Source organism: Oncorhynchus mykiss, chromosome 7 (assembly GCF_057628025.1).
Source record: "Oncorhynchus mykiss isolate SJ-2025 chromosome 7, ASM5762802v1, whole genome shotgun sequence".
Taxonomy (NCBI): Eukaryota; Metazoa; Chordata; class Actinopteri; order Salmoniformes; family Salmonidae; genus Oncorhynchus; species Oncorhynchus mykiss.
This window is the reverse complement of record NC_143028.1, coordinates 13,999,914-14,072,002: the sequence shown is the minus strand read 5'-3', so window position 1 is coordinate 14,072,002 and position 72,089 is coordinate 13,999,914. Positions and strand designations below refer to the sequence as shown.

Sequence of the window (72,089 nt, the reverse complement as noted above, 5' to 3'; positions counted from 1 at the left end):
ACTGAGGCTTGTTTAATTAAAAATAAACACCTCTTTATGGTCCAAGGTCGCCAATACAATTGGTGTTCTATTGTAAGTGAATGAAAGCCCTTTGTGTGTACTTTACGTTGTTTACTGACTTTTGTGTCCCCCATCACCCTCTTCCTATTTCTAGACCGGAAGTGGCCTATTGTGGACAGAAGCAGATCAGTGAGAGTGGACAGCTTGTATTGGTCGTGTAGAAGGACTGGACAGCCTCAGGGTAAGGCCTCACACCACATGCTGCTCGATCTCAGTTGGTCCTGGCCTGTCCTCCCTTCTCGTAATAGACTCCTCTCCAGTCCCATTTAGGTCATTGTGTAATGGGTGGGGCGGCGCGGTCCATCGGTCCCGCAAGTAGACAGGTTGTGTGTTAATTAAAGGGGCTTGGGTTGCAACTGAATCACCATAGTCTTGAGAGCCTGCCGTGGTTGACCACATCAGACAAACCTTGCTTATCTAAAGGTACATCTACTGTAGGTTCAGTACATTATGGACAAACATTTATTTTTCAACATTTTTGTCAGCTTGCACAATAGGCACATGTCTCCAATAGTATGGTAGTTGCTTTCTCAACGACACAGATGATTTGATTAATGCTCCCTTCTATAAAGCTTGACATTTCTAAATCAAATTCACAGGAAGCATGGTATTTCCATTGGTTTGCATTGCCCCCTTCTGGTGATTTGCCGTACAAATTCAAACAGAGAGCAGTTTTGGGGGTGAGGGATCCAAAACTACATTGGCTGCTTGCACCTACTGATTGAACCATATCTACTCAAACAGTGTATAAAACAAAGCATAGCAGAGAACTGTTTATTTGGGATAGCATTTGAGCTTTTACAACTTTGTGTCTGAACTACATATGCACTTATTAATATATTCCAATAATTCAAGCCTGCCATTTAATTCTGTCTGTCTGTCTGTCTGTCTGTCTGTCTGTCTGTCTGTCTGTCTGTCTGATTCAAGAGCTTTACCAAACAGAAGCAGCCCCCTACTGTGTACATATACTGTATGTATTTTAGATGAGGGCAAATACATCCAGAAATGGTTCTGCACACAATCACCATGCCTGAGAACATGCAGTATTTCCAGCACTCGTCCACAGTGTGCACTGTGCAGTGTATACACAGGTAATTGCTGTGATTAAGCTGTGCAGTTGACAGAGCTGTCAAAAGTGTGTATTTCCTCTCACTACGGGTCCCCTACACACATATAATGTATTTGAATGTAAATAGTATGGATTTGAAGGCTCTACTGACTTTTAATTTTAAGATTAGCAAATTGTCACATGATATACGGTATTGTGTTATATCAAATGTATTTCTTCACATCCAACCCTTGTTTTTGTTTGACTAGCAACAACAAAATCAAATAGCGGACGGACGTCCGTCCGCTATTTGATTTTGATGTTGCTAGATTTTCTCTTTCTCTCGCTCTCTCAATCTCTCTGTCAGTGTGTGCGTGTGTACCTTGTCTCAGATTCTTGTGCTGCAAAACCTGCCCAATGAGTCCCAGCTCCTGTAGCCCTTCTTTACCCCTCCATCCACACACACAGGGCCTCTGCTGCAGGTACACCTCCACCTCCTATTACCAATGACCTTCATCTGCCGACTGTGACCAGGAAGTCATCCCCAGGGACCCTGACTGGCACACTGTTGAATGCTAATATCCGGCTCAGGCTGTTCTGGCTTTAGAGGTCGTCTACCATAGCTTCCCATCACTTCCTCTGAGCCCCCATCAAATGTTAAATCCTCCTAAATGCACCTCAGCGGCTTTGGTACCTAGCGTTCCCTGCACGACTGCGCGGGTCACTCCAGCTGAGGCCTTGCTCTTTAGAGCCAGCCAGTGAATGAGAACACAGGGAGAAAAGATCAGTCCAAAAGATAAGACCTGGCGTCGGCTGTGAGTTGTTTGTGATGCTAATGGAGAGCGTTTTGAGCACAATTAGCGACAGACGAGGCAAACAAAGAGAAAAGGTCGTCGGGGAGAGGAGATTAAGCCAAAGATTTGGTTTGGAGGCATGTGTGGTGGGGTTTGAAAATTGTTCAATGTTAAGCAGTTTGATCTGCCATTAAAGGTCATAAAACAGATGGACTACTTATCAGAGAGACTCAGAGAGCTCAACGGGGCCCAATGTAGTAGGACTATTCCTGCTGAAAGCAGTACAGTCGTCACTAGAGTCCAACAGGAGGGGATTATAGTTAGTTATTTGCAGTCAGAAACTCCTCACAACACCTGTCATCACCACGACCCGAACCCCCTTGTGAGTCAACTCAAGTAGGTCCCCTGGAGAGCTGAACAACAAGCCTCGTTTGGTGGCAGAGATAAAAAAAAAAGTCCCCCAAACGATAATGAAATCGGCTCATTACGATAATGAGCAGCATTGGTAATGAAGGTGATTTGCCCAGCCTCTTCAAATGCCCGATATCTGTCACCTAATTACAGGCGAACACCAGGAAAACATTATGTAAAACGTGGCGTTTGGGGCCTGGAGCAGATCAGGCTGACAACAGCGGAATCTGTTTGTCTACAACACTACAGTTCATGTCTTGTTTTTTCACACTGTATTCAAATTGGATACATGCTGGTTTAGGGATTGTCAATTACCTCATCTAATATTCTGTAGTTTGAGACACTGCCCACTGTGCAAAAACTGGTTGAATCAATGTTGTTTCCAAGTCATTTCAAACCCCAAAATCTATGTGATGATGTTGTATCAACGTGGAAAACTGATTGGATTTGCAAAAAGTCATCAAAGTAAGGGCATTTCGTATTTTTTTTTCTCTATTTTTTTTTCTCTAACTCTAATGACATGGTGACATTTGTTGTTGATTTCCCATTGAATTCACGGTTAGTTGACAACTCAACCAAATGTTAATCAAAACTAGATGTTGAACTGACGTCTGTGTCCAGTGGGTGTGATCTGTTTTGTCTTGAACGTGGGACAGAGTAGATTGTGGATGAACTTTTTCAGGACAAATCGAGTGATTGTTGTTGTCTTTTTTTGGTTTGTCTGCATAGATGTATCCATATTTTATGGTACACTGTCTTACCAGTATGTATTTAAATTGTATAGTCGACAAGGACATGTACTTGAGTGTATCCATTTGTCAACAGAGCACACTCTGCCTTTGTGCGGCTTTGAATCCTTTCAATCTTCTACATTTGCATTGTCGGATAATAGGTGGCTCAATAGAACAATGTCAACGGGGGAACTTGGAAGTGTTCTCAGCTACATCTGGTGGAAATGGAGCTTTAAAGATCGACTCGTTCAGGTCAACCAGTAACACAAGACCCACTTGTTTAGTCCTCAATGTTCTTTCCTAAGACTAGAAGATTTACAGGGCTACATTCATGTGATTTGTTTGTATTCTTCTCACTTGAGCAAAACCCTAAGCGAATATGTGTTGGGTGATTTTACTGTCCTGGAAAAGGTCATTTTGGAGAGGATACCATCAGTGTACAGGAGAGGGCACTGTTGAATTTCCCAAAATATTTGAAATAATTAAGTCATAGAGGATTAAATCCCTCCCCTACACATGTTATGTACACACATATGAGCACACACACACACAACCCCCCCTGTCATCTTCCTTTCTCAACTAAACAAAATTAGAATTTGTTTTTAATTCCCCCAATTTTACTGACGGCGTTTTAAATCGAACACATCCAACAATTGAGTTTCACATCACTGGTGACATTGAGGAGCATCTATAGGACAGTTACCATCCTCCCCTTGAGGCATAAGCCTTGTCAGGCCAGAGCCAGTTTGATTTCATCACTTTGATTAAGTGCTGAGAGCTGACACACTCCTGGTTGATGACGGACAGCTATTAGGCTCTCCAGGGTGTTTGGAGACTTAAGATGCCCATAGCTGTTTGCTGACACACGGCAGTTGAAAAGGAACCCTGTATGTCATGCTGTGGGGACCATGGAGTGAGAAATAATAAAATATAGTAGCCTACCGCATTGTCAGATTGGATGTTTGCATTTGTTTTCCCTCTAGATGACAAAGGACCTGCACAATGATTAGTTAGTTGATAACACAACACAATATACAAGTCTATTCCACACTGTAACCTGTAAAGCCACATTCACGTAGTAAGCAGGATATCCTTCAACGACAAACAACATCAACAGAAACAAATACAGCCATCCTTATCGTGGGTACTGTAGCTGTCGGATGAAGGCACTGCTCAAAACGGATGTTATAGAAGTCGTTGGTGGCTCATGGTGACTGGCCTGAGTACAGCTGTAAGTAGAGTGCCCAGATGAGTGAACACATAGCGATGAGAGAGGCAGCAGAGTGAATGATGGGAGGAAGTGGGACGTACATTGGAGCCTGGGCTCCCCTGGATAGCGGCTCATCTCCTGTCTTTGCACCCTGGTCAGGGAATGCATAAATACATCAGTCACTGTAGTGGCTGTGCTCAAAGCACTTACCATGTGGCTGTGGAGAATATAAATACTCTAAGTACATGCATTTAGAGGATGTACATGTTTGTGTGTGTGTGTGTGTGTGTGCGTGTGTGTGGGGTGGAGGGTGCTTGTGTGCGTGTGTGTGTGTGTGTGGGGTGAAGTGTGTTTTTGTGTGTGTGGGTGGGTGGGTGGGGTGGAGGGTGTTTGTGTGTGAGTGGGTGGGGTGGAGGGTGTTCGTGTTTGTGTGTGTGTGGGGTGGAGGGTGTTTGTGTGTGTGTGGTGGAGGATGTTTGTGTGTGTGTGGGGTGGACAGTGTTTGTGTGTGTGGGGTGGAGGCTTTTTGTGAGTGTGTGTGGGGTGGAGTGTGTTTGTGCGGGGTGTTTGTGCGTGTGTGTGCGCATTCGTAAATCTGTATGTTGTAGCTTCTTCGTTCAGCCATTTCCTAGTTGCTAAAATTAGAATAGTTTGCCTAATTTGGTCAGGTCTTCCATAAAGGTCCATATTGCAGCTTTAACCCAACTCCTAGCGCCCTATTGAAGAGGTTTTGACCTCTTGGCGTAATGGTTAAGGTGATGACTTGACGGTCGCTGGACCCAGTTTTGAGTCCCTGTCAGGGCTACCGCCGAAATTTGTTACATTGTTGTCAAAAGTGGGAAGGCTCCCATGAGGTCATCGGAGAGGCGTGTACACGAGAGGGACTTGGTACAGAGAGGTATGGGGACACGCTCTCTTGAAGGAAGGACATTATCTCCTTCCTTCAATAGAGCGTGTCCCTGTGCTTCTCAACACCAAGTCCCTCCCTTGTGTACACCTCTACGATGGCATCATGGGAGCCTTCCCACTTCTGACACCAATGTAGAAACCTTAACCCAACACCTAGTGACCTGGTTCAGACATTGTGGCATAATGGTTAAGGTGTTGGCTTGACAGTTGCTAGATCCGGGTTGGAGTCCCAGTTGGGGCAACCCCCCCCCCCCCCCCCCACCCCCCCCCCAACCCAAAATGTACTACAATATCATCATTATTTTTCCATCTTTCGAGTGCTCCCAGGATCGTCATAGCACATAATGCAGCAAGACACTCACTCCTCCCCACACCCAGACACAGCGATACCCCCCTCCGTCCCTCTCAATTAGCCGCACTTAGTTGGCAACACCACTGTGACGGAACAGACTGCATCTCCCAGGTCACCGCGGGGTGGATCCCTTCCCATTATTAATGGCTAAGCTGTGGGGGCAAACAGAGGCTTAGCGCCACAGCAATCATTTGAGGGCGATGCAGGGGCTGGGACTATTGAAGGGGATTGGCTAGCACACCCACCATTACCCAATTGTGTGGAGGGGGGCTGAGGCAAGGGAAGGGTGAAGGTTGACTGACAGATTATTCCTGTTGTTAATTGTTTTAGTGATGGAAGGCACATTTATGTAACAGACAGTGCATGACCTCGAGGCATTATTGATTATCTCCCCGGGTGTGATATGGTAATGCTTAGTGTTTAGAAGTGCGTGGTCTATGTCCAGCTTAACTGCTGAGATGACAATGAAAAGCCCAAGAGGTTTTGTGTTTTGACCCCAGATAAATAGAGAAGGTTTATATGTTAAGTGTCACCTTCACCTCTGTAAGGGGTCTACTTATAAAACATACAAAACTCTCCATCAATTTAGGATGTGATTGGTTACATTAACCATCAATTGTTAGAATTTAGCGATGTTAGACTGCTGTTAAAATGTCAATGACATCACAGTCTGTAGAGGTATGACTGACTATACATATACGTCATTGCAGTCATTGCATATAACATACGATTTGGTAATGCCTTGATATGCATCACGTTTCGTGGATCAAAATTCCATCAGCAGTATTGGCTAAATGTGGGACCTCTTTGGGCAAGGTTCATTTTGGCAGATTGCCAGTGGCTCGGGTCGTATATCCCAACGACCACCTGCATTGACTCTCTCAGATCCCTTCCTCCATTCATGGGGCATAAACATGCCGTTCACATGTCCAGGAAACACTGAGTGCATTGTGTCCCCTGGATGAGATGTCCCTGCAGAGGCACATGCATTTTAATCATACCCCACAGTCCTAAATAGCACTTGCAATACGGAAGCAGCGTCAGAGGCTCAGACAAGGTAGAAAAACAAATATTTTTGGGAGGATGAAACGCTGATCCAAGCGGCATGCTAGCTGGCAGTAGCACCTCTACTTTACTTAACTACCGTCATAAAATTAACAGCCGCAATAAAACACATACTGGGAAAGTATGTTTCTAATGACCCCTGCGGGCCCTTAGGTCAATTACGTCGGAAATTATACAGTAAAATATTATGGAAGTCATGCTATAGTCCCAATGCTCCACACTGGGATTTTGAGGTGTGCAATTGGATAGCAGTTATCCTCTATAAGAATGATGAAACACTCATTTAGAAAGAGTTATGGAGCAAATCCTGCATACAAATTCCTTTCATTAGTTAGTTCATCTTCTTAGAGCAAATAACAACATTTTCTGTAGCAATGTTGCACAGGGTTATTTATCTCTATGGAATTCTACGGTGTTATCTAGAGGGGACATCATTGTGCACATCTTAACCACCTATTTTTCTAGGGATTACGAGTGTTTACAGGAGTTTTGTACTGTTTCAAGGACAACATGTGAGCCCTAGCGATAACGCCACAGGTTATGTTGATGCTGAACCCATACTAATATTCTCTGGGCTACCGCAGATTAAGTTTATCTGCTTTAAAAATGCATGAACTTGCTATAGCTTGTAAAAAATGTTGTAAAAATGTGTAAACACAATCTTGTTATGGCTGTATGTAGCTGTTCCCAGTGTCGTTTCCATAAAGCAGTAGACATTTTAGTGTATTCCATGGCGCCCCCTTCAGGCGACAGGGGCAATAAATCGTATTTAAATCTACAATAGCTCCCAGCCTTTACAACAACAAGCAAAAGCATGACTCAAGTCCTAAACATGCCAAGTTGTTACAGAACCAGAAGAGGAGCATGGGAGTTGATGGTACACCTGCTGTGCTACAGAACCATGAGTTACTGTGTGGCTTTTGGAGAACATGCTAGCTCCAGACACCCATGCATTTTGTCCTGCCTTCCTCTGCCCCTAGCCTAAGGCCCAATTCAATTTTAATTATTTGCATACCACTTTTTTTTAAATGAATCAATACATTGCTATGCACAATCTGGAAAACAGCAAATGTTTTTTGCTAAATGTCATTGTACAAAAAAAGATTCTATGGTTTTCAAATTGTCATCAATCAGTAAAAAAGACATAGCTTGACAGAAATCTCTGCAAGTAGTCCCCACTTCCTTTCAGACTTCCCCCAGTAATATGCAGAGCACTCTAATCATGGCAGTTACTTAACTCTGAAGTCTCTATCATTCATCCTCTCCCATTCAGTGACTCCCTACAACCCTGGACAGAGTAATCGACTTCTGACGTCAGTTATCCACCATTATCAGACAGCCTTCCTCCCTCCTCTTCAAGGACTGTATGGTAGAATTATATCCTATTTGCCTTTCTATGGGCTTTTGTTGACATCCGTGTTGTGTTTGATCTCTCCAAATTAGCATGGTCATTTTTTTGTCTGGTCTAGCATTGACCATAGCAGTTGTTTACCACAACCACACAGTTTTACCCTACTTGAACTGGAAACAGGCATACGCAAAAGTATAACTGCATTAAAAGTTTCTAAAAGAAAAGTGGGAAAAAGTAAGGACAAAGAAAGACAGGAAATAAATAATAAAAATCACTCCCTGCATTAAGTGGACTGTTTATTCCCCCCTTAGCACAACACAAGGACACACGGCTGTTTACAAAGGAAGAAGACCAGAGGAGACTGATATCCAAAGACCTATTATGCAGACAAATAATCCTTGAATATCCTAGCGTATTAAAAATGGAAAACACAAATGGAAAATCCATTATTACCCAAAGTACGTAGTGCTCCACTTGATGTCTAATGCCAAAGTCGAGTATGCATTGACCTCTCATTTACCTTGAGTCAATCTGAACTCAACATACAGCTATAGTATGTGGACACCACTTCAAATTAGTGGATTCTGCTATTTCAGCCACACCCGTTGCTGACAGGTGTATAAAATAAAGCACACAGACATGCAATCTCAGTGACTTTCAATGTGGCACTGTCATAGGATGCCACCTTTCCAACAAGTCAGTTCGTCAAATATCTGCCCTGCCAGAGCTGCCCAGGTCAACTGAAAGTGTTGTTATTGTGAAGTGGAAACGTCTAGGAGCAACAACGGCTCAGCCGCAAAGTGGTAGGCCACACAAGCTCAGAGAACGGGACTGCCGAGTGCTGATGCTCGTAGCGTGTAAAAATAGTCTGTCCTCGGTTGCAACACTTACTACCGAGCCCCAAACTGCCTCTGGAAGCATTGTCAGCACACAAACTGTTGGTCCGGAGCTTCATGAAATGGGTTTCCATGATTGAGCAGCCACACACAAACCTAAGATCATCATGTGTAATGCCAAGTGTTGGCTGGAGTGGTGTAAAGCTCACCGCCGTTGGACTCTAGAGCAGTAGAAACGTATTCTCTGGAGTGATGAATCACGTTTCACCATTTGGCAGTCCGACGGACGAATCTGGGTTTGGCGGCTGCCAGGAGAACGCTACCTGCCCAAATGCATAGTGCCAACTGTAAAGTTTGGTGAAGGAGGAATAGTGGTCTGAGGCTAGTTTTTATGGTTCAGGCTAGGCCACTTAGTTCTAGTGAAGGGAAATCTAAACGCAGCAGCATACAACGACATTCTAGATGATTCTATCCAACTTTGTGGCAACAGTTTGAGGAAGGCCCTTTCCTGTTTCAGCATGACAATGACCCTGTGCACAAAGTGAAGTCCATACATAAATGATTTGTCGAGATCGGTGTGGAAGAACTTGACTGGCCTGCACAGAGCCCTGATCTTAACCCCATCTAACACCTTTGGGATGAATTGGAACGCCGACTGCGAGCCAGGCCTATCGCTCAGCATCAGTGCCCGACCTCACTAATGCTCTAGTGGCTGAATGGAAGCATGTCCCTGCAGCAATGTTCCAACATATAGCGGAAAGACTTCCCAGAAGAGTGGAGGCTGTTATAGCAGCAAAGGGGGGGAGCAACTCCATATTAATGCTGATTTTGGAATGAGATGTTCGATGAGCAGGTGTCCACAGGTGTCCACACATATAGTGTATTATGATCAAAGAGGAATGAATATCACCAGCAACACAATCAAAGGTATATACTCATATCACAATCACATAAGCCTTAAAGGACCAGAATGTTCTAGATCATTCTAACCAATCCATCCAATGATGGAAATTATCTCACAATGAACTGTGCTTGAATACAAAGTATAGGGTGAGGCTGTAGTATCACAAGTAACAGCATGGGGGCATTGAAAGATTGAGACAACAGAGAAGTAACCAAATGAGATGGTTATGTCATTCCTTGCATGCAGCAGCAGAGGCAGAATTAGATTAAAACAAAGCTCTGCCATGTTACGTTGTTGTTTTGTCTTTAGTTTTTCTGTTGATTTGTCCTATTTTAGCTCCTGCCCACACACTGTATCAAGACATGGACTATTATGCAATGTCATTGAGGGGAGCATGTAACATTGGATTGATGTAGCATCCACCAGCAATGTGTGTGTGTGTATGTCTGTCTGTCTGTCTGTGTGTGTCTGTGTCTGTGTGTGTGTCTGTGTGTGTGTGTGTATATATAGTCCCCTATTGAGCATATCACAGTGATTATCAGCTGTGCCTCGCTGAGGGGGAACTTAATGTTCTCATTTGCCAGTATTATATATCATGAACAGTGTCATCCCAGGGCTCCTCTGTAAGGCATGCTGTGGGATGAGGACAGGAGTTAGCCTTGGCCATGGTGGGTGGATCTCTCTCCCTCTCTCTCTCTCTCTCTCTCTCTCTCTCTCTCTCTCTCTTCAGCCTGTGGATGGTGCCCAGAGGGCTCGGAATGATTCACAGGCAGGGAGCTGTCATAGAGGGACATGCAGCCATGCACATCCACCCCAACAGCACACACACACTGTAAAGCCGTGCCCTTATGCCTGTTTTTCCTGCCACAGCTTCTCCCCCGCCTGCATGTCTATTCACTGTCCAGATGGGAGTCCTGCTACTGTACAGTTTGAATACTTATGCACGGTGGTATCCAAGGGTCACATGGTGAAGTCTAATGTAAAGTCCTCCTCAGTTAAACTTCTCTTTTCAGAGACACATACAGTATTTGATGTTGTCATGAAGGAGCATACCTCAATGGGTGAAAACAGTAGTGTTTGGTTATACTTCTTGTATGCTTTCTTCAGCTTCTTAGACCCATCATTTTTCATTAGCAGGTGTGTATTGGTGGGACTGGGTGACTATAGGATGCACAATGGAAACACAGGAAACACTATTGTTTGTATGTTATTTTCCAATGCATACTGTACCAGTCAAAAGTTTTGGACAAACCTACTCATTCCAGGGTTTTTCTTTATTTTTTACTATTTTCTACATTATAGAATAGTAGTGAAGACATCAACAAGATGAAATAACACATATGGAATCATGTAGTAACCAAAAAGTGTTAAACACATCAAAATATATTTCATATTTGAGATTCTTAGAAGTAGCCACCCTTTGCATTGATGCCAGCTTTGTACACACTTGGTATACTCTCAACCAGCTTGATAAGGAATGCATTTCAATTAACAGGTGTACCTTATTAAAAGTTATGTTGTGGAATTTATTTTCTTCTTAATGCGTTTCAGCCAATCAGTTGTGTTGTGACAAGGTAGGGTTGGTATACAGAATATAGCCTATTTGGTAAAAGACCTAGTCTATATTATGGCAATAACAGCTCAAATAAGCAAAGTGAAATGACAGTCCAGCATTACTTTAAGACATGAAGGTCAGTCAATATGGAACATTTTAAGAACTTTGAAAGTTTCTTCAAGTGCAGTCTCAAAAATCAGGCCTTCATGGTCGAACTGCTGCAAAGAAACCACTACTAAAGGACACCAATAAGAAGAATAGACTTGCTTGGGCCAAGAAACACGAGCAATGGACATTAGACTGGTGGAAATCTGTCCTTTAGTCTGATGAGTCCAAATCTGCGATTTTTGCTTCAAACCGCCATGTCTTTGTGAGACGCAGAGTAGGTGAACGGATGATGTCCGCATGTGTGGTTCCCACTATGAAGCATGGAGGAGGAGGTGTGATGGTGTGGGGGTGCTTTGCTGATGACACTGTCAGTGATTTATTTAGAATTCAAGACACACTTAACCAGCATGGCTACCACAGAATTCTGCAGCGATATGTCATCCCATCTGTTTTGTGCTGGACTATCATTTATTTTTCAACAGGACATTGACCCAACACACCTCCAGGTTGTGTAAGGGCTATTTGACCAAGAAGGAGAGTGATGGAGTGCTGCATCAGATGACCTGGCCTCCACAATCACCCGACCTCAACCCAATTGAGATGGTTTGGGATAAGTTGGATCACAGTGTGAAGGAAAAGCAGCCAACAACTGCTCAGCATACAGTGCCTTGCGAAAGTATTCGGCCCCCTTGAACTTTGCGACCTTTTGCCACATTTCAGGCTTCAAACATAAAGATATAAAACTGTATTTTTTTGTGAAGAATCAACAACAAGTGGGACACAATCATGAAGTGGAACGACATTTATTGGATATTTCAAACTTTTTTAACAAATCAAAAACTGAAAAATTGGGCGTGCACAATTATTCAGCCCCCTTAAGTTAATACTTTGTAGCGCCACCTTTTGCTGCGATTACAGCTGTAAGTCGCTTGGGGTATGTCTCTATCAGTTTTGCACATCGAGAGACTGAATTTTTTTCCCATTCCTCCTTGCAAAACAGCTCGAGCTCAGTGAGGTTGGATGGAGAGCATTTGTGAACAGCAGTTTTCAGTTCTTTCCACAGATTCTCGATTGGATTCAGGTCTGGACTTTGACTTGGCCATTCTAACACCTGGATATGTTTATTTTTTGAACCATTCCATTGTAGATTTTGCTTTATGTTTTGGATCATTGTCTTGTTGGAAGACAAATCTCCGTCCCAGTCTCAGGTCTTTTGCAGACTCCATCAGGTTTTCTTCCAGAATAGTCCTGTATTTGGCTCCATCCATCTTCCCATCAATTTTAACCATCTTCCCTGTCCCTGCTGAAGAAAAGCAGGCCCAAACCATGATGCTGCCACCACCATGTTTGACAGTGGGGATGGTGTGTTCATCTGTGATGCTTTTACGCCAAACATAACGTTTTGCATTGTTGCCAAAAAGTTCAATTTTGGTTTCATCTGACCAGAGCACCTTCTTCCACATGTTTGGTGTGTCTCCCAGGTGGCTTGTGGCAAACTTTAAACGACACTTTTTATGGATATCTTTAAGAAATGGCTTTCTTCTTGCCACTCTTCCATAAAGGCCAGATTTGTGCAATATACGACTGATTGTTGTCCTATGGACAGAGTCTCCCACCTCAGCTGTAGATCTCTGCAGTTCATCCAGAGTGATCATGGGCCTCTTGGCCTCATCTCTGATCAGTCTTCTCATTGTATGAGCTGAAAGTTTAGAGGGACGGCCAGGTCTTGGTAGATTTGCAGTGGTCTGATACTCCTTCCATTTCAATATTGTCGCTTGCACAGTGCTCCTTGGGATGTTTAAAGCTTGGGAAATATTTTTGTATCCAAATCCGGCTTTAAACTTCTTCACAACAACATCTCGGACCTGCCTGGTGTGTTCCTTGTTCTTCATGATGCTCTGTGCACTTTTAACGGACCTCTGAGACTATCACAGTGCAGGTGCATTGATACGGAGACTTGATTAAACACAGGTGGATTGTATTTATCATCATTAGTCATTTAGGTCAACATTGGATCATTCAGAGATCCTCACTGAACTTCTGGAGAGAGTTTGCTGCACTGAAAGTAAAGGGGCTGAATAATTTTGCACGCCCAATTTTTCAGTTTTTGATTTGTTAAAAAAGTTTGAAATATCCAATAAATGTCGTTCCACTTCATGATTGTGTCCCACTTGTTGTTGATTCTTCACAAAAAAATACAGTTTTATATCTTTATGTTTGAAGCCTGAAATGTGGCAAAAGGTCGCAAAGTTCAAGGGGGCCGAATAATTTCGCAAGGCACTGTATGTGGGAACTCCTTCAAGACTGTTGGAAAAGCATTCCAGGTGACGCTGGTTGAGAGAATGGCAATAGTTATCGATGCTGTCATCAAGGCAAAGGGTGGCTACTTAGAATAATCTAAAATATTAAATGTATTCTAATTTGTTTAACACTTTTTTGGTTACATGATTCCATATGTGTTACTTCCTTGTTTTGATGTCTTCACTATCATTCTACGATGTAGTAAAAATGTGTCACGGATCCCTCCGGAACTGTCATTAGGTGCACCTTTCCCCTTTTTCCACTGATTAGTACTTGTATAAGTGTGCCCTTTGGTTTCCATTGGGCTGTCGATTATTGTTACTATGTCCGTTGGTGCGTGTGAGTACCTGTACTGTGTGTTTTGGGCTTTCGTGCCCTTGTGGATTGCGCAGATGATTACAGGTCTTGTCCCATGTGTTAATCATTGTGCACGTGTGTTATTTATTCAAGGTACTCCTCCCTCTTTTGTTTGGGTTTCGACTCTGTGTATTTGTCACGTGTTTGTTTGGTCTTCGTCCCCGGGCCTTTACAGGGCAGGCCGTCATTTGGGATTAATAAAAAAAACTGTTACGCATTCCTGCGTCTGTCTCCTGAATCATTTATGCCAGCGTGACAGAATAATGGACCATTGAGGGAGACAGCGGGAATGGACCGTCCGACGACGCTGCGATTGGTCCTTCCTGTGCTTCCACAACTTCGGCAGCTGCAACTGGGTCGTCCGACATTACCACAACTGGTCCGCCCAACTCCACTGATACTGGTCCGTCTGACCACGCCGAAACGTCGGCAGTGGCAACTGGCCCGTCCAACACAACACAACTTCGGCAGCAGCATCGGGTCCTGATCGATCTCCACTGCATTCCTGTGATCGTCCTCGAGATCGGTGTCGTTGCACGTCGGGGGGGGGTGTACTGTCACGGATCCCTCTGGAACTTTCATTGCGCACACCTGGTCCCAATTCCCAATGATTGTATTTGTATATATGTGCCCTTTGTTCACCATAGTGCTGTCGATTTATTGTTAATATGTCCATTGGTTCGTGTGAATACCTGTGCTGTGTGTTTTGGGCTTTCGTGCCCTTGTGGATTGCGCAGATGATTATGGGTCTCGTCCCGTGTGTTATTCATTCTGCGTGTGTGTTATTTATTTGAGGTACTCTTCGCTCTTTTGCTTGGGTTTCAACTCTGTTTTTGTTACGTGTTTGTTTGGTCTTTGTCCCTGTGCCTTTACACGGCACGCTGTACTTTGGGCTTAATAAAAAAACTATTACGCATTCCTGCGCCTGTCTCCCAAATCCATTCATACCAATGTGACAAAATGAGTAGGTGTGTCCAAACTTTTCACTGGTACAGTATACGCTTTCCTCAACTTAGCACCCATTCTTTTGCATTATCAGTTGTGTATCGGTATGTCGGGGTGACTAGCAGATACACAGCTTTTAATTAAGGGTCTTTAGTATATTGTGTCAGATACATTAAATACATGTCTCTTTGCTTAATTCACGCTGGGGATAATGGCCCCATGGTGTGAGGATAAATCTCACCTTTTAGAAGATTACGTTTAGATGGGGACCAACAGAAATAATGGCTAAAGTAAGAAGATTAATGAGGAAAATAAAGCAGTCATGCACCACTGAAATATGTCATAGTAAAACCAATAATTTCCCTGCTGCTACAGTACTTCTGGGTGACTTTTTGTGTGTGCTCACCCAGCATACAAAGTGAATGTCTACTGCCATGTACAGTTGGGCAAAAAAGTATTTAGTCAGCCACCAATTGTGCAAGTTCTCCCACTTAAAAAGATGAGAGAGGCCTGTAATTTTCATCATAGGTACACTTCAACTATGACAGACAAAATGAGAATTTTTTTTCCAGAAAATCACATTTGTAGGATTTTTAATAATTTTATTTGCAAATGATGGTGGAAAATAAGTATTTGGTCACCTACGAACAAGCAAGATTTCTGGCTCTCACAGACCTGTAACTTCTTCTTTAAGAGGCTCCTCTGTCCTCCACTCGTTACCTGTATTAATGGCATCTGTTTGAACTTGTTATCAGTGTAAAAGACACCTGTCCACAACCTCAAACAGTCACACTCCAAACTCCACTATGGCCAAGACCAAAGAGCTGCCAAAGGACACCAGAAACAAAATTGTAGACCTGCACCAGGCTGGGAAGACTGAATCTGCAATATGTAAGCAGCTTGGTTTGAAGAAATCAACTGTGGGAGCAATTATTAGGAAATGGAAGACATACAAGACCACTGATAATCTCCCTCGAGCTGGGGCTCCACGCAAGATCTCACCCCGTTGGGTCAAAATGATCACAAGAACGGTGAGCAAAAATCCCAGAACCACACAGGGGGACCTAGTGAATGACCTGCAGAGAGCTGGGACCAAAGTAACAAAGCCTACCATCAGTGACACACTACGCCGCCAGGGACTCAAATCCTGCAGTGCCAGACGTGTCCCCCTGCTTAAGCCAGTACATGTCCAGGCCCGTCTGAGGTTTGCTAGAGAGCATTTGGATGATCCAGAAGAAGATTGGGAGAATGTCATATGGTCAGATGAAACCAAAATAGAACTTTTTGGTAAAAACTCAACTCGTCGTGTTTGGAGTACAAAGAATGCTGAGTTTCATCCAAAGAACACCATACCTACTGTGAAGCATGGGGGTGGAAACATCAGGCTTTGGGGCTGTTTTTCTGCAAAGGGACCAGGACGACTGATCCGTGTAATGGAAAGAATGAATGGGGCCATGTATCGTGAGATTTTGAGTGAAAACCTTCCATCAGCAAGGGCATTGAAGATGAAACGTGGCTGGTTCTTTCAGCATGACAATGATCCCAAACACACCGCCCGGGCAACGAAGGAGTGGCTTCGTAAGAAGCATTTCAAGGTCCTGGAGTGGCCTAGCCAGTCACCAGATCTCAACCCCATAGAAAATCTTTGGAGGGAGTTGAAAGTCCGTGTTGCCCAGCAACAGCCCCAAAACATCACTGCTCTAGAGGAGTTCTGCATGGAGGAATGGACCAAAATACCAGCAACAGTGTGTGAAAACCTTGTGAAGACTTACAGAAAACGTTTGACCTCTGTCATTGCCAACAAAGGGTATATAACAAAGTATTGAGATAAACTTTTGTTGTTGACCAAATACTTATTTACCACCATAATTTGCAAATACATTCATTAAAAATCCTACAATGTGATTTTCTGGATTTTCTTCTACGCATTTTGTCTGTCATAGTTGAAGTGTACCTATGATGAAAATTACAGGCCTCTCTCATCTTTTTAAGTGGGAGAACTTGCACAATTGGTGGCTGACTAAATAATTTTTTGCCCCACTGTATAAGCACCAATATTTCGCACGTAAAATAAATTGTGATTATGCAAAATCATGGTTGTTATCCCAATTACTAAAGCATCGTTATTACCAGTACTGTCTTGGTTTTGGTTTCTTTCCAACTTTGAAACTGATAGTGAGAGACTATGTTGGGAAGGTCATTGTTGACTTCTCATATTAGGAAAAAAACAAACAGCTTGTAAATGTTAACAAGGACAGTGTACATCTCTGAAAATCCTGTCATATGTCCAACCGGCCTGGCCAACATCTATCTGCCTTGGACACGTCTCCGAGTCCTTGTGGCAAGCTTATTTTTAGCCAGGCAACATGTGTTTTTTTTAGCAAGTATTGAAGGGGGCAGGTATACAGAGACTCTGGTCAAACATGGTAGCATTATGTTCCCATTTCTCTCCCTCTGACCCATTTCTTTGTCTCTCTGGTGTGCTAGATACAGACTCAGTGCATGTACCTGAGCTGATCTCTCACTGTTCTTCTGAAACCATGCAGGGCTTAATTTGCCACAAGAGCTAGAACAGTAGAATGGCTAATTAAAATCCACTGCAACACTTCGGTCTCGATTGCAAGCCCCAGGACCATGTGTTTAGGAATTTATCACCCATACTGAATGTTAATAGCATAGCATGAACCCGAACATCCGTTGCCTCTCTCCCCAATTGGATCTCAAATCACTGCGTGCACTGAGCCAATCAAACCTTTGTGTGTTCAACAACTTATTTTCTGGTTTGGTGAAAATTTGTTGTCGGCCAATGAAATTCTGTACCATAACAACCTGCACGCTTCTGAACTGTGTCCCTTTCAAAGAAGACATTGAGGTTGATATGAAGTCCAAGATTGATGTTCCTCCCAATTTTATAAGCAGCATTTTCTTGCTATTTAATAAGCTTGTAATTCAAGCACAGGAAAGAGGTCATGGCAGCTAGTCATGTGCCTCTGTGTAATAGAATATATGCCATTAGCAGACCCTTTTCCCCCTAAAGAAATAAATCAACACATTACAGTAGGTATAGATTATAGTTGCTTCATAGTTCGACATGGCTTGTTGATTTCATGTTCATGTTGAACTCTTTGTCACTCCCGCCCATTAGGAAGACACAGTTATTATCCCCATCCCTCCCGTTTAGTACACTGGAACCTTGCGCATGCTGAGTGAAATTGCATATGGATTGGATGACAACAGACGGTGTGTGTATGCGTGCGTGTGCATGTTTACTTTTTATTTGCATACGTGGCAGCTAAAAGCTGAATTGTGTATACAAGTACAAGCAAACAAACAACAACAAATGGATACATTGTTGAGAGCAATGGTACTGGAACAGATGATGGATGATAGAGTTGAAGCAGATGTGATGGCATTTGGAGCGGAGGAAGCATTGATTGATGGATGACTGGAGAAGGGAGCCGGTCAGAGTAGAAAGACAGTCAGATCTGGAGCCTGAGCACCGCATCTAGCTGTCCGCTCACGTCCTCTGTGCTCCAGGATGTAGATGTTCAGTTAGCTAGCTGGCTAGCCACTCCTCTCTCCACTAACACCATGTAGCACCCACTTGGGTGATGCTAAACTATGCTGCCACAATGGCGCTGGAAGCTCACCACACAATATTAACAGTCAGAGTAGTAGTTTATCCACTAGACCGAGCCATCTCTGCATGCAGTCTTATCACTTTTTCTGCTTCTCTCTCCAAGCCAGTTGCATTCTAATTCACTTGAATCCAAACAGTCCCCAAGCTAGCTAGCCATTAACGGTCAAAATGTGTCTTAAACTCATTCAAATCAAATCAAATTGTATTAGTCACATGTGCTGAATACAACAGGTGCAGACCTTACAGTGAAATGCTTACTTACGAGCCCCTAACCAACAATGCAGTTAAAATAAATACAGATAAGAATATGAGATAAAAGTAACACGTAATAAAAGAGCAGCAGTAAAATAGCAATAGTTAGACTATATACAGGGGGATACCGATAAAGAGTCAATGTGCGGGGGCACCGGTTATTTGAGGTAGTATGTACATGTAGGTAGAGTTATTAAAGTCACTATGCATAGATGACAACAGAGAGTAGCAGTGGTGTAAAGAGCGAGTGGGGGGGACACTGCAAATAGTCTGGGTAGCCATTTGACTAGATGTTCAGGAGTCTTATGGCTTGGGCGTAGAAGCTGTGTAGAAGCCTCTTGGACCTAGACTTGGCGCTCAGGTACTGCTTGCCGTGCTGTAGCAGAGAGAACAGTCTATGACTAGGGTGGCTGGAGTCCTTGACAATTTTTAGGTCTTTCCTCTGACACCGCCTGGTTCATAGGTCCTGGATGGCAGAAAGCTTGGCCCCAGTGATGTACTCCAACCGCAAGGCAGTGATGTACTGCCTTGCAGTCGGATGGCCGAGCAGTTGCCATACCAGGCAGTGATGCAATCTGTCAGGATGCTCTTGATGGTGCAGCTGTAGAATCTTTTTATGATCTGAGGACCCATGCCAAATCTTTTCAGTCTCCTGAGGGGGAATATGTTTTTGTGCCCTCTTCACAACTGTCTTGGTGTGCTTGGACCACGTTAGTTTGTTGGTGATGTGGACACCCAGGAACTTGAATCTCTCAACCTGCTCCACTGCAGCCCTGTGGCCCCCATGAGAATGGGGGTGTGTTCGGTCCTCTTTTTCCTGTAGTCCACAATCATCTCATTTGTCTTGATCACATTGAGGGAGATGTTGTTGTCCTGGCACCACATGGCCAGGTTACTGATCTCCTCCCTATAGGCTGTCTCGTCGTTGTCGGTGGTCAGGCCACTGTTGTGTCACCGGCAAATTTCATGATGGTGTTGGAGTCGTGCCTGGCCGTGCAGTCATGAGTGAACAGGGAGCACAGAAGAGGACTGCGCACACACCCCTGAGGGGCCTCTGTGTTGAGGATCAGTGTGGCGGATGTGTTGTTACCACCTGGGGGTGGACCGTAAAGAAGTCCAGGATCCAGTTGCAGAGGGAGGTGTTTAGTCCCAGGGACCTTAGCTTAGTGATGAGCTTTGAGGGCACTATGGTGTTGATGAATAGCATTCTCACATAGGTGTTATTTTTTTCCAGGTGGGAAAGGGCAGTGTGGAGTGCAATGGAGATTGCATCATCTGTGGATCTTTTGGGGCGGTATGCAAATTGGAATGAGTCTAGGGTTTCTGTGATGATGGTGTTGATGTGAGCCATGACCAATGTTGCGGGTTGGTAGTCATTTAGGCAGGTTACCTTAGTGTTCTTGGGCACAGGGACTATGGTGGTCAGCTTAAAACATTTTGGCATTACCAAATCGGACAGGGAGAGGTTGAAAATGTCAGTGAAGACACTTGCCAGTTGGTCAGCGCATGCTTGCAGTACATGTCCTGGTTATCCGTCTGACCCTGCATCCTTGTGAATGTTGACCTGCTTAAAAGTCTTACATCAGCTGCGGAGAGCGTGATCACACAGTCTTCCGAAACAGCTGGTGCTCTCATGCATGTTTCAGTTTTATTTGTCTCGAAGCGAGCGTAGAAGTAATTTAGATAATCTGCTAGGCTCGTGTCTCTGGGCAGCTCTCGGCTATGCTTCCCTTTGTAGTCTGTAATGGTTTGCAAGCCCAGCCATCTGATGAACGTCAGATCCGGTGTGGTACAATTCGATCTTAGTCCTGTATTGAAGCTTTGCCTGTTTGGTGGTTCGTCAGAGGGCATAGCGGGATTTCTTATGAGCTTCCGGGTTAGAGTCCCACTCCTTGAAAGCGGCAGCTCTAGCCTTTAGCTCAGTGCGGATGCTGCCTGTAATCTATGGCTTCTGGTTGGGGTATGTACATACAGTCACTGTGTGGACGACGTCATCAATTAACTTATTGATGAAGCCAATGACTGATGTATTGTACTCCTCAATGCCAATGGAGGAATCCCGAAACATATTCCAATCTGTGCTAGCAAAACAGTCCTGTAGCTTAGCATCTGCTTTCTCTGACCACTTTTTTATTGATCTAGTCACTGGTGCTTCCTGCTTTAATTTTAGTTTGTAAGCAGGAATCAGGAGAATATAATTATGGTCAGATTTGCCAAATGGAGGGTGAGGGAGAGCTTTGTATGTGTCTCTGTGTGTGGAGTATAGGTGGTCCAGAGTTATTTTCCCTCTGGGTGCACATTTAACATGCTGATAGAACTTTGGTAAAACAGATTTAAGTTTCCCTGCATTAAAGCGTTTTCTTGTTTGCTTATGGCGGAATACAGCTCATTCAATGCTGTCTTAGTGCCAGCCTCTGACAGAGGTGGTATGTAAACAGCTACAAAGAATACAGATGAAAACTCTCGGTAGGTAGTGTGGTCTACAACTTATCATGCGATATTCTACCTCAGTTGAGCAATAGCTCGAGACTTCCTTAGATATCATGCACCAGCTGTTGTTTACAAATATTCATAGACTACTGCCCCTTGTCTTACCAGGCGCCGCTGTTCTATCCTGCTGGTACATCGTATAACCAGCCAACTGTATGTTGATGTTGTCGTCATTCAGCCATGACTCCGTAAAGCATAAGATGTTACAGTTATTAATGTCCCGTTTGTAGTTTAATCTTCCGCGAAACTCGTCGATTTTATTGTCCAAAGATTGCACGTTTGCTAGCAGAATGGAGGGAAGTGGGGGTTTATTCAATCACCTAAGAAATTCACAGAAGGCAGCCTGACCTTCGCCCTCTCTTTCACCGCCTCCTCTTCATGCAGATCACGGGGTTCGGGGCCTGTTCCCGAGGAAGCAGTGTATTCTTCGTGTCGTGAAAGGAAAAGGAGGATTCTGCTAGTCCGTGGTGAGTAATCATAGTCCTGATGTCTATACGTTTTTTTCGTCATAAGAGACAGTAGTGGCAACATTATGTACAAAATAAGTTAAAATTAATTCCAAAAACAACGCAAATAAACAAACAAAAAAACACAATCGGCTGGTGGCACGTAAAATACCTACCGTCCTCTCCGGAGCCAATTTTCAATTTTCAAGATGACCAATTAATTACTACTTATACAAAAGCAATCCAAAAAAAAAGCTGATTGAAAAATGTATGAATAAATGTAAAAATAAAAATGTCTGGTTCATATACAGTCAATTAACTAATCAGACCAGACCCAGCTGCTAATGCATTGGTGCCTTAAGGTAGAGCCATGCAGGTCGGAACTGACCAATTTTTCCAATAGTAATCGGCCTGAGTGGGTCATCTTCATTTATCCACCATCTTTGGTGACGCCAGGGCACCCGCCAAAAAAAGTGTGTGTGTGCACATGCCTGTGTGTGAGAGAGAAAGCTCCTGTTATATCACGCTTATACATTGTGACATTTGCTTATAAATGAAATTGTGATGCATTTACAGTATGTATCATTTTTACAGTTAGTTTTCTTTCTGAGAGAATGTAAGGTCAACTAGACATTGAGGTCTAGTCTGTATATAGTGGGCCAAGTCACTCTTTATCAGCTTGACTTCTTAACTAATACAATTCCTAATTAAACAGATGAGCATGATGCAGGGTACTGTATACAGGTCAATACACACTTTTCGAAGAAAACAAATGAACTCAATCTGTGAGAGACAATGTGGAATATGGACACAATTCGACTTCAAATGTATAAAAATGACCAACAATGTATTTTTGGGGAAGTGGACTTTTCCTTTAACTCTATACTAATTACTAAATTGTGTTGTAGCTGTGTTTTCTTATAAATCAACATGTTCACTTTATGTCAATGTAAGATTGACAAGATGCAAAGAAAGTGGCAAAGACAACGGCCTAATGGCTACCTATTCATTGGGGGTTCAATGTCCACCACAGTCCGTTATACCCTCACATGGCTCATTCCGATTGGAACCTTCCATTTGTCATTTGCCTAATATAGACATTCTATATTCTATATACCCAGACCCAGTGGGACGGACATAATTGAATGGCTTTGTCAAAGACTCTTTTTCCTAAAAACCTCATAGGGATTTGCTGCTGTTAATTATCTCCCATTGGTATATGGCCTAGTTTTATAATTACTGGTCCTTCCAAATATATTACCATGTTAGACTTCCCTATGGATTGTTATTAATGTTGAATATGATATATATATATATATATATATATATATATATATATATATAGGTGTATTTTTATGATCCATAACTATATAAATAATGCATATTGAATTTTGAGAGAACTCTTTATTTAAAGCTCTTTATTTAAAGTTGTCAATGGCTAGCTAACTGTAGCCTAGATGCAGTGCTATTATGAATTGGCCAGCTAAGAGAGCTGTTATGGTTTCAATTACCAAGCACTTTTCTAAAACTAGGGGTGTAATTCAAAGGATATCATTAACTGGAGGTCGAAGGGTCAGATAGTTCAAATTAACCAAGGTTCAAAAATAAGGGCTAGGGTTCTAATCTCAAAGCCATGTATCTTTGTATGGTCCCCAAAGTACTTCAAGTAGTCTTTCAGTGGTTGGATCATATTATATTCCCAACCCTCGGTCCCCTCCGCCCCTCCCCCTGGTGTAGATTTAAATTTAGCCCTAAGCAATGATCCAGGGTCAGTTCTGCTTTTTAACCTCTATTAGTGAAGGTTAGGGTTATGTTAAAGACAGCTGATTTTAGATCAGCGCACAATGCCTAGAGCTTTTAGCAATGTCAGGGTTATAGGATATGTATTTTTTAATTGTTGCAGGTTCTTCCATTCCACATCATGACAGTACTAAGTTGCATCATGAAATATCCAACATAAAAAAAGCTAAAGGCCAAATCGATGTCTTAATGCACATAAACAATGCGCTATTCATCCACTCTTGTGAAAAATTCACCTTTGCTTTAATCTTGAGGTATATCTCAGTAGGCCTATATGTTGCCTAGGGCTGTCATCTTATATTCCATTAACTTAATTTGCCACTAAAGTATCTTTCACATTATCCCATTTCAAAGCTGTTCTACGTTTTCATTGCACGGTACAAATATTCAAATGATTTATGTATGGATGTGCTTTACCAATTTCAATGAAAAAGACATTGTCAGACTAAATTAGCACAAGGTAAATTGAAAGTGGTGGACCTTTTTACCTTTTAAACTCATATTGAAGTCGATGCACATCGTGAGACTTTTTAGATACATTTCTTCTAAATGATTCTTTATCAAAAAAAGGTTTTAACATCAAGCTAAAATAAATATTTTTAATTCCACGAATGGTGCTTTCAGTTAGTGATCCCACACCATTTTACTTTAAAATAGTAAAAAATAAATATATAAAATGTGGCGACAATTTAGCAACAAAGGATTCTAAAGAATTAGCCCACACAGTTGTAATGCACTTGAGTCACCTTTTAGTACTTAAATAATTATCTCCCCATTTGCGTGTGACTTTTGTGTGTGCAGAGTTCCAGTTCGGTTTTCTGTGAGCAAAATAGAGGCTCTTGATTCTCTGCAGACTTTCTGTTTTAGTGTCCATATTTATAAACAAGACTAAGGGCTCTATTCAATCAGATCTGCTTTAGCCGATATCAACATAGTGGTTGTTTTGACTGTGTTGTAGGTGGAACTTTGTTAGAGCTGTCAAATCCACAATTGGCTCCCAACATTATATCTTCAGCGGACATTGCCATTGGCTGCATGGAGTCGCAATAACAGAAAACCCATGCAGCCGTGTTTACAAGTTTGAACACTGGAATGTGAGATGTAATCCTAACCTCCGTTAGGATGATAGAAACCCTCATTATTTTGTTTAATGATTTGCCAATTTGAGCGTCATTATTTCTGAACTTCAAACACGAGTGTGGCGGGTGTGGCTTTGTTACAATGACAAGAGCAGCTGTTTGCCGATTTAACAGCTCCAATGCAGTTCCACCCTCCAAACCATCCGCTATGCAGGTGGATGCTATTGCCGGTTAACGCTTGTTCTGATTGAAAGTACGCCTTAGAGCCAAGTTCATTTGTGATTTGACTCACTCACTTCATAGAAAGTGTACAAGATGCACTAAACAAAACTAGTAAAGGATTAATTGTTATTACGTTTACATTAACATATTCTAGGAAGTGTGTGAGTCAAACCACACATTACTCTGTAACCTCTATCAGGCTGGCTGATTACTCATACCCAAATAATGTACTATACTTGTATTTGTGGCCAAAGCATAAATGAAAGAAAAAAAAACACGTAGAAAACCACCAAACTTGTATCTCAAACAGACCATTTAAAAAATGCTTGCTATTTTGTCATAGAGGATGATGATAGGTTTTGGTCAAGACATCTCATTGGGTCATTGGCTGAGATGGCCAATCAGCTGTTTACTCTTCATTAATATTTTTACTGAGCCATATACACCCACACCATTCTGTTGTTGGGGTATGCCCACACTATTCAAACACAGTAAAGTTGCTTTTTAACATTGTTAATCAAATAAAAAAATGGAAGAAGTGTATGTAATTCATTATAGATCACATTTCATAGAAATCTGGAAACACTGGACAGCTACTTTAAACTATGTTGGCCCTGACTAGCTCACGTTGAACCCCAATTTCATTCTCCAGTCAGCTTGTTATCCATCCATGGGAGGTACAGCTGATGACCAGGGCATATAATATACACAATGATGGTGTGGCACTACAGTTCCCTTGATTCCACGCATGGAACTCTTCCTGCATTTGCATGGGTATTGTAGTCCATCAGCTGGTTGCCACTCATCTGGATTCTTGTCACTTCTCATTTGGGGTAGAAGCCAGGCTGATCATTAGTCAACCATGAGTGCCTCCCTGCCAGCATGCTGTCTCTAGCTGCTCCATGGTATCAGCAATTATTCACAAAGCCCCACTTTGGCTAACACCTCCCTTCAGAGTCTGCCTTTGTTTAAAAGCCATTGTGATGCTTCAACAACAGACACAGGAGATTCAGTTCAGCCAGACAGGAACCAAGAGAAAGCAGGCTGTAGTAGTGTAGTATGTTTCATGCATCTGCTGTGTGTGACATGACATATGATGTACGATTTCTATTTTCGCCAGAGGGGTCACATCCTAGCTAATATCAGTGGGTGGAGATAAACCCTCAAAGGGAATCGAGAGCAACCTAACTATCATCCATCTTGAGGGAGGGGCATGGTAATAAGTGTATATTCACTATGGCTCAGTGTTTGTAACGTCCTCCCCTCCGCCTAGGGATCGGGGATCATTGTTCTTCGGCTTCACCATTTTGTTAATGTAACCACGCCGTCTTGCCTGCCTCTCTAGTGTATGACTCAGGGCGAAACAAGGCTTTTACTGTTTGCAGCTCATTCATTCTTCGTAGGCTCGCTAGTTAATTAAAATGCTGAATGGCACACTTTAGGTAGAAAACACAAAATTCTGTTGTTTGACCTTTTTGTTTTTCCATTATGTGCCGAGGTAGAAATGACGTGTAGATGAATGGATAATGTATTATCATGGCTGACAGGCCTCTTTGGAGAAATGAATGATGGGAGAACAGGGAACAGAGTTTTGGTTAGAGTTTACCTCATCACAAATCCTTTTTGTGCAAAGCTAGGTTCCTCTCGATGCATATGTGTGGCTAATGACAGGATGTGGCTGTGTTTTAATACATTTGTTTTCTTGCATTCTGCATTGATGATTACATTGTAGACCAAACAATGGATGATTAACTATAATTAGACGTAATTGGCACTTCTAACAGAAACCTTCAACTCAGTCAGTGCCTTCAACTCAGAGAACACTTCCAACCTCAATCATTAGAGTTTGATCATGTTGCTTGTTATGCAGCAGTGGCAGACATTGGGATAGAGGCCAGGAAATAACTCTCTGGCTGTGCCTTAGTGTCTGTCTGTCCATCTTGTTTTAGTCTGGTCTGTATTGTCTTGTTGATCCGTCCGTATCTCACTTTGTTACTTTGGTACACGTACACATCAACACAATATACGCAATTTTCTCCCATTTCACCAGTTAGCAGACCTCTAGAAGCACCTAATGAACACTGTATGAGTCACCTCAGACTTTATAGATGCGTGATGAGTCCTTTCCAGGTACTGTAGACTCCATACTGTTAGAGCCCTAGGCACATACTAATGAACAGCCAATAACACTCCAGTATGCATGTGCATATCAATCTCCAACTAGGCAGTTCTGGCTGTACTCACTCTCTTTACCCAACATCAACCTTCCCTGTTCGCTCCTTTTCCCATTTGGTTCAATATCTTTTCATTATATGCAGAATTTTCATATGAAAGACAATTACATCAAGGAACATAGAGACGAGGCTGTTGTGCTAATTCAAATTGTATTTGTCACATGCGCCGAATGCAACGGGTGTTGGTTTTACCGTGACATTTTTGCTTCCGTGCCCTTCCCAATGATGCAGAGTTATAAGATAATATAAGAAGAATAGTAACACACAAGTATTAAAGTACACAAGAATGGAGCTGTATACATGAGTATCAGTAACAGATCCATGTGGAGCTAGATACATGACTATCAGTAACAGATCAATGTGGAGCTAGATACATGACTATCAGTAACATATCAATGTGGAGCTAGATACACGAGTATCAGTAACAGATCAATGTGGAGCTAGATACATGACTATCAGTAACATATCAATGTGGAGCTAGATACACGAGTATCAGTAACAGATCAATGTGGAGCTAGATACATGAGGATCAGTAACAGATCAATATGGAGCTATATACACGAGTATCAGTAACAGATCAATGTGGAGCTAGATACATGAGTATCAGTAACAGATCAATGTGGAGCTAGATACATGAGTATCAGTAACAGATCAATGTGGAGCTAGATACATGATTATCAGTAACATATCAATGTGGAGCTATATACATGAGTATCAGTAACATATCAATGTGGAGCTATATACAGGAGTACCAGCAGCAGATCAATGTTGAGCTATATACAGGAGTACCAGTAGCAGATCAGTTTGCAGGGGTACGAGGTAGAAATGTAAAGTGAATAGGCATCAGGATAGATAATAATATGAGTAAAATACATCTTCTGCACATCTATCACCCCAGTGTTTAATTGCTAAATTGCAATTATTTCGCCACTATGGCCTATTTATTGCCTTACCTCCCTAATCTTATTGATATTTGCACACACTGTATATAGACTTTTCTATTGTGTTATTGACTGTACGTTTGTTTATCCCATGTGTAACTCTGTGTTGTTTGTGTCGCACTGCTTTGCTTTATCTTGGCCAAATCGCAGTTGTAAATGAGAACTTGTTCTCAACTGGCCTACCTGGTTAAATAAAGGTGAAAAAATGAAATAAAAGAACAGAGTAGCAGCAGCATATGCTGAGCGTAAAATGGTATGTGTGTGAATGTGTTTTTTGTGTTGTGTGAGTGTGTAGATACTGTAGTGTGTATACATGTATATAGTCTTGTGAGTGTGCATAGAGTCAGTGCAACATAGGGTCCGTGCTGATAGTCCGGGTAACCATTTAATGAACTATTTATGGCTATTTAAATCTATTGATTTGGGGGTGGAAGCTGTCTCGGAGCCTGATGGTCTGAGAGACAATGCTCCTGTACCGTTTGTCAGGCGGTAAGAGAGTGAACAGTCTATGACTTGGATGGCTGGAGTCTTTGGCAATTTTACGGGCCTTCCTCTGACCCCGCCTGGTATAGAGGTCCTGGATGACAGGGAGCTCGGCCCCAGTGATGTACTGGGCTGTTCGCACCAGCCTCTGTAGTGGTTTGCGGTCGAGGGTGGTGCATTTGCCATACCAAGCGGTGATGCAGCCAGTCAAGATGCTCTCAAAGGTGCAGCTGTAGAACATTTTGAGGATCCTAAGGCCCAAATCCTTTCAGCCTCCTGTTAATTCCTTAGTGATGTGGACACCAAGGAACTTGACCCGCTCCACTACAGCCCCGTTGATGTGGACGTGGGCATGCTGTCCCCTCTTTCTCCTATTGTCCACGATCAGCTCCTTGGTCATACTGACGTTGAGGGAAAGGTTGTTGTCCTGGCACCACACTGCTAAGTCTCTGACCTCCTCCCTGTAGGCTGTCTCATCGCCGTTGATGATCAGGCCTACCACCGTTGTGTCGTCAGCAAATGACGGTGCATTAGTGCATGGTATGAAAAAGGCCCCCTTTGCAAAACACAGATCATCGAGGCCAGACCTGTGCTACACGTCAATGAGTAAGCCCGTAGTGTGTGAATTTCTGCCTAATTGTGCCACTCATTAAGGTAGAGCTGGGAGTATTTGACATTTGGTCAATAACTGCTGTCATGATTAGGCTAAATGGGGAGAAATACAGTATTCTCGGGATATAAAGCCTGTCCATTTCTTGACACTCATACAATAGAGTGATTATTTCAAACCTTTCAAGAATAAATACAAGCAAGGTTAACCTTTCTGTTTCATTCATTTGATTGCGAAGATTGCCTTAGTGTATTATGCATACTATGGTTATAATCTTTGGATAGTCTCATGCAGTGTGTCAGTGAAAGCATATTGGAATTTTGAAGACATAGTGAGTCTCTTTCTTTAAAAGAAAAACCTGAAATGTATGAAGGCACAAAATAAGGACACATCAAAGTTATTAACTTAGTTGTCATGATAAACACGTATGACTGGCATGCTATAAATTGCATTTGGACAGATTGACGATTCCATGGAACATTCATTAAGCTAAGTAATCAAAACTTTTGAAACTCATATCCCTGGTAAGTTTGCTATACATGAATGGTATTTACATTATGCAGTTTGCTGTGTTCTAATCAGTTATCATTGCTCAAACCTTCCAACCTCAGAGCAGAAATGCTTTAACTTTCAAACTAAGATGGACACTATGATGACATAACGCCTCAGAATACTAAACAACCATTTATAATGGATGGATAGCTGCACAAAAAATAGCCATGTACCTTCATTTTCATCTGTCAAACATAGTTACATTATACACGGCACTATCTTTAATTATGTCAGTTCCCACAAACAGATAATTGCATTTATCTGTTTGCACAGTTCTCTGTGCAAAATTGTGTTGCGTGAGTTGTTGACAATAATTGATTTTTCTTTTTTTCTTCAGATACACACACCAGTCTTTGCTATCTCGGGGAACCAAAAGTCCCTACTAAAGATGGTTAGTGCCCTATACAACACACATGGTATGCTGTCAGGGTTCACATGGACAGTGTGTTCCAGGACATAGTTTCGATTTGTATATTTGTGAGATCCAGGCACCAACCAAAGACCCTAATTGGCACCACTTGCTTGTCCTTGTCCAGGTCAGCATTACCTCTGTCCGATGCTTCCAGTTTCCTGGTAATGGAGGAGCCCACTGATACCACCTTCTGGACCAGTCCTCATATCCATCTCATTATTGCCCTGGAACCAGCTACATCAATGGTCCCGCCAGTATGCTATGGCAGCTGTGCTGTACTTTTCACAGATGTGCCAACATGTGGTGCAGAACAAGCATTCTAAATAACCAATGCACAAGGTAGAGGAACAAAAACGCTGGGTCTGTTCCCTTTGATGGTCTTTGTTATAGATAACAACAAACTTTTACAGGCTTGCCTTGCAGGGGAATTTATTGGACATCAACAAAGGGATTCAACTGAAACGCCATTACGTGTCAGACAGGTGTTGCTGCGTCTGCAATATCAATCATTGTCTGTAGTGTGCTGCCGTGTTAAACATCACTAAAGGTTCTGTCTGGAGAACAAAGTTGTGCCTTGTAAGTCTTTCCTTGAAAAGTCTGTACATTCTGAGTAGACTAGTAAATAATTGATTTGTAATCTTGTTCCAACCTGTCTATTCCATGTCAGCCTGTCTTAGGATCTGTTAAAATGTAGTTGAATTTGGTTGGTTAGTGTCAAATTCAGCCTATTAAGTACAACTTGTCTGAGGTATTCTGAGAAATGGGACAACCTTTGACCTAGGTAATGTTTTATGGTATTTGATCCTTGTGTAATTTTGTAATCTCATTCAGTCTCCCGGAAACGTTGGATGCATTGAAATCATCTGCACAGCCAATGTGTTATACCTTTCGAGATGCCAGTGGATTAATACAATGATATAAATGATGACACTTTTCCACACTTGATCTAAAGCTCAGCACATTCATGCTTAATGTTACAGCTAGATCAAAGTTAACAGAGGCATTTTCCTCTTGTTCTGAAAGCCCACTTGCAACTGCTGAGTGTGTAACTTCTCTCTGGCCACAACTTTTTGGCAGTCTCATATTGAAGGAAGCGCTATGTTGTTGACCGATTGCCATGGAGCCGGTGAGTCTTTACTTCGCTTGTACACTGTCTTCAATCACATACTGGACACTGGCTTATCAGTCCATGCTATGCTTATCTGTATTTCCTTTAACGAACAAGTCAAGTCATGGAATGGGTGTGGATATGAACTTTACTCACTTTTGTGGACAAACTTTGCTAGCATTTTTCTATAAGAATTTTGGGAAAATGGATGTCCAGGACTAAATTGATTCAGAGTAGAGAGGGCGGTATCTGCTGTTGCTATCCATACGATATGAAATAGATACGGTATTAACTGCGTTATGGCTTTAACCTATACCCACATGATAAATACATCCAGTCAACCATGCCAACGGTCACCCAAGCGGGGGAAGGAACTGTAATGAGATCTTTCAAATAAAATGTAAGGTAGAAAGATCTGGCACAAAGCACTGACCCTCCCACTCCTCCCAGTCTCAGATATGTCTCCTCTCACCTATTGGCCTATATTTCCTAACCACTTTCCCATGTGGGCCAATCAGCCACTTTCACTCCTGTGACCTTAAGAGTAAACATGAGCCAAAAAGCAAACAGTAGGATGTTAGTTCAACCAGAGGTTAGCACCAATGGCTGTAAGGTCTATTTATGTTGTACCAAACACTAAATAACAGATCCTTCACCTTGCCCCTGCATTCAATATGAACCACTGCAGTTGTTTAGGAATGCAGGCATTGATTGCCCTTACTGTTTCAGACTCGCTCCTCCTTCATGCTCAACTAACATTCAAATGTCTCACACTTTACAGTAGTGAATACTGTATTAGTGCTGGTTGGTTTGAACTGCCAACAGACTTTATGACAGGTGATCTGTCATTCTTAACGCAGTGCAGATGAAGTTTGGTCTAGATGTCTCAATTTGAACTTTAACACAATGGACTCTACGAATTGCTATTGCAAGGTGTGCAGTCGTGTTATCTTTATACATTGATTGTTGACAAGTTTTATGATATTTATTGGAAACTGAATGTTTTATTGGAATGGCTTCACAAAAATATCTTCTCTCTAAAACAGGAATTTATGTGGCAGCCAGATGAACAGACCCCAAGGCAAAGTCAACCTTGAAGACAGGTACCAAAGCACTTATCAGACTGTCGGCTCACGTGACAAAATACAGACAGAGAAAGGCAAATCACAAAGTTGCCACAACGTCTAGATCCCTGCACAAAAGATAAGGCTGTCACCATGGAGATCAGTGAGGTCAGTTTAATTTGTGAGCCCCTCTCAACCACCTACACACTCAATTCTAGGCTACAGTGATGGATAATTCACCTTTTCTGTGGGTATACAGTCTGCCTCCGATGGAGGCTGCTGAGGGGAGGACAGCTCATAATAATGGCTGGAATGCAGTATTATGGCTGAAACGGAGTGAAAGGAATGCTATCAAACACATGAAAACAAAAACAAAAAAGGTGCTTGATACCATTCCATTGTCTCCATTCCGGCCATTCATTTGAGTCGTCCTCCCCTCAGCAGCCTCCACTGCTGCAAACATATCCACAAGTGTTTGATATTTTCCCAGACATTCATGTCCACCTTGGAGCATCACCATATCTGAAACACACACACACACACACACACACACACACACACACACACACACACAGATTTGTACTCTCATAGTACCCATGTCAGAATCTCTTGGGGTATGTGTGCAATAGTGGCTTCTTTCTGGGCTTCTCCCCAGATCAGCAGGCCTCCCATTAGACTGAGACTGACTGAAGGAGACAAGGCGGTGAGTGTGCGCTGGTGCATCTAAGGCCCGTGAGGCAGCCCCTTCCACACACAGTGTGACTCATGTGATCCAAGGCTTTGACTAAAAGAATAAGGAGGACTCCTTTAGGGGGCTTGCTGCCTTCACTAGTTGCTTCCTTGTTGTTGTTTTCCCCCCCGGGAGGCATATGGTTTCATGTCGCTTTGTTTTTATGTAGGACAGGGAGCGTTTGTTGATGTTGGAGTTTGGGGAAAGAGTGCTAACTCACTCGCTAAGATGTTGTTCCATTTGGGGAAATATGGTGGAGATTCGAGCCGTGACATTCTGAGAACTATTTCGGTGACAACAAGCGACTAAACAGATGATATTCCCGTTTCATTTACTACACACCGGTGATCCTTACAGTATACATAAGTTGTATACATTAGTTGAAGGTGTTTATTTTTCTAGCTTAGATTTAATCTGTCATGGTCTTGTTTCTGTAGAGTTTATTCTGGATTTTACTTTTATTATAGTAAAATCATGTAGACATTTGGAAATTACATTCACTATTGCCCATGCTTCAGCTAACTATCTCTCTCTCTTACAATAACTTGAATCCCCATTCTCCAACAGTATAGTACATCTGTTTTGAAAGTTATCCTCCGATTGTTGCAAAGTGATTAATATCAATGGCTTAAATGTGGAGAGCTCTTCTCATGATTACTAAGCACTTTCCTTCTCTGGATCACTGGACATGGTCAGTGAATAGATATTTAAACTACTTAGAGTATTAGCTACAGTTACAATTGTCAGGAAAGCGGATTAGAATTTACTGTGAAGATTAAAAGCTCGAGTAACCCTTGGTTCTGTTAGCCCCACAACAAAAGCTATCGCCACCTCATGCAAATTTAACGTGTCCCTGCAAGATACCTGGGGAGTCCAACAGCTTGAGTATACTGTGTTCTGGGTATAAAGATGATCCCAACATCAACCAGTTAACCAGATTTCAAATGGTCCAATAATTTTGAGTGACCTCTTTTATCGAAAACACATCTGTAAAAAGTCATTATCCTCTTAATTCATATAATCGAACGCACTGGCAATGAGGGTACAATTCTGTGTGCAGCTGAAGTATTGAAATCACTATTTTTCTGTTCTGCATAATGTTTCCATTAATCTTCTTGAGGACCTTTTTTATGTTATTATATGGCAGGATGCCAGTTCAACACTGCGGTTCCTCAGAGGTTGACTCACATTGCCAGGTGTCGTCTGGCAGAGATGGAAGTCAGATATACTGTGGATTATTTTCAAATAAATTGATGTGAGAATTGTTTATTAATCCTTAAGAGTATTTGTATGCATTTGTATTTATTAGAGATCCCCATTAGCTGTTGCCAAGGCAGTAGCTATTCTTCCTGGGTTCCAAACACATTAAGGCACTTACATTACATATAAAACAAAAGATAAAACAGTACACCATATAACATTATTACACCACTACATATCTACAGTACAACATGTATAATACCACCATTCAAAAATATTACAATGTACGTGTGTGTAGAGTGAGTGTTCAAGCGCCTGTGTGCGTATGCGTGTGTCTGTACCTTTGTGTGTGTCTCTTCACAGTCCCCACTGTTACACAATGCATATTTTTCCATGTTTTTTAATCTGATCATACTGTTTGCATCAGTTACCTGATGTGGAATAGAGTTCCATGTAGTCGTGGCTCTATGTAGTACTGTGCGCCTCCAATGGTCTGTTCTGGACTTGGGGACTGTGAAGAAGACCCCTGTTGGCATGTCTTGTAGGGTATGCATGGGAACTGTGTGCTTGTAGTTTAAACAGACAGTACACACAACCTGTCAACACTTCTTACAAAAACAAGTGATGAAGTCAGTATCTCTTCCACTTTGAGCCATGAGAAATTGACATGCATATCATTAATGTTAGCTCCCTGTGTACTTTTAAGGACCAGACGTGCTGCCCTCTTCTGAGCCAATTGTAATTTTCCTAAGTCCTTCTTTGTGGCATCTGACCACAGGACTGAACAGTAGTCCAGCTATGACAAAACTATGGCCTGTAGAACCTGCCTTGTTGATAGTGTTGTTAAGAAGGCAGAACAGTGCTTTATTATGGACGGACTTCTCCTCATCTTAGCTTCTGTTGTATCAATATGTTTTGACAATGAAAGTTTACATCTAGTTTTGCCTCAAGCAGTTTAGTCACCTCAATTTGCAAAATTTTCACATTATTCATTACAAGATTTAATGAAGACTTAGTGAACAATTTGTAACAAATACAATGCTTTTAGTTTTTGACATATTTAGGACTAACTTATTCCTTGCCGCCTACTCTGAAACTAAATTAAATTCAAGATGTGGCACATAGGAGTGGCAATATAGTCCTCGTCAAAATCTGTCAGTTTAAGCAAGAGATATATTTTTTTGCATGGGCTGCATCTCAATCCACCGCATCTGCCTATGTCGGCCTTCTGCATCTGCCTATGTCGGCCTTCTGCATCTGCCTATGTCGGCCTTCTGCATCTGCCGTGGAAAGTGTAAAAGCTACAGCTGTGTTTGTCAGACCAGAAAATCGGTCTTCTCATGAAAACATCTGTAGCGTCCGAACAGTTTGGTCCACAAACTAATATGATCACTTTAGGGAAAGATGAGATTTTCACGAACACAATGTGTCACAACTGTCATGGGATTCATCTGAGGGTGACCCGGTTAAAAAAAAATATGGAAGTATGGAGGTAGATTTGTGCCAATGAAAGAAATAGTTAAATATGTGTAAAAAAAAACACAAAAAAAACGAAAGAAATTCCTGGGCTTTCTTATCTATATTTTGACTGTTTTGCCATTTATGAACGTGTTATTCAATGTGTTTCTATGGGCTGTAGTAGTGAAGGCCAAATTCAATATTTTATCATCTTTTATTATTATTTTTTGCTTAGTAGAATCCCCCCCCCCCCACCCCCATCAAAGGTTTAGGATCAACAGTCCTAGAATTAAACTAGTGAATTAATTCCCCCATAGGGGTCTTTGTAGTTTGTGATAACTGTGGGCTTTCTTTTCATGTGGTGATTTCAGTTGTTCAAGCTGTCTGATGTTGTGTTCTGTTAACATTTAGAGGTATTGTTCTGCTACCTAAGTGACAACATTGCATGCCTAAGTTGCACTCTAAATATTCTCTCCACATTGTTAAAAAGCAGATGAGCACATGTTTACTTTGACCATTTATTATGAAAGGGAGAGATAAGAGGAAATTATTTTAGTATTTCAAAAGGAAATGCACGACAAAGAGATAAGGAAGCTAGATAGGGACCGCTTGGAGGACCTTAAAACGTGGCTCAAATACACAACAATGAATAGTTCCAGCTCTTTGAGGAGGAATTGTAATGCAACGAATTGGCTGTAATTTATGCAGTGTCTCGCATTTCATTATTGCCATATTATACCTGTCGGCCTTAAAGGGGCATGGTGCAGTTGCTAAATACCTATTTTTTTACTTTTAAATCAATGATATATACCCATTGATTCTTGAACTATATGACTTATAGCCTCATAAGCTTGTAGTTCAACTGTTGTACACCATCAGAACCCAAAATATAAGCTTGGGTTATGCCTTTGTTTGTAAACGCTGTATACGTAAACAAACACTGTATAGCCTCAAAACATGGTTAAAACTAGAATTGTTATATAATGAATGGTCGGTCCTTGTATCCATAGCTCTGTCCATGAGTTTGAGAGTGGTTATATTTTTCCCAGACCCGTCCCTCAGCTGTTTACCAAATCAGTGGCGTGGTGCCTCTTTGTTATTGTTGGGACTGCAGATCGCCCCTTTAAGTAAAGTGTAACCTACATGGAATTCTAAAACTGTCCAATTTAGGAGGCAAGCCTTTGTAACCATATTTCACTTTATCTACCCACACTATCCTTTGTCGTCTGGCACATTTGGATCCCCAGGACAAGGACAGTCTTTTCTTATGCATCATCTATGTTCATTAAGTCCACCATTAAGGGTACCACAAGAGTGTAACTGAGTGTAACTGTTTTCACAAAACCCTGGGCCTCTCTTCTATTCAAAGGGTACTTTTTAAGGTTTATTTGACCAACTGGTGTTCTTGCTGTAGTGACGAAGAGATTCTCTCAGCTATCCAAATGCAATTTTTCTAAATGTCACCTGTGCTCATAAGGAATCGATGGGCAAATGAATATGATAACAACACTGCAACCTAATGCGATGGTCCATGATTAGATATCAACATTGCTGCATGTTACTGACACGGATTTCATTTGATACATGCTTTACCTAGAGGATTAGAACCCAAAAAGACATCTCTATATTTACGTGGCAATGTATTACACAACTTCCATTGCTAAGCACACACAGGATTTAGTGTTTGTTTGAAATAATGTTCTTCAAATTAACCAGACTTAGACTGTCAAATGTATTTACTATTTAATAGATGTGTCACCCCAGGCTAAAGGCGTGTCCCATCACGTTCGGGATAATACACTGTTTTGTTAAAACTGTTCCATTTTTTTTTACCTTTATTTAACTAGGCAAGTCAGTTAAGAACAAATTCTTATTTTCAATGACGGCCTAGGAACAGTGGGTTAACTGCCTGTTCAGGGGCAGAACGACAACCTTCTGGTTGCTAGTCCAACGCTCTAACCACTAGGCTACCCTGCCGCAACCCGTGGTAAATAGTGGAATATACTGTATATGAAGAGAGCGCAGTATGTGCCTTTTTAGGATTAAAACAGACCAAAATAGAAATCTTTTCTCAATACTCCACAAAAGGCCAAGGTATATCAATGATTCCACCAGAGATGAGTGAATGTGTGACCTTCACTACATGCTCAGAGGGACTGGTACAACTTTTTAGATCAATAGAAGAAGACGAAAAGTAAGATAATTGATGTAGATAATGCACTGGTAGTCAGCAGCATCAGCAATAACTGTCTATACCCGAAGAGCCTCAGGCAGATTCTAAATACTCTCTTGTATTATCCTCTCTTGTCTTCCTGTGAGCTCACCAAAATAACCATGTAACCCCATGCATATGTATACATGCCTATACATTTTGTCTGAGGAAACCATTCAGTAGATGCCATGTGAATGGCATCAAATGACATGCAAATTATTGGTTGAGGATATGTTGTATTGCGACTTAATTATCTGTATTGTGAAATAATTCATACCCTGGTAGAAAACACTGGTACCGCTGAGACCAGTACCGCCGAGACAGGTTATTGGAATGATTGGTCAGGGTGATTGATCTCTGGCTGACTTGGTGTCACTCCGTAGGAACACTTAGCCGCTGCTGAAGTTTCAACCATTAGCTCCCTCCACATAGGAACTTGACTTGGGTTGCCATAGAAACTAGGATTTATTTAAAGCTTGGTAATAACGCTGGGATGAGAGGAGTAAAGTTTTGGCCCTGTGGTGCGGAGAAGAGGTCAGCATCGAATTGCAACTTGGTGATAGATTGACACATGGAAAGGTTCTGAGAAAATAAATACAACGAATAATATAAGCATTTCCCGTGTGGCTCAGTTAGTAGAGCATGGAGCTGGCAATGCCAGAGTTGTGGGTTCGATTCCCGTCGGGGGACCAGTACGAAGAAGTTTGAAAATGTATCCACTCACTACTGTAAGTCTCTCTGGAGATGAGGGTCTACTAAAATGTAAAAGCTTTTCAGAAAATGAAATGCTAAAATCATACCTTTGACATTTGCATATGGAAGAGTAGGATCCCCAAGTCATTATTTTTGTCCAGTATGCATTACATTGAAAATGAGTAATGTGGTGATTTTTGCATATTGACTATATTGGAGAGGCAATTTTATTCTATTTCATGAACTATCACATTGTATTCCATGTGCATGGGTGTATCGTGCCCCTCGGGAGGGTTCCTTGTCAATGCTTTGAGGCAACATCTTAAAAGTCAATGGAAAAATCAGTGAATCGGTGATAAGATGCAGCAGATATCAGAGAGCTAGGCTCTAATTTGTAATGGGAATTCTCAGAGCACAGTGTGAGACCAGGTAGGAGTTTGGGTGGTACATCTCCAACTGTGTGAACAATTACTAATTACAGTAGACTGATTAATTCTAGATTCCACTGATGTAGATGGATCTTACAGCCACGGGCCACAGAATAAGCCTGCTTGATGAGACAGAGTATGGTGAATTCATTATGAAAATGAACATTGAGTACCCAAATGTTCTTCTTGCCTGTGTTTGTATCTTTGACGCACTTCCCAAAACTTTGCAGGTTGATGATTTCATTACTCTCTTTTTGGATATTGAGTACTCAGGTCAAACATACTTTGCCCAGGTAACAGTCAATTGTGAGAGCTTTTTCACTGACCGAAAATGGGACCCTTAATCGCTTATAAAAAAAAAAGTATCTTCACATCCCATCTTTCACCCCAAAGGAGTCTTAACATTATCCATTAAGATGTCATTTTTAGATGGAAATTGAGACATTTATTCTAATCATTTTCCTTGGAGTCCCATTGACCCATTTCTGAAGCCCCAAGAGATTTCTGTTGTCAGTGGCACACTGCAGAAGAGAGATTACTCTGAAACCGTGGCCTTCGCTCGCACAAAGGTAATAATACATAGGTATTATTTGATTTTCACGGGGAGAAACCGTCGTACAATTAGCAATAGCACTCTCGAGGGGCTTAATTCAATCCACAGCGGTGCCCAGGTCCATGGGATAAGACACACGTCTATAAATAAGTATCATGTCATCATAGAGGTTTTTTTTTTCTTTAATGACGTTTGTTATTTTTGCTCCAACTCATTTTGAGTTCCCAGTGTTTCAACCCTAAAATATTTGCTGTATTATCAGGATTTTTCCAATAGCACTCAAATGATCAAATTGCTGAGTATTTATGCAAATATATTTCATGCAGGACAAGACACAATTAATTTTTTTTTTTTTTTTACATACTTGCTCAGATTACCAATGCCATATTCACAAACAGAGCCAGACACCACAACACACACCCACTCGTGTACAGCTCAAACACAAATAGAATGCAAGTAGAGGTCCTAAGACATATGTTGCTGTAAAAGTGAGGAGACAGACATAATCCCTTCAAATGCATCCTCATTTAAAAATGCTTATCTCTTGGGGTCTGTTCCCTGAATACTGTAAACCAACAGTCAAAGTGAAACATACAATCATGTGTTGGGAAGGGAGATAATTAATGCCACTGCATATAAATGCAGATTAACTGAGGGAATTTTTCAAAAGGATCAAAAATATCTTTAATGTAGCGATGGATGTTACTTATGCATTAGAACATTGTTCAGTGAGTATCTGAAATGTTCGATGGAGAAATTCCATTTCAGGGTTCACTGGCCTTTCTGGAGCCACTCATCCAGGCAGCTGTAATGTATGCCCTCGTAAAACTTGTCTATCGAATCAATTTCCCTATTTCAATTACCACCATTACGAAATGCGCCAGTATGTGTCAGTCTAGTTTCGCTTGTGCAAATAGATTAATTTAGTTTCACTCTGATCAAAGTCTACAGTATATAGAGTAAAACGGCATTTCATAAAAAGATAACTATATGTTTTATTTAAAGATAATGGCCCTGACCTCCACCCAGCCAGATATACACTCTAGTTTCTATTACGCTACTGCAATGTATTGTTGTTTTATGAGGTAAGTCGGCCTGTTGATGGCTTGTTGATCAATACATCCATCCGAGTCAACAGATGTAGGATCTTAATTTGATCACTCTTTTGTTGCTGAGAATTTTCCTGCACCACAGGACATGCAGATGAGCTCAATGATTTACATAAATTCACTGAAACCCTACATTAACACACTGTCATATTAACGGTTTTGCACATTTCATGTAGCCTAATTTTGGCCAGCTAATAGCCTCACCACTGATTAAGCAACATTATGGACTAAACGGTCAAATCCGGTTGCTGCAGATTATTCTGCTGCGACAACACTGGTCGAATTAAGATCCAAAATCTGTACGGAAGTCTATACGCTGACAAGTCCTTGAACAGAAGCCCTCTGAGGAGCTATACATAAAATTAAAAACAAGACAATTCATAAAGACCTAAAGGCTGGACGATATGTACAGTAATCCATGTCTGCTTTTAAAATACAACTAAGGGCTGACAAATAATTGCAAGGCCATATGACGTTCATATAGCAGGGAATAATGCATCAACAATGCAGAGTAGTGGTTGGTTACAAGGGGCCTCCGGTTATGCAGATGTGGCACTATAACACTCAGACATAAGGAGAAAGAGTCAATGGAATAGTCTAAGTATACCTCATGGTTTCTTGGAAAACAGGGTGTTGACATACAGTCCTTGCCGCAGCACACTGTGTTTTGACAACGCACACATATATTAACCCTCTCGAGGAATACCTTATTACATTCATCGCCACAGAGAACCCTTGTCAATAACTACACTCTCAACCGATTCAATTTCCCTGGCCTTATACAAGCTCCTACAGACAGGGGAGAAGACGTATGCATTGTCAACGGCAAATCTAATCAAGTGCCTTCCCGGGCATGTCCTCCTGTGCTTGTTTGTATTCAAGATGGTGGGCGCGTGACTGGTTCTCTTTAGAGACTTCTTAGCACCATTTGTTCTCTGTTCTGGATTGCTGCAGTCCTACAGGATTTGGAGTTAACATGTAATTATCAACAGATTTACACCCCAAGAAACCTAAGCTATTTTAGCTTCTACTTTCCAAATAATTACTTAAATTAATGTATTAAGCGCTCTGGCACAGAAAAACATTAACTGAGTTGGCAAGTGTCCTGGGAAAGTGCTGCATACTGCTGTTGCAGGTGTTGTCACACGAGGGACAGCAATATGATTTTTTAAAGCAGCGGCTGAAATCACCGCAGTGCTTAGATGAACTTTAGCAATGTCGGAAATCACTGCAATGCTCAAATCACTGCAATGCTTGGATTACACCTTCCTGTCATTGTAGTAACAATGCACGTGCTGTGAGGCTGGTGAGAAAAGTCAATGGGATTGGAGATATGATACACTACATGGCCAAAAGCTTGTTGAGCATCTCATCTCACAAAAGTTGCTGAAGTTTCTTTCAGAGGCAGTTTGGAACTCGGTAGTGAGTGTTGCAACCGAGGACAGAAGATTTTTACGTGCTGCTTCAGGACTTGGTGGTCCCGTTCTGTGAGCTTGTGTGGCCTATCACTTCGCAGCTGAGCCGTTGTTGGTCCTAGACGTTTCCTTTTCACAATAACAGCACTTACAGTTGACCTGGGCAGCTCTAGGAGGGCAGACATTTGATGAACTGACTTGTTGGAAAGGTGGCATCCTATGTTGGTGCAAAGTTAAAAGTCACTGATCTCGTCAATAAGGCTGTTCTACTGCCAATGTTTGTCCATGAAGATTGCATGGATGTATGCTCGATTTTATACACCTGTCAGCAACCGGTGTGGCTAAAATAGTCGAATCCACTAATTTGAACGGGTGTCCACATACTTTTGGCCATGTAGTGTATGTATATTTCCTTGCCCTAGGTTTTTTTGTGCATCTGGTGAGAATCAGCACTCACAACCTACACTCAGAGTTAATGTTTCTGCTATCACTTAGTTTATGGCTTTGTTCCAAGCCCATGGCAGAAATATGGGACATGTTGCTCCCATCTCCCATCTTTTATTCATAGATTGAATTTGACACATGAATATTATTGACATTTTTACATCACATTGTTCTTACTCATGGTGTGCCTTGAGAGACGATGCCATCTTGGAACTGTATTGACCTCTATTCATTTCTGTTAAAGCAATGCTAATGACAAGGACATCATAGACCTTCATCTCTCTGATGTTCTAGTACTTTAAGGTGCTGTAGCCCAGGGCCATGTTTTTCTCACTGGCATGTGTCACTGCCATTGGGAGAAAGGGATTGAATTGGCAATCTCATTTTGCATATCACTATCATATGATGCTTTATACCACTTGTGTTTCATGTTTATTTAATCTCTGCTATCAGAAATAGTATTGATTCACAGCCAGCCAATTCACGGAGCGACACTAGTCTTTAAAAAAAATTCCAACGCATTTTCTCCAATCAATGTTGCCTTGAAAGTAATCAATACTCCACACCAAAACATGAAATGACTTTGTTATCATTTGTCCAAATTGTTAGAGAACACATACAGTATAGCACGTACAAGGTTGCACAGAAACACACAACACACACACACACACAAGCAACACCACCAAAACGACCTCATTGAAGTAAGCAAGGGCTGCTGAGGAGAATGTAGCTTGCTACAAACATACATAATGAGAAGTGCAAGCTTTGTCATTTCTGAAGATAAAAGTGTTGTGATGAGAGCCGGAGACAATAGCGCCACATTAATCTTACAGACAAGTAGGTGAAGCTTAACATACTGTTCTCTACGCTGAAGCCTTTTTCCAGAGCTAGTCCCAGGCCTGCTTTATACCTGATTTATTCAACCAGCCTTTTTATCAGTGGAATTGATCCCCGTTTCCTGTTTGTCGCGAAGAGCAGATATCTGGGAACAGACATTCTATTAGAAGCAGCAATGCCCCCCCCCCCCCCTCAAGACGATCACAGTTGGAAGACAGATGGTGAGGTTTAAAGACAATTCTGTTTTGTTCAAAATTAGGTTTGCAGGATGGCTCTACTGCTTTAGATTACAGTGCTGTAAATATGAGGTTGTTATACTTTGAACATCAAAATGATATGGGTATACAGTACATGAATTGCTTTGGCCACATGTAAGAATCATACAGTATGATAATGAGTGTAAGTGACTGCATTTTTTTTTTGGGGGGGGGGGGATTATACTGTACGTAGCCCAACACAATGCGAGCACAAATACAGTTGAACACTATTCCCTGAAATCCATGTCCAATTGGTATTAAGGTTGTTTCTACTAGAAATGTAATAGCCAATGCCGTATTAATGGCATATCACTCCTCTGCCGTTGCTTCAGATGTGTTGGTTTTATAAAATGTCTATCTATAGGCTTACTAGAGCTACCACTGTGTCCACTAAAAACAAGCATCATACCTGGAGACTAAGGTTATTACAACAGCTTGAAATGACGACTCATGCTTGAGCACTACTCCTAAACCCAGCTGCAATACAATACCTGAGTCATGGTGCCACTCAACCACTACAATGCAGCTTTTCTACCCTACAGAATAATCTCTCATTCCCTCTATTTTGGCATCCTCTAGCAGTCTGCCGTCCTCTCTCCCTGGATAAGAGGACTTCACTAGAGCCCACTCTGTATTTATCTGTGACTGCCGAAGTGTCTGAGCTCATAAGGAACTCTTAATGCAGCCTCTGACAAGTGCCTCCTTCCTCACTAACGATGACAGAGGAAGTTCCCAGACAATCAGCGACTGCATCAGTCTTGGTAAGGGGGACCACACTGGAAGAGACAGGCGTTCAACTTTGTCTGCCAAAGCATAGCAGTCACTGGTTCTGCCTGGCCATGTACCGGAAACTCTTGTTTTTGCCGTTACTCCCAGCAACCCCGTCAATGTCTCCATTGCCTATGTAAACCATAGTATTGCTGCTGAGGAAATGGCGTTCTCTGTGCTCTATTTAGAGAGTATATATAACAAAAGCATCATACATTATGGGAGTGCAAATATGTAGAGACAGGGATAATATTAGGGATAATATTAACACATGTACTGTATCACTCAAGGTTGACCTAAAAGGCTTGTTATTGATGTTTGATGGGAGAATCTTGAGATGTCTCAACTTAAACTGTGTACGTTTTTTTGTTACTCAATTTGCATTTAGATTGCTGCAGATAAACCACAGTTTTCACTAGCAGCAATGCTAGTTGTATTGTGTCTTATCTCACCCTATAATCACAGACAGACACTTGAATATGGACACATGTACACACATGCATGCAAACATGCGCGTGCACACACACGCATGTACAGTACACACACACAGACCCAAAATGAATCATATTATGATATTTACGTACTGTCATAAGAAATATTGCTCATGGCTGTATTTCCAAGTCCAGTTACAAATCACCACTGCATACATCACATCATAACCACTCCACAGTAGACCTCCTAGGCTCCTAGAAGGGATGGCAAAAATAACCAGTGACAGTTTTTTAGTTGCCTTCAGCTGTCAGATCAAATATAGAATTATACCCTCAATCTGTGAGGCAGCCGGGACCGCTTCTGCTCTGTAACAAGCTCTGGCTGCTAAGTCCGATGCGTTGTTTCTCCTTGTAAAAGGACATATCCTAGTTTTGATCTGATCTCTGGGATGCTGTCTAAATGCCTGATGACAGTTATTTACAAAAAATATATACAGTACCAGTTAAAAGTTTGGACACACCTACTCATTCAAGGGTTTTACTTTATTTTTTGCTATTTTCTACATTGTAGAATAATAGTGAAGACATCACAACTATGACATAACACATATGGAATCATGTAGTAACAGTTCAAATAGGAGAAGAGAAATAACAGTCCATCATTACTTTAAGAGACAAAGGTCAGTCAATCGGAACATTTCAAGAACTTTGAAAGTTTCTTCAAGTGCAGTCGCAAAAACAATCAAGCGCTATGATGAAACTGGCTCTCATGAGGACCGCCACAGGGATGGAGGACCCAGAGTTACATCTGCTGCAAAGGACAAGTTCATTAGAGTTAACTGCAGTTTGAAAAGCCAAGGCTAGCTTTGGCTAAAAGTTCTGGGACACTGTAAAGTCCATGGAGAATAAGAACACCTCCTCCCAGCTGCCCACTGTACTGAAGATAGGAAACACTGTCACCACCAATAAATCCACTATAATTGAGAATTTCAATAAGCATTTTTCTACGGCTGGCCATGCTTTCCACCTGGCTACCCCTACCCCGGTCAAAAGCACTGCACCCCCCACAGCAACTCGCCCAAGCCTTCTCCATTTCTCCTTCACCCAAATCCAGTCAGCTGATGTTCTGAAAGAGCTGCAAAATCTGGACCCCTACAAATCAGCCGGGCTAGGCAATCTGGACCCTTTGTTTCAAAAATGATCTGCCGAAATTGTTGCCACCCCTATTACTAGCCTGTTCAACCTCTCTTTCATGACATCTGAGAATCCTAAAGATTGGACAGCAGCTGCAGTCATCCCCCTCTTCAAAGGGGGGGGACACTCTTGACCCAAACTGCTACAGACCTATATCTATCCTACCCTGCCTTTCTAAGGTCTTCGAAAGCCAAGTCAACAAACAGATTACCGACCATTTTGAATCCCACCATACCTTCTCCGCTATGCAATCTGGTTTCAGAGCTGGTCATGGGTGCACCTCAGCCACGATCAAGGTCCTAAACAATATCTTAACCGCCATCGATAAGAAACAATACTGTGCAGCCGTATTCATTGACCTGGCCAAGGCTTTCGACTCTGTCAATCACCACATCCTCATCTGCAGACTCGATAGCCTTGGTTTCTCAAACGATTAACTCGCCTGGTTCACCAACTACTTCTCTGATAGAGTTCAGTGTGTCAAATCGGAGGGCCTGATGTCCGGGCCACTGGCAGTCTCTATGAGGGTGCCACAGGGTTCAATTCTTGGACCGACTCTCTTCTCTGTATACATCAATGATGTCGCTCTTGCTGCTGGTGAGTCTCTGATCCAACTCTACGCAGACGACACCATTCTGTATACTTCTGGCCCTTCTTTGGACACTGTGTTAACAACCCTCCAGGCGAGCTTCAATGCCATACAACTCTTGTTCCATGGCCTCCAATTGCTCTTAAATACAAGTAAAACTAAATGCATGCTCTTCAACCGATCGCTGCCTGCACCTGTCCGCCTGTCCAACATCACTACTCTGGACGGTTCTGACTTAGAATATGTGGACAACTACAAATACCTAGGTGTCTGGTTAGACTGTAAACTCTCCTTCCAGACTCACATCAAACATCTCCAATCCAAATTAAATCTAGAATTGGCTTCCTATTTCGCAACAAAGCATCCTTCTCTCATGCTGCCAAACATACCCTTGTAAAACTGACCATCCTACCGATCCTCGACTTCGGCGATGTCATTTACAAAATAGCCTCCAATAGCCTACTCAATAAATTGGATGCAGTCTATCACAGTGCCATCCGTTTTGTCACCCAAGCCCCATATACTTGTCACGTTCTGACCTTAGTTCTTTTGTTATGTCTTTGTTTTAGTATGGTCAGGGCGTGAGTTGGGTGGGTTGTCTATGTTCCTTTTTCTATGATTTGGGATTTCTGTGTTTGGCCTGGTATGGTTCTCAATTAGAGGCAGCTTTCAATTGTTGTCCCTGATTGAGAACCATACTTAGGTAGCCAGGTTTCACTTTTCAGTTGTGGGTGCTTATTTTATGTGTCAGTGTGTTCCAAACAGAACTGTTTTGGTTTGTTATTTCACTTTGTTATTTTTTTATTTTGTCGTGTTCAGTTTCTTCTGTTAAATATGGACACTTACCACACTGCGCATTGGTCCTCCTCTCCTTCATACGACGACCGTTACAAAACCGTTCCTGTCCAACCCAGACAGGAAGATCACATCAGTGACTCAACCCACTCAGGTGAAGCACCCCTCCCAGGGACGGTATGAAAGAGCCCCAGTAAGCCAGTGACTCAGCCCCTGTAATAGGGTTAGAGGCAGAGAATCCCAGTGGAAAGAGGGGAACCGGCCAGGCAGAGACAGCAAGGGCGGTTCGTTGCTCCAGAGCCTTTCCGTTCACCTTCCCACTCCTGGGCCAGACTACACTCAATCATATGACCCACTGAAGAGATGAGTCTTCAGTAAAGACTTAAAGGTTGAGACCGAGTTTGCGTCTCTTACATGGGTAGGCAGACCATTCCATAAAAATGGAGCTCTATAGGAGAAAGCCCTGCCTCCAGCTGTTTGCTTAGAAATTCTAGGGACAATTAGGAGGCCTGCGTCTTGTGACCGTAGCGTACGTGTAGGTATGTACGGCAGGACCAAATCAGAGAGATAGGTAGGAGCAAGCCCATGTAATGCTTTGTAGGTTAGCAGTAAACCTTGATATCAGCCCTTGCCTTGACAGGAAGCCAGTGTAGGGAGGCTAGCACTGGAATAATATGATAACATTTTTTGCTTCTAGTCAGGATTCTAGCAGCCGTATTTAGCACTAACTGAAGTTTATTTTGTGCTTTATCTGGGTAGCCGGAAGGTAGAGCATTGCAGTAGTCTAACCTAGAATTGACAAAAGCATGGATACATTTTTCTGCATCATTTTTGGACAGAAAGTTTCTGATTTTTGCAATGTTACGTAGATGAAAAAAAGCTGTCCTTGAAATGATCAGGATATGTTCTTCAAAAGAGAGATCAGGGTCCAGAGTAACGCCGAGGTCCTTCACAGTTTTATTTGAGACGACTGTACAACCATTAAGATTAATTGTCAGATTCAACAGAAGATCTCTTTGTTTCTTGGGACCTAGAACAAGCATCTCTGTTTTGTCCGAGTTTAAAAGTAGAAAGTTTGCAGCCATCCACTTCCTTATGTCTGAAACACATGCTTCTAGCGAGGGCAATTTTGGGGCTTCACCATGTTTCATTGAAATGTACAGCTGTGTGTCATCCGCATAGCAGTGAAAGTTAACATGTTTTCGAATGACATCCCCAAGAGGTCAAATATATAGTGAAAACAATAGTGGTCCTAAAACGGAACCTTGAGGAACACCGAAATTTACAGTTGATTTGTCAGAGGACAAACCATTCACAGAGACAAACTGATATCTTTCCGACAGATAAGATCTAAACCAGGCCAGAACTTGTCCGTGTAGACCAATTTGGGTTTCCAATCTCTCCAAAAGAATGTGGTGATCGATGGTATCAAAAGCAGCACTAAAGTCTAGGAGCACGAGGACAGATGCAGAGCCTCGGTCTGATGCCATTAAAAGGTAATTTACCACCTTCTCAAGTGCAGTCTCAGTGCTAGGATGGGGTCTAAAACCAGACTGAAGCATTCCGTATACATTGTTTGTCTTCAGGAAGGCAGTGAGTTGCTGCGCAACAGCCTTTTCTAAATTTTTTGAGAGGAATGGAAGAGAGATCGTCAGGTGAACTGACGATCTCCGCATATGTGGTTCACAACGTGAAGCATGGAGGATAAGGTGTGATGGTGTGGGGGTTCTTTGCTGGTGACACTGTCAGTGATTTATTTTGAATTCAAGGCACACAACCAGTATGGCCACCACAGAATTCTGCAGCGATACGCCATCCCATCTGGTTTAGTGGGACTATAATTTATTTTTCAACAGGACACTGACCTAAAACACACCTCCAGGATGTGTAAGGGCTATTTGACCAAGGAGAGTGATGGAGTGCTGCATCAGATTACCTGTTCTCCACAACACCTGATCTCAAACCAATTGAGATGGTTTGGGATGAGTTGGACCGCAGAGTAAAGGAAAAGCAGCTAACAAGTGCTCAGTATACCTGTATGTGGGAACTCCGTCAAGACTGTTGGAAAAGCATTCCTCATGAAGCTGGTTGAGAGAAGAGTGTGCAAAGCTGTCATCAAGGTAAAGGGTGGATACTTTGAAGAATCTAAAATATATTTTGATTTGTTTAACACTCTTTTGGTTACTACATGATTCCTAATGTATTATTTCACAGTTTTCATATCTTCACTATTATTCTACAATGTAGAAAATAGTGAAAATAAAGAAAAACCCTTGAATGAGTAGGTGTGTCCAAACTTGTGACTTGTGTCCAAACCGCCTCCAACGTAATTTTAGAGAATTTGGTAGTACGTCCAACCGGCCTCACAACCGCAGACCACGAGTGACTGCGCCAGCCCAGGACCTCCACATCCATCAGTTTCACCAGCAGGATCGTCTGAGACCAGACATCCGGACAGCTGATGAAACTGAGGACTATTTCTGTCTGTAATAAAGCCCTTTTGTGGGGAAAAATTCTGATTGGTTCTGATTGGTTGGCTCTGGCTCTCCAGTGAGTGAGCTGGCTCCCAAGTGGGTGGCCCTCAGACTCACCAATGGCTGCACCACTGCCCAGTTATGTGTAATCCATAGATTTGGGCCTAATTTATTTATTTCAGTTGACTGATTTCCTTATATGAACTGTAATTCAGTAAATCATTTAAATTGTTGCATGTTTCGTTAATATTTTTGTTCAGTATATAATGTAAATGCTTTATCAGATCTTCATGATTCTAAATTATTGCATGGCGGTTGACATCCATAATTCATTATTAGCAGATTCTGTAACACATGACATTTACAGGGAACAGGTCATTTCATTTTTTCTGTCACAGAGCTTGTGGAACAGCTCAGGGAGGCAGGGAAATGGGAACCATACCTTCCAAGTTGTGGTGCTGCAGATTTAGGAGGCGGCGGCAGATGACTCCACCCAGGGCTGGAGCCACGTGACAGCCATGTCTGTCTGTTCTAGGACTTGTTACTACAGATATCTGCGTATTTACTGCATTCCTGCTGACGAGCACAATACAGCTCTGAGAACATACTCACTTTATTCTAAATCTGATCAGCTACTGTCAAGTATGCGGTACATTACTATACACTGAGCATACAAACAGGCAAACCGTCAATACAGAACTAAGATCGAGTCGTACCACACCGGCTCTGACTCTCATCATGTGGCTGAGCCTGCAACCATTACAGACTACTAAGGGAAGGACAGCCGAGAGCTGCCGAGAGACAGATTACCAGGACGTGTAATGCACGCATGAGCTGACCAACTGGCAAGTGTCTTCACTGACATTTTCAACCTCCCCCTGTCCGAGTCTGTAATACCAAAATGTTTTAAGCAGACCACAGTAGTGCCTGTGCCCAAGAACACTAAGGTAACCTGCCTTAATGACTACCGACCCGTAGCACTCATGTCTGTAGCAATGAAGTGCTTTGAAAGGCTGGTCATGACTCACATCAACACCATCAACCCAGAAACCTGAGACCACTCCAATTTGCATACCACCACAACAGATCCACAGATGATGCAGTCTCTATTGCACTCCACACTGCTCTTTCCCACCTGGACAAAAGGAACACCTATGTGAGAATGCTAATCATTGACTACAGCTCAGCGTTCAACACCATAGTGCCCTCAAAGCTCATCAATAAGCTAAGGAACCTGGGACTAAACGCATCTGCAACTGGATCCTGGACTTCCTGACGGGCTGCACCCAGGTGGTAAGGGTAGGTAACAACACATCCGCCACGCTGATCCTCAATACAGGGGCCTGTCAAGAGTGCGTGCTCTGCCCCCTCCTGTACTCCCTGTGCACTCATGACTGCATGGACAGGCATGACCCCAACACCCTCATTCCATTTAGCGATGACACAACAGTGGTAGGCCTGATCACCAACAACAATGAGACAGCCTATAGGGAGGAGGTCAGAGACTTGGCCGTGTGGTGCCAGGAGAACATCCTCTCCCTCAACGTGATCAAGTCAAAGGAGAGGATTGTGGACTACAGGAAAAATCTGACTAAGCACGCCCCCATTCTCATCAATGGGGCTGCTGTGGAGCAGGTTGAGAGCTTCAAGTTCCTTGGTGTCCACATCACCAACAAACTAACATGGTCTAAGCACACCATGACAGTCGTGAAGTGGGCACGAAAAAACCTATTCCCCCTCAGGAGACTAAAAAGATTTGGCATGGGTCCTTTAGAAACAGGTATGGGGAGTCAGACATTTATTCGGGAACAGACATAGAACAAGACTGGAACAGCGTCAGCACACGGGTAACATGAGAATATGAAAAACAATGCAGCAGTGGGGAACAGAGCTGGGGAACTGACAAATATAGGGGAGGTAATAAACAGGTAGTTGAGTGAGTCCAGGTGAGTACAATATCGATGAAGCGTGTGACAAGGGAAGGCAGGTGTGCGTAATGCAGGGCAGCCTGGCGCCCTAGAGCGCCAGGTGGGAAGAGCAGGAGCAGGCGTGACAGTTGTATTCCCTCTCACCCTTTCCCTTCATTTGTGGACTTCAATGAACAACACACCAGTTGTATGTGACAAGGCGAAAAATCCTTTCCAAGCCAAACCATATAATAACCGCTACACACAGCCAGTGGTGTAAAGTACTTAACTAAAAGTACTTTAAAATACTACTTAAGTCGTTTTTATGGGGTATCTGTACTTTACATCTATATTTTCACTTCATTACTTTCCTAAAGAAAATAAAGTACTTTTTACTCCATACATTTTCCCTGACACCCAAAAGTACTCGTTACATTTTCACAGGAAAATGGTCCAATTCATGCTCTTATCAAGAAAACATCCCCGGTCATTCCTACTGCCTCTGTTCTGGCGGACTCACTAAACCCAAATGCTTGATTTGTAAATTTATGTCTGAGTGTTGGGGTGTGCCCCAGGCTATCCTTAAATAAAAAATGTAATAAATATTGTGCCGTCTGGTTTGCATAATGTAAGGAATCTGAAATTACTAATACATATTTTATATTTTAGCAATTCCATTCTTCTTTTGATATTTAAGTATATTTTAAACCAAATACTTTCAGACTTTTACTCAAATAATACTTTACCGGTGACTTTCACTTTAACTTCAGTTATTTACAGTGCCTTGCGAAAGTATTCGGCCCCCTTGAACTTTGCAACCTTTTGCCACATTTCAGGCTTCAAACATAAAGATATAAAACTGTCTTTTTTTGTGAAGAATCAACAACAAGTGGGACACAATCATGAAGTGGAACAACATTTATTGGATATTTCAAACTTTTTTAACAAATCAAAAACTGAAAAATTGGGCGTGCAAAATTATTCAGCCCCTTTACTTTCAGTGCAGCAAACTCTCTCCAGAAGTTCAGTGAGGATCTCTGAATGATCCAATGTTGACCTAAATGACTAATGATGATAAATACAATCCACCTGTGTGTAATCAAGTCAGGCAGGTCCGAGATACTGTTGTGAAGAAGTTTAAAGCCGGATTTGGATACAAAAAGATTTCCCAAGCTTTAAACATCCCAAGGAGCACTGTGCAAGCGATAATATTGAAATGGAAGGAGTATCAGACCACTGCAAATCTACCAAGGCCTGGCCATCCCTCTAAACTTTCAGCTCATACAAGGAGAAGACTGATCAGAGATGCAGCCAAGAGGCCCATGATCACTCTGGATGAACTGCAGAGATCTACAGCTGTCCCAGATCTACAGCTGAGGTGGGAGACTCTGTCCATAGGACAACAATCAGTCGTATATTGCACAAATCTGGCCTTTATGGAAGAGTGGCAAGAAGAAAGCCATTTCTTAAAGATATCCATAAAAAGTGTTGTTTAAAGTTTGCCACAAGCCACCTGGGAGACACACCAAACATGTGGAAGAAGGTGCTCTGGTCAGATGAAACCAAAATTGAACTTTTTGGCAACAATGCAAAACGTTATGTTTGGCGTAAAAGCAACACAGCTGAACACACCATCCCCACTGTCAAACATGGTGGTGGCAGCATCATGGTTTGGGCCTGCTTTTCTTCAGCAGGGACAGGGAAGATGGTTAAAATTGATGGGAAGATGGATGGAGCCAAATACAGGACCATTCTGGAAGAAAACCTGATGGAGTCTGCGAAAGACCTGAGACTGGGACGGAGATTTGTCTTCCAACAAGACAATGATCCAAAACATAAAGCAAAATCTACAATGGAATGGTTCAAAAATAAACATATCCAGGTGTTAGAATGGCCAAGTCAAAGTCCAGACCTGAATCCAATCGAGAATCTGTGGAAAGAACTGAAAACTGCTGTTCACAAATGCTCTCCATCCAACCTCACTGAGCTCGAGCTGTTTTGCAAGGAGGAATGGGAAAAAATGTCAGTCTCTCGATGTGCAAAACTGATAGAGACATACCCCAAGCGACTTACAGCTGTAATCGCAGCAAAAGGTGGCGCTACAAAGTATTAACTTAAGGGGGCTGAATAATTTCAGTTTTTGATTTGTTAAAAAAGTTTGAAATATCCAATAAATGTCGTTCCACTTCATGATTGTGTCCCACTTGTTGTTGATTCTTCACAAAAAAATACAGTTTTATATCTTTATGTTTGAAGCCTGAAATGTGGCAAAAGGTCGCAAAGTTCAAGGGGGCCGAATACTTTCGAAAGGCACTGTACTTCTACTCTTTACTTTTACTTGAGTAACGAAACTAGCCAGCTGCATTTGCAATCTAAGTAAATGAAACTGAAAGTGAAAAGAAATGACAAAATGTCTCTCTCTCTCTCGATTTTCCTTCATTTTTGAAGAAATTAATTTGGTGAAAATTGTTAAATTATTGTCTTTCTCTTTCCTTAAGTCAACTACTCACCACATGTTATGCACTGCAGTGCTAGCTAGCTGTAGCTTATGCTTTCAGTACTAGATTAATTTTCTGATCCTTTGATTGGGTGGACATGTCAGTCCATGCTGCAAGATCTCTGATAGGTTGGAGGACGTCCTCGGGAAGTTGTCATAATTACTGTGTAAGTCTTTGGAAGGGGGTCAGAACCAAGAGCTTCCTAGGTTTTGTATTGAAGTCAATGTACCAAGAGGAGGAAGCTAGCTGTCCTCCGGCTACACCATGGTGCTACCCTACAGAGTGCTGTTGAGGCTACTGCAGAATTTCATTGCAAAACAGTGTGTTTTAATCAATTATTTGGTGTTGTGAATATATTTAGTATAGTTTCATCTAAAAAGGAGAACTTTTTCAATGTTTACATTTTTTTATTTGTATGAAATTCACTGAGGATGGTCCTCCCCTTCCTCCTCTGAGGAGCCTCCACTAGTGTGCAATATTAGTGTTTAACATGATTTTTTAATGACTACCTCATCTCTGTACCCACACACATACAATTATCTGTAAGGTCGCTCAGTCAAGCAGTGAATTTCAAAAACAGATTCAACCACAAAGACCAAGGAGATTATCCAATGCCTCACAAAAAACAACACCTATTGGTAGATGAAAAAAAAACATTGAACATCCCTTTGAGCATGGTGAAGATATTAATTACACTTTAGATGGTGTATCAATACACGCAGTCACTACAAAGATACAGTCGCCTGAGAGGAAGTTAACTGCTCAGGGACTTTACCATGAGGCCAATGGTGACTTTAAAACAGTTACAGAGTTTAGAGAAAACTGAGGATGGATCAACAACATTGTATTGTAGTTACTCCACAATGTTAACCTAAATGACAGAGTGAAAAGAAGGAAGCTTGTACAGAATAAAAATATTCCAAAACATGCAACCTTTTTGCAATAAGGATCTAAAGCAAGACTGCAAACAATTTGTAAAAGCAATTCACTTTTTGTCCTGAATACAGGGGGAAAATGTTTGGAAAATTCAATACAACACATTACTGAGTACCATTACTGGGTATGCTTGTAATTATTAAGGGCCGCAGAGTTTTTAAGGATAAAAAAAATGTAATGGAGCTAAGCACAATCAAAAAACAGGAAAACCTGGTTCAGCCTGCTTTCTACCAGACACTGGGAGATGAATTCACCTTTCAGGAGGACAATAACCTGTTTTTCTACACTACAACGCCGGATTCCTGCCATAAACCCTGGACCATTACTCCTGATCATCACAGCTAGCTAGCTGCCACTGAGTGACCCAGCCCCGAAGCTAGCCCTGAGCCAGGCGCATCTCCTGGCTAGCAAACAAAATTACCACAACTACATTACCTCTTTTGCCATCTGGCCACCCTTTTGCCACCCTTCGTCGACACGGCGCCCCGCCGCACCACCACGACTGGTCCGCAGACTGCGTCTTCAACCGGCCTTTGCCGGACGTCGGAGCAGACGCTTCTACTTACCCCAGCCTGTTAAATTTAAACGCCATTGCTCTAAATCGAAAGAACATTTCGATTTAGAGCAATAAAGAAATTGAATAAATTAACTGAGCAAACCAGAAACCTTTCAATATATACATTTAAACATCATTTTAAAACGATTTAAATATAATAGATAGAAATGTTGTGGGATTATAGTAGATGAAGAATCAATATTCTTTTAGATTGAGTATTTATTGGGTCACTATGTTAGTATATTATGTATGTTTGTTATAGTGTGTTATATGTGGAAATATGTTCGTATTATAAATTGTATTTTAATATTTAAGGACTCTTGGAAGATTTGTCTAAATGGGGACTTAAAGAGATCCAAATAAAATCAAATCTCAAGTCTCCTGCATGCTAGTGTAGCAATGACTACCCCGCGGCTTTCCTGTTCCATATATTGCTGTACACAGGACCCTATGATCCCTTGGCTACATAGCTGATGCCTGCTGGACTGTTCATTTATCACGGTACTCCACTTTGTTTACCTTTGTTTATCTGTCAGCCCTAGCCCCGAACTCAGGCCCTGTGTGTAGTTAACCGACCCTCTCTGCCCATTCATCACCATTTTACCTGTTGTTGTTGTCTTAGCTGATTAGCTGTTGTTGTCTTACCCGTTGTTGTCTTAGCTAGCTCTCCCAATCAACACCTGTGGTTGCTTTATGCCTCGCTTTATGTCTCTCTCAGATGTCAATATGTCTTGTATACTGTTTAGGATAGTTATCATTGATTTAGTTTACTGCGAACTCAGGTCCTGTGTGTAGTTAACCGACCCTCTCTGCCCATTCATCACCATTTTACCTGTTGTTGTTGTCTTAGCTGTACATGCCTCAGATACCTCCTTTGTCCCACCTCCCACACATGTGTTGACCTCACCCAGTATAACCAGCGTGTCCAGAGATGCAACCTCTCTTATCATCACTCAGTGCCTGGGCTTACCTCCACTGTACCCGCACCCCACCATACCCCTGTTTGCATATTATGCCCTGAATCTATTCTACCACACCCAGAAATCTGCTCCTTTTATTCTCTGTCCCCAACGCACTGTCCCCAACGCATTGTCGCATCCATCCTTATATCCTGGGGGACAAATCCCAGAACTAATATCCCTACAGGTCCAGGCTACATGTGGACATTGTGCAAACATGGCCAGCTTGAGTGTAGTTACATTTATCAACAGAAAAAAATCAATGGGTGTGTTACAAAGACAAAACATTGCTTGCTGTAAACAGGCGTCATATTGATTTGCTTGTAAAGACAGTATGCCTACACTTTACCTAAGATGTGTGTAGAGCACAGCCACAGATAGAACAATGAGCATGAACATCTTTGGTACAACGTCAGCTGTCCCAGAACTAGTATGGCATTCTATTCTATTTTTATAGTCTAAGGATTTGGCTGTCTAACCACACACTGACATGCACATCTCTCTGGGTGAGGTGAGGTTCTGTCTTCAAGTCACCAGTGGGTGATGAAGTCCCTTCCTTCTATGTAATGCTTTACAGGTTATGGACAGGTGCTGTCAGGTGGCCGGTGGTGTGTATTGCTTGGCGCTCCATCCTGGATATGATAAAGTTTACCTCAAACCATGGGTCCAGCCGGCAGAGTTAAAATACATACAGGCAGATGTGAGATGCAGGAAGATGGCACTCTATTCATACCACCATTTTGTCTGGTGGTACATGTTAGTCGCCATCCCTTCGTATGGTGTCCCATATAAGACAGTTCGTTGACAAGTTTAAGGAATACACAGGGCCAGCCACCCCCTTCCCCCCCCCCCCCACTCCATAACAAACCATCTCTCCTGTCCTCCAACTTGTGAAAAACCTGGTAGAGTTGATACACACAGCACTGATTAAATTAATTGATGTTAAGTGAATTCCAGGGCAGGCAAGTGATAGTATTTTGACCTATGAGCAGGTCAATTGTGACCAACCTGAAGTGGGACTGGTGCCTGTCCACATACTGCCTCACCCTTCTGTCCCATGACACTGCTGAATAACAAATCCACCAGGTTTCGTAAGTAGCCTGTGACTGGAGTAATATAGTCACTCAATAAACACATTGTGAGAAAAATGAGTGAGTGACTGTAAGTACAGAATAGATTCAGGCCAGTGACCCTGACACCACAACTATAAAACCAGCTGTGTAAAGTTGTGTTGCTGAATGCTTGCTGACACATATTTGTAGCATGTTAGCTAAAGAAACTGGCACTCAAGTACCATATTTTATTTATTTTGTGCTTAGAAAATAAATAATAGACTTTTATGAGAACTGACATGTTGTTTTAGCACGAGTAGCAGACGAAGCCCCCGAATGCTAGCTAGCTAGTTCTAACCTAGCCCTTGATCATGACTCCCAGTTCCATTACAATGAAGGCAGAGTGGCGCCAGGGCCTAAGTTATCGAGAGCTAGTGCTAACCCAAACAACATGCCTGTTCTCATACAAGTAGCTAGCTACCTAACTTGCAAAAAGTGATCCGAGTTTAAATGAATTGGCTAGCTAGCTAACGTTAGCTTGCAGGAATCTTATTAGTTAGTCAGTTTGAGTTGAAACATTATCTATCGATAGTAAGCTGAATAACAATAGATCCTATATCAAACCTTATCGTCAGGTGCAACATTAGCTATGCAAATCTTCCTCTCTATGACATAACATCACACATTAGGGAGAGGCAATGTATTTAGCTAGTTACGTCACAATATCATAGCTAGCTAGCTAGCTACTCACCACACACCAGTCACAGCCATCATAGCATATGTTTGTTGTATGTAATCCATTCCTTGCCATCTTGCACAATATTGTTTAATGCATTAGAAGTTTGCACCAACTTTATGGAAGCTTATTTTCACTCCTATGCTGAGGAAGTGTGCGTGCGTTGCAGACTTGACAATATGTCTACAGCATATGGCTGCTGGGTGTGGACCACACCTTGTTCTCTCTGGGCAATTGGACATCATTGGCAAAAGTGGGCATGTAAGTAATCCATACCCAACTTGATGCAGTCACTTCCAAATCTCGTTTTGGACAATGCAGAGTTTAGGACAAAAATTATCATATTTCCATTTTGTAGACAATTTTGACACTAGAATTAATGTTTCTGGCTCATATCGATACACATAGGAAATGTATAACAAGAGAAGTTTGCTCTGGGAGGCAGTTCCCTTTGTAAGAAAATGTCATCACAAATCTGGGAACAGCGCCGTTGCTGACTACTAGTGCCGTTGCTAACTACCAGAATCATTGCTAACTAGCACAGCTTGTCCCATTTTTGCAAACAATGATGGGATATTAGACTTCTGTTGTCTTAACCTCCATATATTTTCACTTAAAGTTTCCTTAACTTTAAGTCAGTTGCACAAAAGTTAAGGTGAATTTTCCCCTTAAATTAAGTTTAATTGTAAGGGTTCCTAACTGCTTAATTTAATATGGATATCAATGTTAACAGCAATAGTGGAAGTGAATGTTGCTTTCCTCTGCCTTGGTTTCAAAAGGAAAACATCAACCAGCTAGATAGGTAGCTACAGTAGACGTGGTAACCAGATACTCTTTCTGCCGTACCTGCCTTCAAACTAACATCAAATCCCTGAAGTATGCCCTTACCTAGGTAAACCCTTAAGGGAAACACTTAAGATGTTTTATGCAACCGGGCCCCGACCCTGGACTTGTCGTTAGAGCAATTTCTGGAAAGCTCTTTGGCTCTGGTTTTACCGTATTTAGCTGTAATTTTCCTAGCTACAGCTCTAGTGGCTCATGAGTCTTAAAGGAGAAGGTGACCATTGCCTTGGCTACCCCTTGTAATTCCACAAGTCATTCAACTGTGATTTTGAGAAGAAAAAATAGCTAAAATGATTGCTTTTGCTCCCAAATGCAATACTACCCGGAAAATGACAAAGACCCGAGTTGGCACAAACATTACTCCATACTATGCTACACTGCATATCCTCCTCCTTCCATACGGAGAATCAATATGGCTTAGTAACATGCTGTCAATCTATGATGAGCTAAAGCCATATTCCGTACACTCCGCTCAGGTCATGGACTCTCATAATAAGTTTAATACCCAGGATTTAACTGGTGGCTAATCAATTTCTAACTCATAGTTATTTATCTAGCACATGGAGCCCCAGAGGAGGCGAGGCCCACACTCCAGCATTAAGGGATCAGAGTGAAGAGGTAATTACTAGGACAGGGAGTGAGCCGGGACAAACATAAGCAATGCTGAGCTGACAACACACACACAGAGAGAGAGAGAGCGCGAGAGAGAGAGAGAGAGAGAGAGAGAGAGAGAGAGAGAGATAGAGAGAGAGAGATATTCTGTCTTACTGTACTAATGATTTGTTGTTCCCAAATGTCAGAAGCAGCATTGAGTTCAGTAGATAAGAACAAGACGTCCTCAAAGCATCATGAAAAGATTCTGCAATTATCCGCTGGATTGACATCCTAATGATTAGTACACATTTCAACTAAAATATAGACGAAGTGCATCATTTCATAGTCTATAGTTGCAATGGATATTTTTTTGCACAACATAACTCTGCATGTTTTGCAATAGCAAAAGCAGCACTGGTACGTAACAGGGTCTTTGATGGCAGATACAGGGAACGAAGGCTGTTTTCCTGCTCGCCCAGAGGGATATGATCAAGACATTCAGTAGAAGCTTCATCTTTTCTGCAGACTGTCCTCCAGTCATATGCTAGCTACCTCTTCGGGAATGCCCTACTTCTGCCTTTCCTTTCTGCAATAATGAGGTAGCTAACATATCATCTTCGCTATGGTCGCAGGGACTTTTAATGGATGATTCCACATTATGTAGATACATACTGTAGATTAGAATTTATTTCAATGTTCCAATGTCATGATTGTTTTCCACAGTGTAATTGGTGGAGCAGTGAGATAACTGGACATAGTTTTCCATCTGAAAGGTGATTGTGTTGGGAATGATGTATGAAGGAGTTTGCAAGGCATTGATGGTGTTGTGGTTCACTCTATGGTATGAAATGAACTCACCACACATCCATACGCGAGCACACAAGCGATCACACACACACACACACACACACACACCACACACCGCACACCACACACCACACACCACACAGTGATAGACAGATAATGGGAGGGAGGTAGAGAGAGAAAAATAGACAGAACGAGAGAGAAACATCGACATACCCCATGCAGTGCAAACACCTGACTCATTTCATGCAGGCACAAACATGTTCAAATTACTGCTCCTATTTGCTAATTTGTGCTTTCTCCAGATGTCCCGCTGGGCCTGTTCAAAGGGGAATGGGTCAATGCAAATGTGCAAAATGCCTTTTAAAGAGAGAGTTCACTCTGTACTAATCGACTAATCAACCTTATTAATGGATAACTAGCGAGTTGTCCATTCATTCAAACAGTCAGATGCCATAGATAGGGATTTTACTATTCAGTTTGCTAACCCACAGTTAGTATGAGTAACCATGTTAGCCAGATTATTCTCAAGGAGTAAGATAATATCATATTGATATTCTAAGACCAGGGCCCATATTCATAAAGCGTCTCAGTGCAGGAGTGCTGATCTAGGATCAGGTCCCCTGTTCATTCATTATAATATATAAGGCCGAACTGATCCTAAATCAGCACTCTTAATCTGAGACAATTTAAAAATACAGACCAAGAAGTATTTATATAATAAAATTTGTTCAGTGGAAAAAACCTTCAGCTTGAAAATCATCAAATCAAAAGTATTTATAAAGCCCTTCTTACATCAGCTGATGTCACAAAGTGCTGTAAAGAAACCCAGCCTAAAACCCCAAACAGCGAGCAATGCAGGTGTGGGAGCACTGTGGCTAGGAAAAACTCCCTAGAAAGGCCAGAACCTAGGAAGCATGTGACAATTGTTCATAACCGCCCCAAAAAAGGAAATAGGGTTGGCACAAAATGGCGCCGGGTTGTGTTAATTGAAGTGATTCTGTGGCTGGAATTTTTTTTTTTCTATCTTGGTATTGTACTTTTTCATAACTGTCTTGAATTGAATAAAAACTCCATCTATCTAATAAAGGCTTCAGCGGCTTGCCTGAGTCCGACACATCATTAAATATGTATGAGGCCGAGGCAGTCTCCGGTAAACAAAGATGAATGCCGAATGTGATCCGCTAATATAGAAATGGAAACGGGAATTATCATCTTCTCATTTCATCTATCGACACGCATCGCCCAAAAGCCATTGTGTTCCAGAAACTCCAAGGATGTAAGAATGAAACCGGCCTCTCTCGAACCCTTTCAGAATGCAGAATGTCATCAGTGGAGTGCATGGATACAAAGCAGACTGGCACCTTAGATTAATTTCACTGGTTCGCTCCTCTGCAAAATAATTCATTTACTTGTTATTTAATGTCACTGCTGCTATATGGCAGGGACAATAGCCTGGTCCAGGCAGAGGGCCAGAGGCAGTATAAGAACTGTAATTTTAGAATATTGCTTAGCAAGGGCACCTTATGCTTGACCTGCCATTGCTGTTCCTAGCTTTTCCCAGATAGGAATGTAACATAAAATCCACTGGCAATAAATGACTGTGCAGTTTAATAGAAAAACATAAAGCAATCCAAAATGGAGCTACGGAGGAGTTTACTTTATGTTATTGTTTTTACCCTTTCAATTTAGGTAGTGTTGCTACATATAGGTAACTGCCAAAATAAGGGAAACACCAACATAAAGTGTCTTAATAGGGCGTTGGGCCACCATGAGCCAGAACATCTTCAATGCACCTTGGCATAGATTCTACATGTGTCTGTAACTCTATTGGAGGGATGCGATATTATTCTTCCATGAGAGATTCCATCATTTGTGGTTTGATGGTGGTGGAAAACACTGTCTCAGGCGCCGCTCCAGAATCTCCCATAAGTTTTCAATTGGGTTAAGATCTGGTGACTGATACGGCCATGGCGTTTGGTTTACATCGTTTTCATGTTCATCAAACCATTCAGTTACCACTCGTGCCCCATGGATGGGGGCAATTTCATCCTAACCATGGTAGCAAAATAATTGCCAAAATAATTGCCTGTCAGTCATTCTTATACACGACCCTAAGCATGATGGAATATTAATTGTTTAATTAACCCAGGAATTGCACCTGTGTGGAAGCACCTGCTTTCAATATACTTTGTATCCCCCATTTACTGAAGTGTTTCCATTATTTTGGCAGTTGCGTGTATCTTGTCACGTTCCTTCCTTGCCACTTTACTTCCCTTTTATAACTGCTGACTAGTTAGTGGATACACAGTATGATCAACATAACCTCATTGGATCTGGACATAACATGGATCAAGTTTGCTTCTTATTTCCACCTGTCTGTATGGATATCTGTTGGACAGTGCTATATAGTTTACGTTTACCACAAAACAAGGTACGCTTAATATTAAGTCAAATAATAATAGGTCTATAAAAAAACATGAATCTCAAATCGTGAAAATAGTTCCCCGATTAGACTCAAACACAAGTGTAATCTCTAAATGTGGCGTGGTAGTGTGTTTATGGACATTCAATCAATCCTTATCCCAGTCTGCTGTCCCCACATGCTTCAAGAGGGCCACCATTGTTCCTGTTCCCAAGAAAGCTAAGGTAACTGAGCTAAACGACTACCGCCCCTTAGCACTACGTCATCATGAAGTGCTTTGAGAGACTAGTCAAGGACCATATCACCTCCACCCTACCTGACACCCTAGACCCCCTCCAATTTGCTTACCGCCCCAACAGGTCCACAGACGATGCAATCGCAACCACACTGCACACTCCACACTGCCCTAACCCATCTGGACAAGAGGAATACCTATGTGAGAATGCTGTTCAACGACAACAGCACAGCATTTAACACTATAGTACCCTCCAAACTCGTCATCAAGCTCGATGCCCTGGGTCTCCACCCCGCCCTGTGCAACTGGGTACTGGACTTCCTGACGGGCCGCCCCCAGGTGGTGAGGGTAGGTAACAACATCTCCACCCCGCTGATCCTCAACACAAGGGTGCGTTCTGAGCCCTCTCCTGTACTCCCTGTTCACCCACGACTGTGTGGTCATGCACGCCTCCAACTCAATCATCAAGTTTGCGGACGACACTACATTGGTAGGCTTGAGGTCTGAGGTAGTGAGGTCTGCACAACGCATCATCAGGGGCAAACTACCTGCCCTCCAAGACACCTACCCCACCCGATGTCACAGGAAGGCCATAAAGATCATCAAGGACAACAACCACCTGAGCCAATGCCTGTTCACCCCGCTATCATCCAGAAGGCGAGATCAGTACAGGTGCATGAAAGCAGGGACCGAGAGACTGAAAAACAGCTTCTATCTCAAGGCCATCAGACTGTTAAACAGCCACCACTAAGCCACCACTAACATTGAATGTCTGCTGCCAACATACTGACTCAACTCCAGACACTTTAATAATGAAAATTGATGTATCACTAGCCACTTTAAACAATGCCCCTTAATATAATGTTTACATACCCTACATTACTCATCTCATATGTATATACTGTACTTTATACCATCTACTGCATCTTGCCATCTTTATGTAATACATGTATCACTAGCCACTTTAAACTATGCCACTTTGTTTACATACCCTGCATGACTAATCTCATATGTATATACTGTACTCGATACCATCTACTGCATCTTGCCTATGCCGTTCTGTACCATCACTCATTCATATATCTTTATGTACATATTCTTTATCCCTTTACACTTGTGTGCATAAGGTAGTAGTTGTGGAATTGTTAGGTATGATTACTCGTTGGCTATTACTGCATTGTCGGAATTAGAAGTACAAGCATTTCGCTACACTCGCATTAACATCTGCTAACCATGTGTATGTGACAAATAATATTTGATTTGATTTAAATGTGAATCCATTGACTTATACGTCAAGTTTGAACTTCCAAAAAAAATGTAACTTATCAGATAATACAGTTGTTCTCTTTAGAAGCCTCAGTGAGGAGGAAGGAGAAAAGCTAATTAGTGTGTTTTAGTGTGTTCAATGTATTTATTTTCTCATTACATTGCCTCTTTAGAATGTAAAGGCTGATTGTGGAAAGAAACAGACATCACAGCAGGCAGCCCAGATATGGCCCTTTGGAAATGTGACAGTCGCTTCCCCTCCTAGAAAAAAAAGTCCTCCATTTAAAAAGTGTGCCTTGGCAAAGAGAGACATACTTGAAAAGGTTTTCAGAGACGTGCTTAAAAGGCTTTGAAAGCACCTGCAGTTCGTCTAAGACTACACTCACAATGAGTTTACTCAGTACATTTTCCTTCTACAATACAAGCATTAGTGAGTATGTACATTCCACTTTGCCAGTGTTGAATCACTCAGTGGGGTTGGTGGTTTGCCGCAAAGGGATGTAAAGCATGCATTTCCATCGATGTTTGCTCTTATTGTTGCAGTGCATTTGCATATTGAATAGCCCACCATGTACAGTAGTGCTATCTTTTACTGCTCTGAACATAGACTTATTACATATACACATTGTGCGAGAGGCACTTAGGCACAGATGTCTGGGGTATGTTTGGAGTGATTATAATGATGACAGTCCTTTTTTTTCTGCGTCTGACTGGATGTGGCAGTAATTACATAGGAGATATTAGCTATTAAAGTTACATTAGTCACAGAGGTTACATTAAAACACAGAGAACCGTCTGACATGTTGGCAAAAACCAACTAAAATTGCTGCATCTGATTCATCTATATCATTTTTGGTCCATTTCATTTCAATATGATGTATTATGGAATGTTTTAGTTTGATACGTTATCCCTTTATAAATATAGCATGTTTTATAGTTTTCTTATTGCAACTGTTCCTGTTATGAAAAACAATCAGGACTGAGAGACAATTTTGATATAACTAATAAATAGAATGTGTGATTAACGTCTATACTAATTCATCTATTCGTTTATAGCCCCATAAAAATAATCTAAATTTAATGTAGTAGATATCTGAATTCTGTGGATTGCTTCTTTGTTTTTACTACTAAGGTTACACTCTCCGGTAAACTTATTTTCATCGGCTTTTTACGTTGTAATTCATTTCAGTACAGGATATGAATTTAGAAGATTCTATCCAGATAGAGAACATTGTAATGTTTACTGAATGGGGCCACTTTGCTCAGGGCTTACCCAGAGGCAGCAATAATGCAATGAAAAAGCTCTGTGGAAACTATACAGCCAGTGAGACAGGACGGCCTTGGGCCATCAACATAGAGATTGCCTCATCTTACCTTAAAGAAAATCTAGGATTCAGAAGATTGAGATAAGATTAAAAGAGAGTAATATGAACTCATCATACAAGTGTTTCCTTTATACCTTCCCAGATAAAATAGAACAGGAATTCAAACACTCGGGCATAGAGCTTCTAAGAGCACAAAAACGAAATAATCAATATATTCATACAGTGGTTAAAAATGGGTACAGCTTCACGTCACATGTTGGGATGTCACCTGTAGTCTAAACAGCCATTATCATGTGTAGAGGCATGACAAAGGTCTGCACTGCCAGGTTCCAAAATCACTACCTCCTTATCCATGTCACAAAGCAATGGATATACAGTCACACCAACTCAATTCTCTGCGGATGGAGATGTCCTCACCCACACATGATACATTCATGCCGTCTCAACTGGTGAGGGACTAGTTGCACCAGCCATATCGCCACTGGAGCAGTGGCAGCCAGGGCCTACTGTATGACCTGCGTTGGCTCTGGGGTCCTTTTTTACAGGCCGCCATTGTTCCTACACACTGAGAGGAAAATACTAGAGGGAGCGCCGGTGGGCCCAAATGTGCCAAACACGGAGCCCCAGAGAGCACTTCGATTGGGCAGAAATTCATGTCAGGAACCCCTTGCTTTGTCTCAGTTGTCAAGTGAAGCTGAGAGCCTGGGATCATACCTGTGAGCACTTGAAACTGTGCTCTGGCATTTCGACCATGCAAGTTATCGCAGGCTCGCCAGCACTTAGTTGAAAAGTCTTTCTGGTGTCCGATATTTCAAGATGAGTACCTGTTAAATTGTTCGTATGTAACACAACATTTTTATTCCATGATTGTATACATGGAATAAAACAGCAACATGTCGAAAACAATCAAAACTTCACCTTGTTTCTAATTTGGAAATCTGCATCGTACGGCTTCCAAAATCACGTAGGTCTACTGTCTTTCCAGCTCTTCAGTCTTCAGAGCTTTGTGTATCCAATGTATTGCCAGCTGGCTCAGGGCCGTAGCCTCGAGCTCGATAGTAGGCCCAGGAAAGTGCCTTAATACTTACTGTTATTGCTCTAGGCAAGCATTAATTCCCGAGACCGTATTAGATTTGAAACTTTGGATTTGCCTAGGTCAATTTATAATTAAACAGCTCAGCTCCATGTCCTCTGAATGACGATATGAAGAACTGTCTATGCCGTTTAGATACCCGCCAGGCCCACCTACAGTGGTGCCCACTAGTGCTTTCATACTGAGGATGAATATTTCATTTGTGGTGAGGGGAACCATTTCGGAATCAGAAAATGGCATAGTATAGTGAACATCAACAGGCATTGAGCATGGGAACCAAATGTCAGGCGATTCCCCAACTACCACACTGTCATTGGAAATTACCTGTCCTGGGACCAACTGGAGGATGGCTTGAGACCTGAAATTGTAATGTCAAAAACAATTAGACTATTCCCTGGACAGTTGAACCACATAGGTTACTGTTGGTGGGACATATCGTCAATTGGTAGATGGGGAAAATGGATGCTGTCAAGTGTATGATTACCACAAGTGTTGAGTTTCAGTATCAGTGTGTTTTAACTTATATTGCCCTTGGCTGTTAAGCTAAATTAATTAAATGTGTTAGTGTACAAATGTGAAACATTGCCTAGCTAGCATGTAACTTGAATCTCTTCTTTTGAGGCATTAACATGTTTGGGTGGCTCTGTTGTACCTCTGCTCCCATTTGGAATAGAAGGCATTGATAACCAAATGAAGATGATCGGAGAGTGCCTGGGATAATGTGTGTGCTGGCTGAATGAACTGGCCCACTGTGTGGGGAAAACTCAGAGGGAGTGCTATCAAAAGGAGAGATAAACCTGTCCAAAGGCTACAGTGCTTTTTATTCTGCCATAATGACTTCTCTCTCTTTCTCCCATTCTCTCTCTCTCTCTTTCAAGCTCTCTCTCTTTTTCTGTCTCTCTCTACCTCTCTCTACCACTCTCACTCTCTCTGTTCTTCGTCTCTCTCTCTCTCTCTCTCTCTCTCTCTTTCTCTCTCTAACAGACCAATTTTATGAACTCCCACAGGTTTGAGATAATTCAATTTCCATCCTCCCTAACACTTCTGTGCACCTTGCTGCAAGTTGACATCTTATTATTGGGATCCCTTTCCATGCTAAATCACATCAGAAAATATACCCCCAAAAATGAAATACCACTGTAGCACCTCTGAAGTTTTTGCAGATCATTTGTATTGTCACAGATCCCTCCGGAACTTTCATTATGCACACCTGGCCCCTATTCTCACTGATTAGTAATTGTATAAGTGTGCCCTTTGTTTACCAATGTCCTTCTGATTATTTTTTACCATGTTCGTTGGTGTGTGTGAGTAGCTGTGCTGTGTGTTTTGACTTTCGTGCCATTATGGATTGCGCAGATGATTACGAGTCTCGTCCTGTGTGTTAATCATTGTGCGCGTGTGTTATTTATTCAAGGTACTCCTCGCTCTTTTGTTTGGGTTTCAACCCTGTGTGTTGTATACGTGTTTGTTTGGTCTTCTGGGTAAGAAATAAAAAGCCCTATTACCCATTCCTGCGCCTGTCTCACGAATCATTCATACCAGCGTGCCATGTATGCCTATTGCAGGTCAACTAAGATCCAGGAAAACATAGCAGCATTATTTGACTGTGTCAAGAGCAACAACTAATGATACAAAATAACAGAATTTAAGTCAATTAGATTTGTTTTTTGAGAAAAATCAAGAAAATAGCATGCCGTTTCAGCTTTCATCCTATTTGACTTGGTCTTTTTCTGAGTGCGATAACGGTCCTCCTACACCAGTTTTCCAACTGTCTGAATATTCTTCCATAAACGGATGAGTGGACATGCCAAAGAGCCTTTGGTGAGCTGTCACTGACAAAGTCACTTCAACCAAATGTGTAGTATCTGTCTGCCATTTCACAACATTGGTGGAGTGAAGCGTACAAGGGACAATGTCCATTTTCTTTAATATGTCAAAGCTGATGCTGTCTCAATCATGCCATCACTTTGATGTGGGCATAAACTGTAGCCTAAGCAGGATTTCTATCCAAAACTCTGGATGTGCCAGGTGCATACTGGAAGCTTGGTTATAGCATACTGTCCTGATTAATCAAGGTGATCATAGTTGGTGGTTACTTGAATGTCAGTAAGTTTCAGAATACTTAAAAACCCAAATGAATTAATGATGTTCACTCGTGTCATAGATACCTGTTTCTGTTACTGTACACAGTGACTTATTTAGTCTCTAGCCCATTAGGTTATTTCCTGAAATACATTTTGGTTTCAGTCACAAGATGAAGGAGAAGGGTAATATTTCTGTCTCCCTGTCTTCCCGAATCTGCATGTCCTCTGTTAACCGTGAAACACATCTCATCATTCCATCAGCTGGTCATAGTACCTGTGAAATAATCGACCAATACCGAACAGAGATTTTAAGAATAACAGCAGTGGGTATTGAATGATCGTACCTTTCCCGAAAAACACACCATATTTGGTTTGGATTACCCCTGCCTTCAAATCTATGTCCCTCACTCCACCTCCCCAACCCACCCACAATCTTTATTATTTTATCTTCTTTGCCCTCAGTAAAATAACACTCCTTTTCTCCTGTGTTGCTCTGTCATCTCACTGTCTGTCCTTGAACATCTCTCTCTTGGTTTCTGGCTCAGCTAACTCCGCTGCACCGTGACCTGGACGTCTTCTGCTTGGTTTACACAGCCACTCTGTGAAACGGATGCCTACAGTATCTACTAGTTCCTATGCACTGATTAGATTGATTCAGTGAGCCAGTCCATAGAATTTCTCCACAATAGACAGACTTTTCTCTCCCCAACACACGTGCTGGTTGCATTTCATTTCAATGTAATGGACGTGCCTGGCTCCAATTGGTCTTCACCACTTCCTCTTCCTTAAAATAAAAAAATGTCTGGACCTTTCTGGACAATGTTTTGCATCTCCTGCATCAGTGATAATAATTCATTAAAAAATACATTTAAAGATTAAATAAATTATTTAAATAAATGTAAATACATTTTGACACCTGCGACCATATCCTTTTGTGGGATATGAGAAAAATAATTGAAGACGGATATGTTTGCATGTTGTTGTTTTTTAAAGAAGGAACTACCTGGTGCTCATACTGTTGCTCTTCCTCTTTATTCACTAAGTGGTACAGTAAAATAAAAACATCTCAAGATGCCTCAGTCCTAGATCTGAAACACTTCGTCAGAAATAAGTTCTAGAGCTGTGAAAAGTAATGTGAATTATAGTGAAATTGTCTAAATAAATGTGATACTCAAGTGTCGGCCCAATACTTTGATGTATCCTATGTCCAATTGACATAGCGGTCTCATCAGTGTCCACTGTGTTTACTGGACTGGAGACAATGGGCTGTGCCAAAAGCCTGGGTCTGTCACCATCATGACAGGCCTGCCACTTCTCATTTGGACACAAGTACTATCCCAATTGGGCAAGGATCACATTACTGGTTGTGAACAGCTGACGCTGCACAATAGCAACTTTGCCTGACTAGTCTGGGATTTCAACGGAGGTCTCTAATCGCTCTAATTCTGAATCGGTCTGGAACACTCCAAAGGATGTGTTCACTATGGTGTATTCATCTTTAGCTGAACTGATGTTGAACCCTTTATCAGCAAAGGGGTGAATCATAATTGGTGGAGAGAGGTTTGAGGATTTTGTGCTTGCTGCTTCACAACATAATTTGTTCACTGTCTCTCAGAATACCTTTCCGACTGTGACTTCCCATGATGTTTGACATCATTTCGTAAATGTATGTCACAACTGGTGCACTTTAAGAGTGAAAGGGACAATCTGGGATTGTTACAACCATTTTTGGACTTTTAGAGGAATGATAGATATATAGCAATTGGTTATTGAAGAATATGACTTATAAATGCCTCTTGAACTTAGTTCAACTGTCTTACTCAATTCCTTAACTGGTGACCAAGGACGTGGTGAGGTGACACTTTGTTGTTTGAATCCCAGTTTGCCCCTTTAAGTTAAATAACAATTGATAATTTTGAGACAGTAATACAACATCATTAAAAAAATAACAAACAGACAAAAGACAAACATTCTCATGACAAGTCTCATAATGCAATATAACTTCATCATAATGCATTGGCATTGTACAGATCAGCATTATGTAAATTGTAAAGTGTTACCAAAATTCCACTCAATACAAAAAGTCATTGCAGGTATAATCTTTGCAATTAACTTCAATCTATTCAAACTGAATCAATTCACCATACAAGTATGATAATGAGAAATCCCAATGAGCCAGTGCTCTCCTTATTCATCCCATTGTATTTAAGATATACTGTATTGCACTGGGACTTAGGGAACTCAATTTGTGCCTGTGGTTAATAAAATAACTGTGAAAACGCCTCTACTACCCTTTCGTAAATTCAATTTATGATTACCTGGGGAAGACGAGGCTATGCCCTTCTGTTTTGAGCCAGTTTGTAGAATACCGGTCATACTCATTAAATTAAACAAATATTATGTATTTCTCAGAGGGTTTGTGTTGTATCCAGTACTTCGTGTTTCACCAATCTACGTTGGAATAGTAAACTTAAACTTCAGTGTCTTTATGTAGGTCATGGAGACCTGTAAGCTGAATAACTGTGAACATTTCCAAAAAACGTCTCGTTTATTGACTGCTTTTTCAAGCACCTACTAAAAAAAAGCCTACTTCTTAGAAATATGTTTTCTTGTTGATGATTGCATATTGAGCGATGTGCGCTGAGAGTCAGGAAGCATGTTCAGGGAGTGAGTGTTTTAATAAATAAACTCAACACAATACAAAACAAAAAAAGAAACACGGACAACACACAGATATGACACAGGAACAGAAACAATGACGCCTGGGGAAAGAACCAAAGGGAGTGACATATGAAAGGCAGTATCGTGTCTTTGGATATGCCGGATTAAGTGATATGATATGCTATTCTATAAAATTATGTCTCCGTAATTAATATCACCTGATTGAGCTAATCATGTAAATGTAATTAACTAGAGAGT

General features: G+C 41.8%; 2 long non-coding RNA genes across 3 annotated transcripts; both read left to right on the top strand.

Moving 5' to 3' along the window:
- The first annotated feature begins 21,702 nt into the window (after nt 1-21,702).
- Nucleotides 21,703-30,664, top strand: LOC110527100 (uncharacterized). The gene is made up of 3 exons (XR_002474071.3): nt 21,703-21,786; nt 30,024-30,077; nt 30,223-30,664. It is a non-coding gene; the product is annotated as an uncharacterized LOC110527100 (long non-coding RNA).
- A 140-nt stretch (nt 30,665-30,804) lies between these two features.
- Nucleotides 30,805-52,367, top strand: LOC118965376 (uncharacterized). 2 transcript variants are annotated; one of them, XR_016497107.1, is made up of 3 exons: nt 30,805-31,224; nt 32,253-32,438; nt 49,240-52,367. It is a non-coding gene; the product is annotated as an uncharacterized LOC118965376 (long non-coding RNA). The 2 variants fall into 2 exon arrangements; XR_005052702.2 differs by lacking the exon at nt 49,240-52,367 and adding an exon at nt 32,926-34,282.
- The last annotated feature ends 19,722 nt before the right edge of the window (nt 52,368-72,089 follow it).